The 72089-nt window shown below is 35.2% G+C and overlaps 4 protein-coding genes and 1 long non-coding RNA gene across 6 annotated transcripts; 4 read left to right on the forward strand and 1 right to left on the reverse strand.

Annotated features, from left to right (window-relative positions):
* The first annotated feature begins 15011 nt into the window (after window positions 1-15011).
* On the forward strand, window positions 15012-16435 carry LOC131617591 (uncharacterized). 2 transcript variants are annotated; one of them, XR_009288627.1, is made up of 2 exons: window positions 15012-15442; window positions 15519-16435. It is a non-coding gene; the product is annotated as an uncharacterized LOC131617591 (long non-coding RNA). The 2 variants fall into 2 exon arrangements; XR_009288625.1 differs by having other exon boundaries at window positions 15527-16374.
* A 14929-nt stretch (window positions 16436-31364) lies between these two features.
* Window positions 31365-32754, forward strand: LOC131619457 (uncharacterized). The gene is made up of 3 exons (XM_058890547.1): window positions 31365-31620; window positions 31702-31936; window positions 32019-32754. The coding sequence occupies exons 1-3, from the start codon at window positions 31365-31367 to the stop codon at window positions 32752-32754; spliced, it is 1227 nt and encodes a 408-aa protein (XP_058746530.1).
* Window positions 32755-33149: 395 nt separating this feature from the next.
* LOC131619458 (uncharacterized) lies at window positions 33150-33728 on the forward strand. The gene has a single exon (XM_058890548.1). It carries the CDS (start codon window positions 33150-33152, stop codon window positions 33726-33728), a length of 579 nt encoding a protein of 192 aa, XP_058746531.1.
* A 21321-nt stretch (window positions 33729-55049) lies between these two features.
* LOC131617592 (cucumisin-like) lies at window positions 55050-56620 on the forward strand. Its single transcript, XM_058888859.1, has 6 exons — window positions 55050-55134; window positions 55598-55697; window positions 55784-55797; window positions 56043-56117; window positions 56220-56314; window positions 56412-56620. The coding sequence occupies exons 2-6, from the start codon at window positions 55599-55601 to the stop codon at window positions 56468-56470; spliced, it is 342 nt and encodes a 113-aa protein (XP_058744842.1). The 5' UTR covers window positions 55050-55134; window position 55598; the 3' UTR covers window positions 56471-56620.
* A 6822-nt stretch (window positions 56621-63442) lies between these two features.
* On the reverse strand, window positions 63443-64695 carry LOC131619459 (uncharacterized mitochondrial protein AtMg00810-like). Its single transcript, XM_058890549.1, has 2 exons — window positions 64477-64695; window positions 63443-64360 (listed from the first exon to the last, which is right to left on the reverse strand). The coding sequence occupies exons 1-2, from the start codon at window positions 64693-64695 to the stop codon at window positions 63443-63445; spliced, it is 1137 nt and encodes a 378-aa protein (XP_058746532.1).
* Between the last annotated feature and the right edge of the window lie 7394 nt (window positions 64696-72089).

A 72089-nucleotide genomic window follows, 5' to 3' on the forward strand; every position in this document is an offset into this window, starting at 1 on the left:
TTTCATGGAAATGTTAGTTGCATATTTTAAATTTAGCGGGAAGCTTCTATTGCTCTTATTCATCTTCACTTGGGCAATCTCGGCCCTTTTATTTTTGTTGTCTAATATTTTGCATACACCTCTTTCAAAGTGAAGTGTATAGCCTCTCTCCATCATTTGACCAATGCTTAGAAGATTTTCTTTTAGGCTGGGAACTAGTAAGACATCATGGATGAGTTGCGTACCTTTATCAGTATCCACCATGATAGTGCCTTTTTCTTTTGATTCAACCACACCACCATTTCCCAATCGGACTTTCACTTTGACAGACTCATTAATGCTTTTGAAAATAGTCTCATCCTTGGCCATGTGATTGCTACATCCACTATCCAAGTACCAACTTTATTCTTTTTCTTTCATTGAGTCTTTAGTGGCATAGAACATACATTTTTCTTGATCACGTTCCTCTGTGATATTAGCTTGATGCATATATTTGTTGCGACAAATTTTTTTTATGTGCCCAAACTTCTTGCAATGGTTGCAATGTGGCATATTACGGTACCAACAATTTTTCTCTGTGTGGCCTGGTCTTTTGCATATAATTGCATGAAGGATTTTTATCTGGCTTGCTCTTAAAGAAATTTATAGAACTTCTTCTAGAAGTTTCTCCATAATTCTTCTTTCCTTCATCTTCTTTATTTTAGGGCCTAAATTTGAGCTTTGATCGGAAGGAATCTTCAAGCGTATCTTCTTTATGCCTATTCAGTCTTTGCTCATATGCTTCAAGAGAGCCCACTAATTCTGATAAAAGTATAGTGGACAAATCTTTGGTTTCCTCAATCGTTGTCACGATTCGGTCAAACTTTGGGGGCATAGTAATTAGAATTTTCCCAACAATTTTGTTGTCAAGAATATCATCCCCAAAAACTCTCATTTGATTAACTATTTCTTTGACTTTAGAATAATAATCTTTAACTGTCTCAAAATCCTTCACCTTCAATAGTTCAAAATCTCTTCTTAGAGATTGAAGTTTAATAACACGTACCTTATCACTTCCTTGAGACTCCTCCTTCAATGTGTTCCACGCATCTTTAGCTCCCATAATTCTTGGAAAAATTGCATCAGTCACAGCTTGTTGTAAAGTGAACAACGCCTTTGAATTTTTCTGTTTATTTTTCTTCAATTCCTATTTATAGGCTCAAGTCACCAACCTCTCAATGGTGGTGAATATTTCTACATCTCTTTAGTTCTTTCTAGAATTCTCATGATAGATTAGTATCATGATGGTTCTAGATTATTCTATATTTTACATACACTTATAATTCTAGATAGATCTACCATATCCATTCACACTATAGTTCTAGATTATTCTACCATATTCTTATACACTATAATTCTAGGATATTCTACCATTTTCATACATATTATATTTAGAATATTCTAGAAATTTGTAGCAATTTCAACAGAAATAAAAGAGCTAAAATTTAGTGAAAAATAAATAAAAAATAAAAAGATCCCCTATAATATTTTTTTTTAACCAGATATTATTATTGTAAAAAAAATATATATATGCAATTAAATTTTTATTTTGATCAAAGTAAACAATTTATTCAAAAATAATAATAAATTAAAAATTATAATGTATATGTAATCAATCCTATATAAATTGGCACCCTTTCCTTCCACCGCTTGCTCATCAAACACAACAATAGGACTCCTCACATGATATTTACCATCGTCCCATATCAAAGAAGCTGAGCGAATTGACTTCTACAATTTCCCATTTATAGTGAGAATAAAATTTTGTTTTTCTCCCAATGATGTGAATGATAAAACGTTGGGGGTCACTGAAATGTTAAGTCCTTTTGGAGCGGTTACAAATGCTCTATATGTAGACATAGGTAACCCTACATTTGTAACTATTCTTTTGAAGCGTGCATTCAAGTGATGTTTAATCCGGGGGACTTTGAAAGCAAAAGAAGGATAATTTAAGTTTGTGAGATATTGGATCGAACTCTAGTATTGTCGAAGGGTAGCTTCTTGGTTCGACAGTTCGACAGAGTTAAGCATGAAGTCGAAGGATTGTTCACATGCTGGTGTCGAAGTGTGCATGCTGTAGTCGAAGATGGGTCTAGCATGCAGATGTCGAAGATGCTAGGGTTGTTAGCATGTTAAATTAGGTTTTAGTGTTTAAACCCTAATTTGTTAAGTTAGCTTGTTTATTAAGTTGGCTTGTGTAATGGGCCTTGCTGAAAAAGCCCATTAGTTAGTATGTTAGGTTTTATTATAAATAGCATACTAGTCTCTCATCATTGCAAAGCTGCAAATCCTAATTTAGGGTGAGAGAGGTTATTTGTTATTCTTGTAAACTTGTAATCTTGTTTTAAGAGAAAGTAAAAGAATAGCAGTTATAACCAATTCTTGTGTTCTTATTCTCTTCCCTAATTCCCTATTATACTTTGTTATTGGTATCGTTTTTCACAACAAATTGGTGCGGTGAGCGTGGAGAAGATGCCTTCAACAAAGTATGAGATTGAAAAGTTCACCGGAGTGAATGATTTCGGTCTGTGGCGCTTGAAGATGAAAGCCCTACTGGTTCAGCAGGGTTGTTTGGAAGCGTTGAAGGGAGAGGCAGCCATGAATGCCGAATTGACGGCAGCGGAGAAGACAACTATGATCGAGAAAGCACACAGCGCAATTCTGTTGAGCCTTGGTGATAAGGTTCTCCGGCAGGTATCAAAGGAGACGACGGCATCAGGGTTATGGGTGAAACTTGAAAGTTTGTATATGACCAAATCGCTGGTAAATCGACTCTACCTGAAGCAAGCTTTGTATTCATTCAAGATGATTGAAGACAAAGTATTGGCTGAGCAGTTGGATATGTTCAACAAGCTGATTCTTGATCTTGAAAATATTGATGTGAAGATCGATGATGAAGATCAAGCGCTGTTACTATTGTGTTCTTTGCCTCGATCACATGCTCACTTCAAAGAAACTCTCTTGTATGGAAGGGAGTCCCTGACGTTTGAAGAAGTTCAATCAGCCTTGTACTCTAAGGACTTGAATGAACGAAAGGAGCATAAACCTTCGACTGTTGGCGAAGGTTTGGCCGTTAAAGGAAAACTCTTACGAAAGGATGGTAAGTTCGACAAGAAGAAAGGCAAAAGCCAGTCGAAGACTTACAGTGGCGAAGCATCTGGCATTCGATGCTACCATTGTAAGAAGGAGGGTCACACAAGAAAGGTGTGCCCTGAACGCTTGAAATATCATGGAGGTAAGGATAATGGCAACGCTGCCATTGTTCAAGATGATTTCGAATCATCTGATGTTCTTGTGGTTTCAAGCAGTGACTCTAAGAAGGAGTGGATTATGGATTCAGGTTGCACTTGGCACATGACTCCAAACAAAGACTTGTTCGAGGAATTATGTGATCAAGATGGTGGATCAGTATTGCTGGGAAACAACAAGGCTTGCAAGATTGCAGGTGTTGGATCTGTGAGATTCAAGCTCCATGATGAGTCAATAAGGTTGTTGACTGAAGTCAGGTATGTTCCTGATTTGAAGAGAAATTTGCTTTCTCTTGGTGAATTCGACAAGAAAGGATATGTTTTCCAAGGAGAGAAAAGCATCCTAAGAGTCATGAAGGGGTCGAAGGAAGTCTTGAGAGGCGTGAAGAAACAAGGCTTGTATACCCTTGAGGCTGAAGTTGTAAGTGGTTCGACAAATGTTGTATCCACGAAACCTTTGTCGAAGACAGAAATCTGGCACATGAGATTGGGCCATGTCAGTGAAAGGGGTCTGGTCGAATTAGGGAAACAAAATCTGCTTGGTGGAGACAAAATCGAAAAGCTGAAGTTTTGTGAACCCTGTGTACTTGGAAAATCTTGCAGAGTGAAGTTCAACAAAGGCAAACAAAGAACACATGGATCCCTTGATTACATCCATGCTGATCTTTGGGGGCCTGCAAGGTGTCCATCACATTCAGGAGCAAGGTATTTTCTATCCATAGTAGATGATTATTCCAGAAAATTATGGGTATTCATCCAGAAGACTAAGGATGAAACTTTTGAGAATTTCAAAAGTTGGAAGACTCTGGTTGAAAATCAGACTGGCAGAAAGGTCAAGAGGTTGAGAACCGACAATGGCCTTGAATTTTGCAATGAGGCATTTGACAGTTTTTGTGCTGCCTCTGGTATTGCAAGGCATAGAACTACTGCAGGTACTCCACAGCAAAATGGTTTGGCTGAAAGGTTTAATCGAACTATTTTGGAGAGAGTCAGATGCATGTTGACTAGTGCGGGGTTAACAAAGGTGTTCTGGGCTGAGGCTGTTTCGACAGCAACATATCTGATAAACAGATGTCCTTCGACAGCGTTAGATATGAAGACACCTGAAGAAGTTTGGTCGGGACATCCACCAGATCTCGACAAACTGAGAGTATTTGGCTGCGTAGCCTATGCTCACACTAGGCAAGACAAGGTCGAACATAGAGCTCTGAAATGCATGTTCATGGGATACCCTGAAGGAGTCAAAGCTTATAGGCTATGGTGCCTAGAGCCAGGTCACAGGAGGTGTATCACCAGTCGAGATGTAGTTTTTAATGAAGCTAAAATGGCTTTTAAGAAAACTGATGATGTTGGTCGAAGTACAGAAACATCTGACGAAGAGCTGGAACAGGTAGAGATTCCTGTTGAGGTGGAGCATGTTGATGCTGAATTGCATATCCCAGATGAAGTCGAAGAAGAAGCAGAAGATGCTGAAGTTGAGGAAACTGACGATGACTACCTATTGTCGAGAGATAGGTCGAGAAGAGTCATCAAGCCACCTCAAAGACTTGGATATGCAGATCTTATAGCTTATGCCTTAATCTCTGCAAGTGAGGTTCTAGACGAAGAACCTAGAGACTATAAGGAAGTTATGAGGAGTCGAAATAAGACTGAATGGCTGAAGGCCATGGATGATGAGATGAAATCTCTTCATGATAATCATACTTGGGAACTGATCAAGAAACCTGTTGGGGCAAGGTTAGTCAGCTGTAAATGGATTTTCAAAGTTAAGGAAGGAATTGAAGGAGTGACGTCGAAAAGATACAAGGCAAGGTTAGTTGCAAGGGGTTTCACTCAGAAAGAAGGTGTCGACTTCAATGATGTGTTTTCTCCTGTTGTGAAGCATAGGTCCATTCGAATGTTGCTTGCCATGGTGGCACAGTTCGATCTTGAACTAGAACAGATGGATGTGAAGACTGCGTTCTTGTATGGTGATCTAGATGAAACGATCCTGATGAGGCAACCTGAAGGGTATGTCGAAAAGGGGAAGGAAGATTATGTGTGCAAGTTAAAGAGATCTTTGTATGGGCTGAAACAATCTCCTCGACAGTGGAATAGGAGATTCGACAAGTTCATGGCACGCATAAGTTTCATTAGAAGTCAGTTCGACCACTGTGTTTACTTCAGATTTCGACCTGGTAATTCATTTGTTATTTTGTTGCTTTATGTTGATGATATTCTCATAGCAAGCAACAGTGTCGAAGATGTGATGAGGGTGAAGGCTGAACTCAATAAGGAGTTCGATATGAAGGATCTGGGAGCTGCTTCCAGGATTCTTGGAATTGACATTCGAAGAGATAGAAAGAAGTCGAAGTTATGCTTATCTCAAAAGGCATATCTACGGAAGATTCTTGAAAAGTTTGGTATGTCGAATTCGAAGCCAGTTGTGACTCCAACAAACCCTCAATTCAAGCTGAGTATTGATCAGTGTCCCAGTACTGATGTCGAAAGAGCCTATATGAATAGCATCCCATATGCTAATATAGTTGGTTCTTTGATGTATGCTATGGTCTGTACTAGACCCGACATAGCTTACGCAGTCAGTCTTGTAAGCAGGTACATGGCGAATCCTGGAAAGGCTCACTGGCAAGCATTGAAGTGGATTTTAAGGTACATAAATGGGTCTCTGAATAGAGTCCTAATTTATGGTGGAGCCTTGGGTGAAGATAGTAAAGCAGTAATAGAAGGATATGTCGACTCTGATTATGCAGGTTGTATGGATTCCAGAAAATCTATTTCTGGATATGTTTTCACTATGTTTGGCACTGCAATTAGTTGGAAAGCAACACTTCAGAAGGTTGTTGCTCTATCAACCACTGAAGCGGAGTATATTGCCTTAACTGAAGCTGTGAAAGAAGCATTGTGGCTTGAAGGTTTTGCGAAGGAGCTGAAACTTCAAGGTCGAGGTATCACTGTTAAATGTGATAGTCAAAGTGCAATACACCTGTCAAAGAATTCAGCCTATCATGAGCGAACTAAGCACATTGATGTGAGGCTGCATTTCGTCAGAGGAGTAATCGAGCGTGAAGAAGTCCAAGTGCTGAAGGTTTCGACTGAAGACAATGCTGCTGATATGATCACCAAGACATTGCCGAGTTGCAAGTTTTTCCACTGTATGCAGTTGATAAAGCTGCATGAAGAAAACTAGTCTGTTCCTTGACGTTGTAGAGTTAGGTCCAAGGTGGAGATTTGTGAGATATTGGATCGAACTCTAGTATTGTCGAAGGGTAGCTTCTTGGTTCGACAGTTCGACAGAGTTAAGCATGAAGTCGAAGGATTGTTCACATGCTGGTGTCGAAGTGTGCATGCTGTAGTCGAAGATGGGTCTAGCATGCAGATGTCGAAGATGCTAGGGTTGTTAGCATGTTAAATTAGGTTTTAGTGTTTAAACCCTAATTTGTTAAGTTAGCTTGTTTATTAAGTTGGCTTGTGTAATGGGCCTTGCTGAAAAAGCCCATTAGTTAGTATGTTAGGTTTTATTATAAATAGCATACTAGTCTCTCATCATTGCCAAGCTGCAAATCCTAATTTAGGGTGAGAGAGGTTATTTGTTATTCTTGTAAACTTGTAATCTTGTTTTAAGAGAAAGTAAAAGAATAGCAGTTATAACCAATTCTTGTGTTCTTATTCTCTTCCCTAATTCCCTATTATACTTTGTTATTGGTATCGTTTTTCACAACAAAGTTTTTTGGTGTCATATGTCCTCTCTCAGAGCAATTGACTATACTCTCTATGATCTGGAGTTACATAGACATATTTAAACTTTGATCACGTAAAAACTTAATGTAGTCTTCTTCATTTGCATCATACACTAAACCATGATATAAAGCCTTTATAGGGTCAATTGGTCCGGCTCCATACGCAAATTCTGCATCACAGTCTGGGCTCATTTGTTTTGCTGCAACACAATATTTTTTTATATATTAGTTTAGTTGGTTTAAAATATACCAAGTACATTTTTCTCACCAAAAATGAAATAAACCTAAATCATGGCATATTCTTTTTTCCAGAGGTAGTTTCTCAACTGTTTATCATTTTAAATAAATCAATTCAGTTCAATTAAAATACTAATTAAATCTAAGCATGTGCTAAGTTTTCTTTTTTCTTGATACACAGTATATTGATTGAGGTGAGACACTACTCATTTCTACTACTTGTCGTCATTAGAGCTGGGCGTATAGCAGTAGGTGACCATGTAGGATGAACAGATTTCACAAATGCTACTACACCAGACACGTGCGGACACGACATTGATGTTCCAGACACAATATTGAACTCCAATTTCCTTTTCTCACCAATAATTTCAGGAATTGGAGCAATTAGAGACCAGCTGGCTAGAATGTCTACTCCGGGAGCAATGAAATCAGGCTACAATATTATAAAAAAAAATAGTTACCAACAAATATTATTAAATGATAAAATATATTTAATGTATTAATTAATTAAAATAAACCTTTAAAATCTCCGGTGTAGCATTATTAGGACCCCTTGACGAGAAAGAGGCGGTCATAGGTGCCAATGTATCATTCAACTCAGACGTCTTAAATATAGATGCTACAGGATTCCTGTAGATTGACTAGTTAATACAATATACTCTAGGTAAGTGTGGTTCTCTAAATTATTGTTAGTATTTAATATATAATTGCAATTGATACCTTGTAGACTTGATATATTTATGTACTTTCGCAACATCTTTCAATTTAAGATAGCATTCGGGCAAGGGAAAAGAGTATGCGGTATCATCAGATTTACAACCTTGTACCAAGACACCAACAACACCAACTCTGTAAGCTTCGAAAGGTCCCATTTTATCTTTACATAAGATAATTTTACCCTTCACCAACTTCATTTTCAATGAGTTGGTTGAGCAATTCCTAAAATTTAAAAAATATATTATATGTTATTATTAAATTATGACTCATTTATCTTCGATCCATATATAAATTGTTTATTCTTGGTCATAACATTTTTTTATCAATAAAAGTCATAAATTTTTTTAAATATTTGTTCTGTATGTTTGAAATAATTTTCTCACTTAAATGATAGGAATACTAGTTACCTAGATGAATCTTTATCGAAGCCTGCATCCTTATTTGGTGTGTCACCAGCATAGATAATAGGCCACAATTCTCCCTGAAGCTCAAATGTATTCAAAGAAGTACTCTACACATATGAAGTAAATGTATTTAGAATTTTATTAATATTTTCATTATATATAGAAAGTGAATTCATTAATATAAATACTATCAAATAATGGTTGCTCAAAGTAAGATAGAAATAGAATGACGTACCTCGAAAATTTGGAGTATTCCTTTTTTCATAGCATGAAATTATCCAATTGAGAATTCATCCTCAAAATTGATAATGGCTTGTGACTTTCCTCCCATATAGAAGATATTTGCTGCCCCGTCATGAACGGTATCATCAAATGCCGCAAAAATATTTGATTCTTGACATATGGCGCCAATTATCATGTGGCCAAGGTCTGATATACTAGCGATCCTAATCAGTTATGTAATATATGTAATATATTGGGTCAATTATTTTGCTAGAAAAAATATTAACAAATACTAGCACTTAAACATGAATTTATGGAAAGGAGACTTAAAAAAAAAAAAAAAGGTAAATAATTGAAACTCGCATAGTGAACAGCAATAAAATACTTAATCTATAATTTAATATACATAATATATTATATTCTTGATGAATTACAAGATTGAAGATGCAAATTCTTAGATGAGAAGACTGAGTTAAAGAGTGACATAATTTTGGTAGGTTTGACAACTTTTGCTTTTGCGCTTTTTCTAGTTAGCAAATGCTGTGTATAAGAAAAAAATGAAAAAACATAGAAACTAGAAAAAAGAAAAGAAAAAAAAAAGAGAGAGGAAGGTATTGCTTTAATATGACGTAAAGAATGGAGAAAAAGGTGGCACGTCTGTGTTTATAGTTTTTTTTTCATAGAGAATGAATGTTTTTGCTTTTTCTTTAGCTTTTGCTTTTGCTTTTGCTTTTACTTTCTTTTCATTTTAGCCGATTTTCATAACATGCACCAAAGTTTTATGTACACAATTGAGCACAAACATAAAAATAAAGGTTTTGGTGCATGTTATAAAACAACTGTTTTCCATCTGTTTCAGTGTTATATTTAAATTAAGTTTTTCAAAAATAATTTCGAGTGGAAGTTCTAAAACAATCGTTTTCCATCCGTTGCATTGTTATATTTAAATTAATATTTTTCTACATACTCAAAGTTCTTGAATATCAATCCAGTCACATTATTCTTAATTAATATAATCTATTTAAATCATTTTGATATATATGTTTTTTATTTTTTTTCTTAATATCAATAAATTTTTACCATTAATATCAATCAATTCAATTTCTTTCTTTCTTTCTTAATATGAGTAATTTCTTAGAAATTAATAGCAATCAAATCATTTTATCAATAAATTCTTACAATTTATATCAATTAATTCATTTTATTTCTTCGGCTAGCCAGTGCATATGGATGTGGTATGGTTAATAGACGATAAGAATCAATCAATATTATATTGACTAGCGTTCAAACGGGCACTCTCGTGTGCGTTTGTCCACTTTTTTATATTGCACAACGTCAAAATTTTAATGAATAATTTTTGTGTAAACCTTGTGATATGAAATCTCTGTGTATGCGCGCACGCGCATGTCGTGATCTACATGTAGGAGTTTGATAATCAGTATTAAATTTTATCTAAAATTTAAAATACAAATAAGACAAAAAAATATCATTTTTAATAGACAATGATTCAATAAAAAGGAGTATAAGGGATACTCCGCCCATTACAACAGACAAAAATACCCCTACTTTCTAAAATATAGGAGGGGTAAAATGTTCCAAGAATGGAAATTACAAAGCTCAAAGGAGTTACAATTCAAACGCATCCAAATCTAGGACCTATGAATGATCGCCGACATACACTTGTCAAAATTGAAAATGGCTCATTTGAACAGAACGACATTACGCATCAACCAAATACACCAAAATGTAGCTAGCCAAATGATGTCAACCGTTAACCTAAGAGAACTTTTCTTCACCTTCTGACAGTGGGAGAAAAAAATCCACAAACTCACTCAAAAACAAAATCAGATTTATGCCTATCCAAGCAAAGACATTTCTCTAAATTTTAGTTGTGAACTCACAATACTGAAGAAGATGCATCTTCCCTAAAGTAGAAAACGCAACAGGTATCTTTAAATGGGTTGGATTTATAACCACTAGCGTTCAAACGGGCACCTCATGCCCGTTTGTCCGCTTTTTTAATGTGCACAGCGTCAAAATTTTAATGAATAATTTTTGTGTAAACCTTGTGATATGAAATCTCTCTCCGTATGTGTGAGCGCGCGCGCATGTCGTGATCTACATGTAGGGGTTTGATATTCAGTATTTAATTTTATCTAAAATTTAAAATACGAATAAGACAAAAAAATATCATTTTTAATAGACAATGATTCAATAAAAAGGAGTATAAGGGATACTCCGCCCAATACAACATACCAAAATACCCCTACTTTCTAAAATATAGGAGAGGTAAAATGTTCCAAGCATGGAAATTAAAAAGCTCAAAGGAGTTACAATTCAAACGCATCCAAATCTAGGACCTATGAATGATCGCCGACATACACTTATCAAAATTGAAAATGGCTCATTTGAACAGAATGACATTACGCATCAACCAAATGCACCAAATTGTAGCTAGCCAAATGATGTCAACCGTTAACCTAAGAGACCTTTTCTTCACCTTCTAACAGTGGGAGAAAAAATCCACAAACTCACTCAAAAACAAAACCAGATTTATGCCTATCCAAACAAAGACATTTCTCCAAATTCTAGTTGTGAAGTCACAATATTGAAAAAGATGCATCTTCCCTAAAGTAGAAAACGCAACAGGTATCTTTAAATGGGTTGGATATATAACCATAAACACGTTTTAATCAAAACTGGTTATAAAACCGGTTATAAATTTGGTTATGATTATATAACTAGTATTTAAAAAAAATCCAGTTTTTAAAAAAAAAATTCCGATTTTTTTTTTCAAAAAAATAATTTATGTTGAGAATTAAAATATTTAGATTTGGATAATAACCGGATTATAATTGAATCCAAAATAATTTAACCGGTTAATAACCATTTAATTATATCCGGATTATATGAATGGATAACCAAACCATTAATAACTAAACCTGTTAATAATCATTCAATTATATCTGGATATTTTAAAGTGGTTTGAATTTAGTTATGAATTTGGGCATTAGAGCCGGATATTTTGCACACCCTTAGTTTTGATTAAAATGTGGTTATGGTTATAAATCCAACCCATTTAAATGGTTTTAAAATGGTTATGGTTTGATTTTTGAAAATAATCAACCATACACACCCCCAAATCATGAAACTACTTCAGAATTATTATTATTATTTTTTATCTATAAGACAGTCTTAAAGATTTTATTTATAATAGTTAATGATTTAACCCATTATAAATAAACTCCAAAGAATATCTATAACTATATAAAGAGGATAGGAGAATTTGGGCAGGCCTATTTTTTTCCTTAAATTACCCTTCACATATTACCATTATTTCCAAGATAATAAATAAAATTAATATAAAATATAATTGCACATAATAGTTTTTTCCAATTGTACTTGGGTAGTTTGTATCAACAAAAACTGCTCCACTTTTCTATTTTCTAAACATCCGACTATCAAAATGAAGAAAATAGTTACTTTGTATAAGGGATACTTTGTATAGAACCAAAGAAAATAGAAGAACACAACTCATGGTGGTTATTGGTGGGTGCAGTTACCGTGCATAGATAAAAATCTATGCACCGTGCATAGATTATTATGGACCCTTGGATCATTAGATCAAATTCTAAAGATCAATTGTTATTACTCAATACTCAACACTCACTATTCAAAACTCAATACTCACCACTCAATACTCATTACTCAATACTCAATATTGGATTAAAAACATGATCCAATGACTTAGATTGACTTATGCATGGTGCATAAGGAAAATCCTTATGCATATTAGCCAATGCCGTTATTGGTGACATGCATAAGCAGCAACAACAACAACAGAATTCATAAAATGTGGGAAAGGCTTCATATTGATATCACATAAAAGAATATTGAGGGAAGATGATGACATAAATATTTTTCTATCTATGTTGTTTGTCTTATTTTATTAATCTTACTCAATTTTAATTTTAATTTTGATTTTAACTTTGTATATTTTTGAAGAAAGGGTGATTACATGAAAAACAGTGTTTTTTTACTGGTGTTTCTGATTCCCTTTTCAATTCTTAGTTTCTATCATACTTTTGATTTATCATTATATTTGTTCATGATAATTTAATTATTTAGATTTTTGATTAAATTTGATACTTCTAAATTACCTATTCAAAACTTTTTATGTTTTTGAAGAAATTATAACTATTGTTATTCAAAATATTCTAGATTATCATATATTTATTAGAATTTATTCACTTCCACTATTTTGTCATTTTAGAACATACTCTTTGTAATTAATATTCAAATATAAAAAAATATGACATTATCTATGTCTATTTTATAACTATATATAAAGGGGATACACCCTTTTGGGCTGACCTATTTCTTTTCTTGCAAATTTACCCTTTTAATTTTGTCAAATATTTTTTTAAAAATTCAATATTTTATTAATTAAAATACAGTAAAAAAAACTTAACCGTAAAAGAGGAAGTTAGGAAGTTAAGTGAGTGGATTATACTCACGCCTATTGTTCTTTTCTAACTATCCTCAATTTTTCAAGTAGAAGTAACTTTTTCTTTCATTTTATACATTTTGATGTCTTACTACACAAAAAAGTAAAACATTTTCTCATACATATCATTCAATTTGTTCATAACTGTAGCGGGGAAAATCTGAGATCAAAGCCATTAGATTGACTTGACTCAATATTTCAGTGAAAGTCGCCACCGCGCTTTATTGTTTCCAAAGGAAATGGGAAAAGAACGAAAAAACCCAAAGTTTGTTTTTAAAAACAAAAAGAGATCTTAGGGTGTTGATTATACGAGGGGAAGGTTTTAAGCACCCCCATATCTGTGGTACTCCACAGGAACCTTTTTGAAAATCTGTGTTTATTAAAAGATATCGTGTGCAAAAGAAAGGTTTGTTTAATTTTTAAAATAAGCTCGGCAAAACATTATGCCTTGTGCCTACATACCTCCTTAGTGCAATGGAGAATGCAGAGCTAATGTAGTCCCGCTTTTAAAAACGTTTGAAAAAAGTATAAACACATTTACCATCGTCGGGGCGAATACTCAGCCATTGATCTTAAACATGAGAACGAACGAGTTCTTTGCGTCACTAATGAGAGAAGGGCGCCAACTTGGATAAAATCGACAAGTATGCCACTAGCTCTCTCACGTGGAAAAGATTTCATCGTGTCAATCAATATTAAGATCGTCAGGTATCGTAACTAATGACAATGATTAATGGTGCTTACTTTTTGAAGGAAAATGCCAACAAGGGCTAAATATATTTTTAAAGAAGATTTTAAAAGGGATTTCAAACATAAGAAGTTTTTTAGAAAAAAAGAGAGGAGACTTTGAAAATTTAAGAGGTGGGAGGAGATGAAGAGGCTATCCTAGTGCGGAAAAATAAAAGTTTAGGGAAAAACGATCTGACCAAAATAAGAAATCGACACTTGACACATTGAGTCAAGGAAGAATTCCCATCCTTTGGATTACCAACACAAAACCAAAATTACCACTTAGGGACCCAAATGAACTTGCAAATCTCCAAATAATCGCATAAGTTTCTGACGGAAATCAGGCAGAGTAACGATTGTAAATGGGCGAAATCCTTATCTTAGTGCTTTGGAATTAACCTTCAAAGACTTTTCGAGGAGAAACTTACACACATCACAACAGCAATCCAACCAGACAAAATAACAAGCAAGATAACAGTCAAATAATGATCCACAGTCCGTTGGTCCTTAAGCGTTTTTTAGGTTTCATCTTGTTTATTAATGTTTTAGCATAAAAAGTAAAGTGTGGTCCAAGTGGACAAAAGAAAAATAGCGGAGAATAAATATGATGTCCAAATGGACAAAATAAAAATAGCAGAAAGTAAATATGATGATATGATAAGTATAATAGTAAATATAAAGGACAATATAATAAAATGCGGAAATTAAAATTAGTCGTTAGTTGTTAAAGATAACCATCTTGAAACTTGTCAAGTATGTTATCAAAGTTAGTAAATAAAGATTAATAATGGAGGAAGGATGAATTCAGATTTAAATCAACCACATACGACTTCCTTTCATTTTTAATCTTTTATCGATTCGGGACAAAGGAAAAAAAAGAAAGATAGACGAAGAGAAAGAGCAAAAATAACATAATAGACTAATAATAAAAAGAAACATAAGGTATAAAATAATAAGACATATTTTTGTGATTTTTTTCATAATTTTTAGACTAAAACGAAATTAATATAAATTTTTAAGTTAGAAACTAATTAAAATGAAAATAGTAATATAAAATAAAGCAGAATAAATTTCAGCCATCTGATCTAGTCAACTTCAACATAGTACTGACATCGGAAGGTCCAGATCAGAAGTACAGTAGTAAGTACAGTAGACAAAATATAGAGAATCACAATTCTGATCATCTTCTCAGGTGAAGACAAGTGGCTCCGATGGCCACTTGTCACTCACCGGTGCACCGCGCGGATCACAAGGCAAAGAGATATCCTCTCATTATTCACGTGAAAGGGACAGAGGAAGAGAAAATGGTGTCATCATTATCACCATTAATTGATTTTGGAAAAGGCAACAAAAGATTGCATTATTAGAAACATTTCAAAACACAAAATCACTTCTTTCTCATAACTCTCTCTCAATATATCAGTCCCTCCCTCATAAACAAAGCTAACATTGTTTTAACATAAAAAACAAACACGTAAAGAACAAAGAAAACTGGCAGCGGTGGTCATGGAGGTTCGCGGTGGCCGGCGAAGAACTCGCGGTGGCGCCACCGTGAAACTCGACGGAATCCAATTTTTTTTTACATCTTTGTACTCAGTTTTTTCTCCTCATCACAAATCAGAGGTTAGTTTTTGAAAACAATTGCTTGAAACTTGTAGATCTATCAATGAAGTTTGATAGCTCTAAGTTCAAAATGTAGCACCACAGTGCAGGTAACACGAAAGTAAGGATGGATTCGGTATCAGAAGGAGGTTCTCAACCTTTTTAGTCAAAGAAACCAAGGAACGGTGGCGGTTGAGAGCTCCGGCACGGTGGTTTTGGAATTCCGGCGGTTGTTTCCGGTCAAGCTCGGTTCAGGTGATTCTATGGTTTGTTCTGATTTTTGTCAGTCTGAAAAAGGTCTGAAAAAGAGATCCCTTATGTCAGTCTCAATCACTCTTTATATAGTGTGAAAATTAGGTTCAGAGTGAAAGTGAATTTGTGCTGAAGTTGTGATGAATTTGAACCGAGAATATGTGGAAACAAAAATCTGATTTTGCTCTCTGCAGCCCAAACCGTAAATCATATGTTACTCCCCTCTATCCTTTGTTTTTTTAGTCCAAATCTTCTTTACACTCTCTTGGCAATGTTCTTGCGGTTCTAAAAAGGGCAATGGACCTAAGGATTTGAATTTTTACTTGTTGGTGTGAATAAATGTTACTACACCCACCTCACCTTGTACCATTATCCTTTTGAATGCTTGCAATACTTTTGATTTTGACTTGAACAATTGTTTTTGTGATTTGGATAACATTGATAATTATTTCTCCATTTTCTTTTCATGTGTATGATGACGTGGGCGAACATGGAGAATTAGAACAATCAAGATGAACATGAACGAAAACCAATGATGAAGCTTGAAAGTTGATAAGTCACACCCATGGAGAGCTTGTGAAGTGATTCAAGAAAATGACTTTGTATCATGGATGTAATTTTAAATTGTACATAGAACTTGAATTCTTCATGTAGAAACACTTGTTATTTTTTTGAATACCAAAGGAACCTTTGTATCTCTACCTCTTGTATTTGCTTGAACAACTTGAAATTTACATCTTTAAAAATCTTTCCAATCTTGAATGATTATTGAACCTTGGACTTGAACTCCAAATAATTCAATTTGCATGATTTATTCATCTCGAATTAAATTCTTGAACAAAATAAATGCTCAAAAATCCAATATCGTATGGTTGAACTTGAACACTCTTGAATCAATTCTTAACCAATCTGACAAGCATCAAAAGAAAATCTTGATTCAGACCTCCGAACCTTGATCAAAAACATCACCTTGAACGGAAACATCACCTGAACCAATAATAAAAAGACATATATTTTTTTGAATTTTGATTAATGGTTAGTGAAAATATAAAGACTATAAATAAATAAAAATACGAGAAAAGAGGTGTCTGATGATTCCACTGTAGGTGAGCTCAAAATGAGAGAAGCGCAAGAGAACCTTGCACATGATCTTGATGTGATTTAAACAGAATCTCTGATGCGAGATCTTAGGGTCAAAAATTGGGGTATGACAATAACATTCACTCATAAAATAGTAATTTAAAATTTTACACACTTTTTTGTGTTTTTTTATGTTTTTCCCATACAAATCATGAGAAAAAAGGTTTCAGTATGAATAAATCACAATCAATCAAGCAGAGAGGAAAAATTACTATCATATACAAAGAAAGATAAAAAAGATCTACATAAAAAAATATCTTCAAGAAGTAACTCCGCGTATTTTAAAGATTGATATGGCCGCTTTGATCAAGCAGGGAATGATCTCTGTGCAGCCCTAAACTTATTCTTTGATGATTCATGGGGCTCACATTTTGGAATTGCCTAATCCTAATCGTGTGTCCATTTAGGATAAAGCTAACTGGTTATATACGAGCACCATCCCGAATGGGGAAGGTGACATGGATCTTGAGTTTTTGGATGCAGGTGGTGAAGATGACCAGGAGCAGCATGAGGAAGACGAGCAAATAGGTCCACATCCAAACACATTTGATGAGGGCACATCTCGAATGCCGCAGGACCAATGGGGGTGGATGCATACCGAGATTGGGTACTTGAGGGCGGAGCAAACCCGCCAAGGAGAGGAACTATTGAGGCAAGGGATAGAGCAAACTCGCCAAGGAGAGGAGCAGACCCGACAAGGGACTGCTATTTATGACATTCAGGAAATGATGCAACGCATGATGTTGCAATTTCCATACCCTCCACCTCCGCCTCAGTGGGCACTGTAAGTCTCCCTTATGCTTGATTATACATTGAGGACAATGTTGAATTCAAGTGTGGGAGAGATTCTTTCTTTTTAATTTATTTTCTGTTATTTCCGTTTATTTGTTATTTGAGTTTCCTTATTTTCAATTAAGTATGTGTGTTTTGAGTCTTCAGTGCACCAGGATGAATGTGATTCCAGAAGATAGTATCATGGGAATGAAGGTGAAAAAGGGGAAAGAAGCGTCTTAAATTGGCTCCCAGGGCACCTGTGAAAGTTGACACAACTGAAGAAAATGCTAGACGCAACTTGATAGTGCCAAGTGAATGAGTTTAGAGTAACCCGAACCGGACAATAAGTTGTACAAAATGGAGACAATTGTTGAACCTGTAAGCAATACTCAACATAGTAAGGATATACAAAGCCAAATACTTCATATCATCATGAGAGCGCATCAGGTATGGCATTATCACTCTAATTTTGCATTTGTTCTTCATATAGTACACAAATTGATCACACACACTGAGACACTTTTGTTTGTTTAAACCAGAGCCTTTTTCATCCAACCTTTATGTTTATAACCCTTCGTTAACCAATCTTGATCCATAGTCCATGTTGTTTCCTTTGAGAAAATTCATAACCCCTCATGTTTCTCTCTAATTCGGTATTAACTATAAGTCCTTACAAAAGTTTTGTGCTAAGCATGCGAAAAGATAAGTTTGGGGTAACCGAGTCCGGTGGCAAAAGAAGAAGCAAGTGTGAAAGAAAAAAATATATACAAGAAAAGAAAAAAAAAGAGAAAAAAAGAAAAGAAAAAAAATATTTGCAAAAGGAAAAAGAAATTGTTTTTTTACACACTTGCCATCACTTAAAGAGTTCTAAAAGTCCGGAAAGAAAAAAAAATCGCTAAACACCCAAATACAATGTAATGTGCAAAAAGATCTCGGACAGATTAGTTGATACCAAACCATAAACCTTCGTACCCAATTTCTTTGTTTATCCCACCTAACCTAAGCCCCGTTACAATCCCTAATTCCTCAAAAAGTGTGTGTTATTGATTATGTGGAATTGTGTTAGAATGCGTACAAATATTTAAGAGTAGATATGCATGCCTTGATGAATGAGTGAAACACTTAACCCAGAGAGAATTTGTGAGGAGTGTGATTTAGCTTGCAGGTAAAAGAATGAATCAACATTGAAGTGTAACGGATAACTTCGGAAAGAGGAATCGAACACTTTGACATGAAAGTAAATATCAAGTGTGGAAACATCAGTTGTGTTGTGGAGCAAAAGAAAAGTTCATGGGTGTCATCTTGATTGTTCTTGATGGTTAATTTACCGATGTAGTAATAAGGGAGTTAATTTCCCAAGTACCGAACTCGCGTACTGCGTAGGAATTATATGTTTCACAATAGTGCAATTGAATAAAAAGTCATCGGGGTGTTTGAATTTGATTTTGAATTTAAATAACAGCTTATGTAAAACGAAAGAATTAAATAGTTTGACTAATGAAAATATCCGAAGACGAGTTAGGATAGATGTATGAATCGCTTTGTAACGAAATAATTACCAATTAACAGATTAACTGAAGAAATTCTTAACTACCAATTTCGAACATTGATTTTTCCTAATTCCTTAGTGAAAAACTTCTTGAGATTAAAACCATCTTTTCATTCCTTATCAAGATAATTTTATACCAAGATTTTATACGACATAGCCCGGATAATATGATCGCTACTCATCAAACCTTTATTCCTAAGTGCTTATCAGCGATAACGTTATGATTAAAAAGCATTGAATTGGTTTGTCAGACCAAACCCCAATTGTGAATCAACAAAATACTTTCCATATAATGAAGTAATAAGAACTTTTAATAATAAACTGAATTTCATAAAGATAATCTGAAAACAAACGGTAAACATAATTTGTTACATCACATAATCCAGGGACATCACCCTAACAAGTAATAGTTTAGCTAATCATGGCAATTGTCAAGATAACAGGAATTAAGGATGAAGACATTATAATAAGATAAGTGTGAGTTGATCTTTAATCGCGGATGCTCTTGAAGATTTCTTCGCTTCAAACCCTAGCGCTTCCAATCCTTGTTCTATCGTTCTTTCGCAATCCCAAAAAGTCCTTTTCTCCTCTCCAAACAGTGACTAAATATCTCTAAGCAAATGTTTTCTTCTGAAAAGTCCACAACGCCCTTCCTTAAGTGACTGATTCAAAGATTTGAAAACTAATCTTTTTCTGCGCGCAAGTATGACACGGCCGTGTCACAGGACACGGGTGGCCGTGTCAGATCTCTGACTTCTTGGCTTTCACAATTTCAAGTATTTCTCTTCAGCAAGTGTGACACGGCCGCGTCACATGACACGGGTGGCCGTGTCACAGCTCTGTCTCACCAAAATCCACTTCTTCTTGTCTCAAATCGTGCCCTGTATCTGCATAACTTTTCTTTATTGCTCTTGATTGATCTCCTCAAAATATTAAAACAAAATGAAAAACAAACACAAAAAAAAATATATTAGCAAGAAAAATTAAAATGAAAAAAAATCTAAATACTATAATAGAGGTATAATAAGTTTAAAAAAAAATGAAGAGTACAACTTCTACTCTTAAGTGGTTAGTATTGAGAGATGAAATCAATGCAAATGATGCATCTAAATCTAAATTTGAAGAGTACAATCTCTACACTAAAATAGTTTTCTTTTAAGTTTTTAATTCTAATTTTTCCTACTTTATGAAGTTAAATGATACATTTAAATTTAGTGATTTGTTACCATAAATTACTAATTAAAAAAAGAATACAAACAATGAATTGATTGTAATAAAAAGTAAAGAGTAAATCAATAAAAACACTAACATAAAAATTATTAATTAAAGAAAACGAAGCAAATAATTTTAAGATGTTCACTAAATATTTTCAATACTAATGCTTAAAATAGGTAAAAGTAATTGATTTGAAGAGAGATGAAATGAAAGTTTACTTCAATGCAAGACTTTTAGTGCCAATTTTTTTCCAAGTGAGAGCCGTATAATATCTACTTTACGTTTTCGACAACAATTACCATAGTTTAGGATTTACGGCAAAATATGTTTATGTCACTCACAACTAATCTATCACATTATTCTTCAACCATCACACATCTCAATACATATGCCTTTTCAAACAATTTATGCCTCTTAAAAGCAACGTACGACTGCAAAGAAACAAATAAGAATACAACTAAAAAAAGCAAATATACCTTTCATCGTTTCCAACCATTATAAAAAATGATTTGAAATTTAAATGCAAGAAATTACAAAAAGAAAAGGAAGGAAATAAAATTGGTTTCTTGGCAGGTTTGCGTCAATGGTGTAATGGTTGCTTTATTTTCCTTTCTCTACTATATTCTATTTTTTCTAATTGTCTTGTTTCCCTTGCTCCATTATATATTTCAAATGTGTTAAAAAAACTGCAACAGTAAATTGTTCAATATCCTAACCGTTCAAAAAACTTCTCCTATACACTTTGTAGTTTTTTTTTTAATTTATAGTTTTTTTAAAAAAATTAAGAGAAAAATAAGAAAAAAAGTAGTTAGTTAAGGGTACTATTGGAACAAAAGTAGGTCAGCCCAAACTCATGTATCCCCTTTATATATTGTTATAGATTCAAATTTAAAAACTAAAAATATATCTATTAAAAATCAGTCTAAAAATTGAAAATGGTCTCAATCTGGTTTAATTAGAAGAGGGGGTAATTGTAATTAAAAAGCAGCTTGCAAATAAGTAGGATACACAAAGATTTTTTGTTACCTATTTGCTTAATGTGAATCAATTTGAATAAATCTGTAGAAAATATTTTTAATATATCATCTTAAATAAATATCTAATTATATTCACTTGAGAAATCCCAATACTTTTTTTTTTACAAACAAGAACATGAGGCCCAAAGATAAAAAAAAAAAAACTAAGAAAAGTATGAGTTTTTAAGCAATTAGTTAAACTTATTTATGTATGTTTATTTTTATTACTAGTATTAATTCATGTTTTTTTTAAACAAGTATTAATTCATGTTTATCTCATAATCAAAAGACGTAAATCTGTTGAGATTCAAAACAACGATTTAAGAATTATGCAGAGCGGTCCGTCCGTCGCTTTCGGCGGTGATGCGGCTCGAGTTTGCAGACCTGGCTTCAGCGGCCCCTAAGGAGACCTTTTTCTCTTTCCTTTTTCTCAGTTCTCAGGTATCAAGGGTCTCTCCATCTCTTTTCCTTCATTTTTGGTTTAAATTCCTGGTTTTAGGATCAGGGAGCTTGGTGGAGGTTTAGATTTGGGGCTGTTGGTTCCTGAGATCTTCTTTCTTTTCTACCTTTTCCCTCTGCATCTGCTTTGTTTGTTTTGTTCGAGCTAGTTTTTCGTTTTGGAGTTTCTCTAGGTCTTGTCTTCTTCTTCATGAGAAACACCGGTTTTCAGAGGGAGAAGGATTGGGTGGAGGTGAGGAGAAAGCATTTCAGGAATTGGGTCCCTTTGTGGGATTCTTTCCCTTTCAACAAGGTTAAGGCTCCTGCAGGTTTGGGGGAGTTAACCTCATTTTACATTTCGGAATTTCCAGATTCTACCAGGGCAGAGGATTTGTTTGGTCTGTTTGGATGCATTGGCAAAATCGTGGATGTATTGATAGCACCGAGAAGAAATAAGGTGGGAAAGAGGTCTGGTTTCGCGAGGTTTAAGGATGTCGAGGACTCGAGATTGTTGGCCATTACTCTGGATAACGTCCAGATTGGTGGCAGGAAGATTCATGCCAACGAACCAAGATTCGCACGATCGACTCCTGCATCTCATAGGTTTATTAAGGGTAGGAGGAGGCTCGGGGAGAGGTTGGGATTGACAGGAGGAGTGATGGGTGAAGGGTATTATGCAGCAGGTAGGACTTTTAATAGGATAGGGGATATGTCTTTTGCGGAAGCGGTTATGAACAAGACCATAGAACTAGAGAGGCATGTTAGGAGTCAGGTGCGATTCTCATCTTCGGAATCTGTTAAGGAGAGACTTCGAAAGGCATTTGTGGGGAAGGTGAATGTCTCTGGTTCAACTTATAGTATGCAGACTAAATTGGAGATGGAGGGCTATTATAATGTCAAGGTCACACCACTAGGCGGTTTTTTTTGTCTTTTGGAAGAATCGGAGCAGGGATGATCGACAACTTTGTTCGTGAAGGGGAGTTATGGTGGAACAATTGCTTTGAGAAGGTTTTCAAGTGGGAGGAAGACGTGGTAGAAGCGGTTAGGCCTGTTTGGATCAGGATTTTTGGTGTGCCGGTCCAGGCTTGGAATGCTGATTTTTTTCATTATGTTGGCGAATTTTCTGGGCGGTTTCGTGTCCTTAGATGATTCCACGGCTAGTGGAAACCGTTTTGATGTTGCTAGGATGAGGATTTCGGTGCCACTTGACTTTAAGCTAATGGATAGTATGTCGGTTACCATAGACGAAAGACATTTTGTTCTACAGTTAAGGGAGGAGTTTGGACAAGTTTCTTCGCACGGCGTTAATCCTATATCTAATCTTTCTACTTCTGATTCTTCTTCTTCAGAGTTTGATTTGAATGACGATTTAGATGAATCGGAAGACGATATCGTTAAATTCTCTTCAACAGGTGGTGGTGAGGCTTGTGCCGTTGGGAAGGTTATTGATGCCACTATTATGGCTGAAGCGGACAGCATAGGAGTGGCAGCATCTTCGAAGGTTATGGATATGAAGGACCGCTCAGTAGCTTGTAATTCCGAGGATCGCCTAAATAAGCAGATTCTTCTTTCGTCTTCGTCTGGGAATGTTGATTCTGTTGTGAATGTTGTTTCTGTTAAAGATTTAGACGGGGATGCCAATTCTTTTGTTGCGGACAGTTTCAGTATCCAGCGGAACCATTTTGCAGGATGTCGAATTCTGTTCAGGTGGGCGTTGTAGGCGGGGGCGTGTCCGCAGAAGTAGGTGTACCTGCTTGTGGGAATTCTGGTTGTCAAGCGGAAGCTCCTGGTTCTTTCGATAATGCAGTTTCAGCAGCGATGGATAAGAAGAAGCGGCAGAACAAGTATCTTCTTTTCAAGAATTTGTTGGATTTTGGAGGTTTGCTTCATAACAGATCTGTTCGAAAGGGTAAAAAAATTAGAGGGAAGGATTTGTTGGCTGTTGGCAATCAGGCTTACAATCATAGGAGGGCTTCCTCCTTGGCTGTTCCAGGTAGTTCCAGTAGGCGAAGCACATGGGCTGCTTCTTCTCCTTTTAGGTCTGTTCAGGATATTCCTTTTGCTGGAACAGATGATGTTTCTCATGGAAATCATAGTGAAATGAGTGATATTAATAGGAATAATTGCAGGCAATGGGGAAACTTAGATTGCGAAGCCGGCTCAAAAATTTGGAACGCTATGGAATCCTTGGGGGTGGTGTTTAAGGGGGGAGATACGGAGGTCATAAAAAAGATTGAATTTATGGAGAAAGGGGCTTTGTTGAGAAAAGGAGGTATGAAGGAGTCCAAGAAGATCTTGTTATGATTATTGACACCTTGAATATTAGAGGGGGAGGAAATTACCTTAAGAGGAGAAGAATTAGTTCGTTGATTCTTAAGAGCAAAGCGGATGTTTTCTTGATTCAAGAAACTGAACTTTCTAAGATGGAAGATTTTGTGGCGAAAAGCTTTTGGAGCAACAAAGGTATCGGGTTCTCTTATGTTAATTCTACGGGAAGGTCGGGGGGTCTCCTTTCTTTGTGGAGGGAGAATGTTTTGGAAGTCATTTTTAGTTTCAAAGGGGAGGGGTTTCTCGGAGTTAAATTTTGTAAGAATAATAATTTCTTTTATTTGGTCAATGTTTATTCATCTTGTGACATTAACAAAGAGAGATCTTTATGGAAGAAGCTTTTGGATTTGAAAAGGAAATTTGATGACGGGGAGTGGATTATTGACGGTGATTTCAATGCTATTAAAGAGTGTGGTGAGCGGAAGGGTAGAGGGGCGGTTTCAAGTAGAAACGAGTTAATGGAATTCGCGGATTTTATAGAGGAGAGCAATTTGGTGGACGTGCCTTGTAAAGGGAAAAAGTACACTTGGTTTAGTGGTGATGGTAGATCGATGAGTAGAATTGATAGATTCCTTATTTCGGATAAAGTGGTGAATGATTGGGGGGTGATTGGTAAAATGGTGGGTGATAGAGATATTTCCGATCATTTTCCTATTTGGTTAGAAGTGGATAATAATGATTGGGGTCCTAAGCCGTTCAAGTTCAACAATGAATGGTTTTCGTGCGATTATTTTTTCTCGTTTGTGGAAAAGGAGTGGAAAAGCTTTAAGGTGGAAGGTAGAGGGGATTATCTTTTAAAACAAAAACTTACTCTCCTCAAAGGAAGACTTAAATGGTGGAATAAAGAGGTTTTTGGAAGAATATACTTGGATATCCAAGAGGAGGTTAGAGATATTAATATTGGGGATGGCTTATTGGAAAGGGAAGCAGAGGATCTCCACCCGGAAATATCAAATAATAGGAGGAAGGCAACAAGTCGGTTTTGGTCGAATTTAAGGATAAAAGAGAATATGCTAGTCCAAAAAGCTAACTTGAAGTGGTTAAATGAAGGTGACTCTAATAGTGGTTTTTTCCACAAGGTTATGAAGGAGAAGAGAAGACATAGTTATATTGGGCCTTTAAACACTTCGAAAGGTAGTTTGGAATCAGTAAGAGATATGAAAGAACATGTTGCTCGTCATTTCTCAAAAAAATTTGAAGACGACGGAGAAGTTGCACCTTTTTTGGATGGTATTAATTTTGATAGTATTAGTAAGGTGGATAGAGGTTTGCTTGAAAGAACTTTTCAAGAGGAAAAGATTTTTGAGGCTTTAAGGTGTTGTGGTGGAACCAAAAGTCCGGGGCCGGATGGTTTTTCTTTTCTTTTCATAAAAAGATGTTGGTCTTTTTTAAGAGAAAACTTTTTGAGGTTTTTTTATCATTTCTTTGTGGGAGGCGAATTATCAAAGGCGATCACTTCTTCTTTTTTGGCTTTGATTCTTAAGTCTTCAAATCCTTTAAGTTTGGATGACTATAGACCCATTTGCGGTGGGTTGTTTGTATAAAGCATTGACTAAGTTATTGGTGGGGAGACTAAAACTAGTCTTGAATAAAGTGGTTTCACATTGTCAAAGTGCTTTTGTTCCGGGTAGGCAATTGCTCGATGGAGTCTTGGTAGCCAATGAGGTGGTTGACTATGATAGGAAGGAAGTTATTTCTTGTCTCCTTTTTAAAGTTGATTTTGAGAAAGCTTATGATAAAGTCTCTTGGGATTTCTTGCGGTTTATGTTGATTAAGATGGGGTTTGGAGAAAAATGGCGAAGATGGATGGAATTTTTGATTTTTAAAAGTGACATGTCGGTGGTGGTTAATGGAAGTCCTACTAAAGAGTTTGTTGTTAAGAGAGGTTTAAGACAAGGAGATCCTTTATCGCCTTTTCTTTTCGTTATTGTCACGGAGGCTCTTTCTAGGTTGGTGTGGAAATCCATTGATATTGGCGAATATGAGAGTTTGTCGATTAAGCGGAGTTGTTATGTTAATATTATCCGATTTGCGGATGACTCTTTAATGATCGGAGAAGGTTCTTGGAAGCATGTTAAGGCTATGAAGATTATTTTGAGAGCTTTCGAGTTGGTTTCGGATTTTGGTATCAATTTCCATAAAAGTAAATTGATAGGGATTAATGTTTCGCCTCACTTTTTGGATGCTGCCTCTTTATATCTCTCTTGAAAGATTGAAGCAAGAAATTTCTTTTTTCTTGGTATTTCTATTGGGTGCAATCCTAGGAAGGAGGCTACTTGGCTCCCGCTTGTGGAAAAGATGAAAAATCGGTTGAACGGGTGGAAGAATCGTTTTTTAAACCTCGGAGGTAGAATTACTCTTTTGAAGTCTATTTTGAGTTCCTTGGCTATTTTCACCATGTCCTTCTATAAGATGCCGGCTAAAGTGGTTAAGAAAATTACAAAGATTCAAAGTAATTGTTTATAGGTCGGAGTGGTCGAGAAAAGGAATATTCATTGGGTTAGTAGGAAAGTTGTCACTTTGCCTTATTTAAAAGGTGGTTTAGCTATTAAAGATATTAAAGATTTTAATTTAACTCTCCTAAACAAGTGGAGATGGAGGATTGTTCATGGAGGTAGTGCTTTGTGGTTAGAGATTTTGAAGGCCCGTTATGGTGATCTTAGAATTCTTGTTTTATGTGGAGGGGATTCTTTCAAACTTCTTTCTTCTTCTTTTTGGTGGCGGGATTTATTGAAGGTCGATCTTGTTAATTCTTTTCCTAACGACCATTTTGTTTCTAATTGTTCTTTTCAAGTGGGAAATGGTTTTTTTACTCTGTTTTGGGAAGTTTGTTGGTTGAATAACTCTATTTTGATGGAGGTTTTTCCAGAACTTTACGAGATTTCTTCTTTGAAGAAAGTGTCCGTAGAGGCCATGGGAGGTTGGAGCGATGGAGGGTGGATATGGGGTGATTTAGGTATTCCGGAGGTAGTGGCGGTGGAGGCGGGCTTATCTCATAAGTTTGCGGTTTTGAAGGCGCAATTGGAGCTTTTCGAGGATTTGAAAGCTGACAACGACTCCGTTTGTTGGCTTCTTGAAAAGGAGAAATGTTTCACGGTCTCTTCGTGTTATCACCGTTATACTTCTTATCCTACGCTCTTCGGCCCTCTTAATAGGTACGATGAAGCTTTGGACAAGATTTGGAGGATGGAGATCCCTTTCAAGATTAAAACATTTGCATGGAGACTTTTTCGTAATAGGCTACCGACTAAAGATCTTTTGTTGGTTAGAGGTATTGATTTTTCTACTTCTAATTTAAATTGTGTTTTTTGCAATACACATTTGAAGGATAGGAACCATATCTTTTTTAAATGTGATGTAATTAAAGTGGTTTGAAAAGAAATTGGTGTGTGGGTGGATTATCCAAGTTGGAAAGAGGAAGATTGTATTCCGTCTTTTATGGAATGGTATTCCATGGGTTGTGTGAAAAGTATCAAAATTGGTATATTGAGGGTGTTTTGGTTAGCCACTTGTTGGATTATTTGGTTGACAAGGAACGGCTTTTGCTTTAAGAATGAAGGGTGGAACATAAATAATATTGTTTGGAACATCAAGATTTTGATATGGAGGTGGTCTTCCTTCGGCGACATTGCTTATTCCAATTGTAACTTTTACGATTTTAGCAAAGACCCGTTGTCTTTTATGTCGTAATTGAAATTGGTTTGTAATATCGTTTTTGTCGGACTCGTTCCGTTCTTGTGTATCAAGGTTGGAGAACCCTTAGTTCTCTTATATATATCATCTCTTGCTTACACAAAAAAAAAAAAAACGTAAATCTTGCTTCAATAGTCTAATCCAATAGGGAAAATCCAGAAGCAAATAACACACATGATATTTCTAAACCCAAATTAAGTGTCAGTGTTACTCATTAAAAGATAGAAACATATTGTTATGGTAGTCGTGACTTAGTTATAACAAATTACTAACATATAGTTACTACATAAATCAAACTAACATATATAATTTATTATTATTTTTCTTTATTAAAGAATTACTTTAATCTTAATAGTTAAAGGTTTTACTAGTGAAAAAACTCTTACCTTCGACGCTTTCTTTAGCAACACTGAATTTTGATATGTTATGCTTGATTGATCAAGTGTTCAGTCTGATGTTTTTTTTTTTCTTATTATAAGAAAGAGTATAAAATAAGAAGGAAATAAAAAGAATATATATAAATATGATACCTTTAAGGTAGAGAATTTATGCAGTATTGAAATGCACGAAAAATGTGATAGTGAAGAGGATATTACTGTTTTTATGGTGTATCTTTTTTAGATTGAAAAATTCACTAATAGAAAAAACAGTTATTAAGTCGGATTTTGAACTGACTTAAAAACTATTTACATAAGAAGTTTTGACTTCTTAAGTTGAATTCTGAATTGACATAAGAAATTGTTGTTAGGTCGGATAAAAGAGACCTGAGTTAATAAGTCTAGGATTTAAGAATTTTCTTTCTAAAATCGGATATAACTAACATATCTAACAAGTTGAATTTTTTACTTTTTCTTTATTAGATGACACATGTATATACTTTTTTTTAGGGACTAACCACAACAACATATCAACGCTGCAAGAAAAATAATGATATAAATATAACATCAAATAATTATTTTGTTCGATGTTTTTCACCTAAATTTAAAATAAAACCATAAAATTAAAAATATTATTGCATCAAATTAAAATATCATTGTCATATCAAATAAATACATAACAGGCCAAATCCAAAGAAAAAATGAGAATTAAGATGTGTTACTACCTTTGGTATGTTAGAATCACCGTTGCAGAAGTTATGGGATTTAAAACAAAGTAATTGATAACTTTTATTCTATCGAGACTACAACCACCAATTAATTCAGAAAAAACCACGAAAATATTAGTGGTGTCAAAATGAAAAATATACCAAAAATATTTACTAAAATAAATCAAAAGCATAACCTAAAACAAAAAAATAGTCAACAAGTTCTTTCAAGAATGGTTTAAGTAACAATTAAGTACTAAACAATGATTTATAACGAATCAAAAATGGGTCTCGTAGCAGGGAAGATTTCCGGTAATCGGAGGTGGTAAATCGGCGAGCTGCTCTTCCCTTGGAATCCATATTAGCTATCTGGAAAGGGATCATTCATCATTTTGTCTTCGGTTTAAACTCTTGGCTTTAGGGCTCAGGGACCTTGGCAAGAAGGTGAAGTTTAATTTCAATTTAGGGCTACTAGGTTTTCCTCTCTGTGTTTTATGTTAAGTGGTGAGACTCATTGTTTGTTTGATCGTGTGTTCTGGTTTCTATTCCTCTTCTTCGACCACGGAATGGAGAAATGTTAACAAGAGGGCGTTTCACAATCTGGGAGTTAGGTGGGATATTTACCCGGAATTCCGAAGAGGGAAAGGATTCGATAGCACCGTTCTCTCCTCTGTCCTCTTCTCTAAATTCCCTGATAGGATCAAATCTAAGGATATCTTCAAACTTTTTGGTTGTATCAGAAAGATTGTTGAGGTTGTTATCTCCCCGAGAAGGAACAAGCTAGGCAGGAGGCATGGCTTTGCAAGATTCAAGGAGGTAGAAGATTTGAAGAGTTTGGCTGTAAAGCTAGACAACATAATGATCGACGGGAAGAAGATTCACGCAAACCCACCTAGATTTTCGAGGAAAGGAGATAAGGAGGGTGCTTCAGGAGCTTTTGGGAGAGGTAATGATAAGCTCAAGGCTTGGGCTTATGAACGAAGAGAAGATGTTCAGGGCTTCAAGGGAGGCAAGTCCTTTGCTGACATTGTGGCTAACAGAGCTGGGGGTTCTGGGAAGGAAGGGATGATGAAGCTTTCATTTTTCGTCCAAGGAGCAATTTCTACAGCGTTTGAAGAAATCTTTCGTAGGTGAAGTTCACTCTCCCGGGACCACCTTCAATATGCAAACTAACTTTGAGATGGAATGTTATTTTCAGGTAAAGGTATCTCCTTTGGGTCTGAATCTATGTCTTCTTGAAGAAATAGAGGAAGGAGATATTCAAGCATTGATAGAAGAAGGTGTCTCATGGTGGAGTCAATGGTTCAAAAACATAATTCCGTGGAAGGAAGATATAGCTGATAAGGAAAGTGTGATGTGGATCCGAGGTCAGGGAATCCCTTCTCAGGCTATGTGCTCTGATTTCTTCGAATTGCTTGGAAATTCCATTGGTGTTTTCATTTGTTCTGATATGCCATCTGATAACAGAATGGATTTTGTAAGAATCATGGTAAGAGTGTCCGTTTCCTTCTCTCTTTTGGAACACATGGAGACACTTATAGACGACCATTCTTTTCTACTGCATTTGAAGGAAGAAACTCATGGCTTTCTCAAGGTGGGTTCGGTTTTGTCTAAACAGGAGACGAGTTGTTATGTTTCCATGTATTCTGAGGAAAGTTGGTTTGATGGGCATTCTGGTGGGGATCTCGGGGGCTCGCCGGAGGGAGTTATAGTTTGTTCTATCAGCGGTTCAGCTTCCGACGGTCAGGAAGAGGAAGGGGTGGATGAAACGACTCCTTGTCCTTTGGTCAATAACCACGGAATTCTTAGGGAGACCGAGGGTGTTGGTCCTTTGGATAATGCTGTTGAAAAGGGGTTATTTGATAGTGCATTAAGAATTTGTAAAGGTACAGTTGGACAGCTAAGTAATATTGAGAATAGTGTAGAAGAAATATCTGCTTTTTCTGCTGATTCTAGGAAAGTTGTTGTAGCTAGTGGCCCTTTAGCTCTTTGCACGGCGCCCTAGGATGTGAGGAGGAATTTTTTTAAGAAACAATTGAAACTGAAAAATATGATGGATGTTGTAGGTCCCACCAAAGCTAAGTGGTCAAAAGGAAAGTTATGTAAAAAGAAAGAAAGGAATAAGGCAGTGGGCAGGAGGTATCGTTTGGAGTCCAAGGTTCAAGCAGTTTCGAATAGCATTTCGGGATGTTCGATCACGGCAGGAGCTGCAAGTTTGAATGAATTTAATTTCTATGGAAACCACTCTGAAGAATCTGACATCCTTAGGAGCAATTTTAGAATTAAGAATAATCTAGATGGCAATGTGGGGGAAAAGATTTGGAATTCCATATCTAATCTTGGAGTGGTGAAGAAGGATCCTACCAAAGACTACAATTTTATTATTATGGAGATGGAGAAAAAAGATAGATTGAGAAAGGAAGGGGGGACGGTGCAAACCAACAATTGTCAATGATGGTGGGATCTTTGAATATAAGAGGGGGTGGTAGTAGAATCAAAAGAAGGGGGGTTAGTCATATTATCAAAAAAGGGAAGGCAGACATTTTCCTTATTCAAGAAACAAAATTACCTTTGGTGTCTCATTCCGTTGCTAAGAGTTTTTGGGGGTCAGAGGGGTTTGATTTCTCGTTATCTAGCTCCGAAGGCATGTTGGGAGGTTTGTTGATTATTTGGAAATCTTTTGGTATGGAGGTGCTTTGTAGCTTTAAAGGTATGGGTTTTATGGGGATAAAAGTTAGACGCTATAATTCTATTTATTATATCGTTAACGTGTATTCTCCTTATTCGTTAGTTTTTAAGAGAGAGTTGTGGAGGAATTTATTGAGATTGAAATCTTCTCTTACAGATGGAGATTGGTTGATTGGCGGAGATTTTAATGCAGTGAAGGATCGAGAAGAGAGAGTTAGTAGAACGATTTCTAGTAACAATATAGAAAATTGGGAGTTCTCTAAGTTTATAGACGATAGTATGCTTGTTGACGTTCCTTTGAAAGGGAATAATTCTCTTGGTTTGTTGGAAATGGGAAGGCTAAGAGTAGGATTGATAGATTCTTGGTTACGGAAAATATTATTCAAGATTGGGGTGTTGTGGGTCAATTTATTGGTATAGAGATATTTTGGATCATTGTCCAATTTGGTTGGTTTTGGATCGGGATAATTCGGGACCGAAACCTTTCAAATGCAACAATGAGTGGTTTTCTAACAAGGATTTTATTCCTTTTGTTGAAAAGGAATGGAAAGCTATTCAAGTTTATGGCCGTGGTGATTTTATCCTCGAGGAGAAATTTCGTATTATTAAAGAGAGACTTAGATGGTGGAATAGCTCGGTTTTTGGTAAACTTGATCTTGAGATAGAAGAAAGTGTAAGAGTGATGAATATTGAGGTTCATGAAGAAGATGGAGGGCTTGAGGAGTTGACTTCTTATAAGATGGCTTGTGGTAATTTTTGGTTGAATCTCAAAATAAAGGAGAACATGCTCATTCAAAAATCGAGGATTAAATGGATTAACGATGGAGGTTCCAATAATAGATACTTCCATAGCATTATGAAGGAGAGGAGGAGGAGGAATCACATAGGTCCGCTTAACTCGGATAGAGGTGTCTTGGTTTCGGTAGAGGATGTGAAGGAGGAGGTCCGAAACTTTTTTGGTTTGAAATTTGACGAATCAGAGGTTTCTAGATCGGTGTTGGATGGAGTTTTGTTTGATAAGTTGGGATCGATTGAGAGATCTTCTCTTGAGGCTCCTTTTTCAGAGGAAGAAATAAAGGAGGCGGTGTGGAGTTGTGATGGATTGAAGAGTCCGGGCCCGGATGGTTTCTCTTTTCATTTTATTAAGAATTGTTAGCAGTTTATTAAAGAAGATTTTTTGAAGTGCTTTAATGATTTTTACACCAGGGCTTACTTGTCTAAAGCTATTACTTCATCTTTCCTGACATTGATACCTAAATCTTCTAATCCTTTGGGATTGGAAGAGTATAGGCCCATTTGCCTTGTAGGTGTGATTTACAAAGCTATATCTAAGCTTTTGGTTTGTAGATTGAAGAAGGTTCTAAACACTATTATTTCTCCTTGCCAAAGCGCTTTCGTGCCGGGAAGACAAATGCTAGATTGTGTGTTAGTGGCCAATGAAGTGGTGGACTTTGCTCAAAAGGAAGGTAAAAGTTGTCTTCTATTTAAGGTTGATTTTGAAAAGCGTATGATAAATTGAATTGGGATTTCCTTAGATATATGCTTAGAAGGATGGGTTTTGGTGAAATTTGGATGAATTGGATGGAGGCGCTTATTTTTTCAAGTCATATGTCGGTATTGGTGAATGGTAGCCCGACAAAAGAGTTTGTGGTAGAAAGGGGTTTGAGACAAAGAGATCCTCTTTTTCCTTTCCTTTATGTCATAGTAGCGGAAGGTCTTAAGGGTTTGGTGAAAAAAGCGGTGGAGAATGGGGATTTTAAGAGTTTTGATATTAATAGGGTGTGTAGCATTGATATTCTCCAATTTGCGGATGATACTTTGTTAGTTGGAGATGGTAGTTGGAATAACATTTGTGCGATCAAATCGGTATTGATGGCGTTTGAGATTGTTTCGGGTCTTGGCATTAATCATCATAAAAGAAAGTTGATTGGAGTTAATATTAATTCTAATTTTTTGGATCTTGCTTCTCACTTTCTTTCATGTAGGTTGGAGGAAAAAAAATTCACCTTCCTTGGCATTCAAATAGGTGCTAACCCGAGGAGGATTGCAACTTGGAGGTCTCTTGTTATCAAGTTAAAAAAAGACTTTCTTCTTGGAAGGTGCGATTTCTTAGTTTTGGTGGCCGATTAACTCTTCTCAAATCCGTCTTAAGTAGCCTTGCTATTTTTACTCTTTATTTTATAAAGCTCCGGTAGGGATCATTAAATAAATTACTAGGATTCAAAGTAATTTTCTTTGGGGCGGGTCAGAGGGAGTTAAAAAGATTCATTGGGTGAGTTGGAAGATTTTATGTCTACCTATTGAGAAAGGCGGTCTTGGCCTTAGAAGGATCGGAGTTTTTAATGTTGCTCTCCTTAATAAATGGAGATGGAGGATTCTTGAGGAGAATAAGGCTTTATGGTACCAAGTGTTGAAGGCGCGATACGGTGATATTAATTTGATAGTTTCTAATGGGGAAAGTAGAGGAAGGAGGGGGGCTTCAAACTCAATGTCTAAATCGTATTGGTGGAGAGACATTATATCTTTATTCAAAGGAAAGTAGGAGGATTTTTTTGTTAACAAGGTATCTTTTCTCTTTAGGAAATGGCTTTTCCGCTTCTTTTTGGCATTCCTCTTGGTTGACTAGTGGTTGTTTACGGGACATTTTTCCTTCTTTATTTTCGACTTCTCTCTTGAAAGACGTATCAGTGGGTGGTATGGGGGGTTGGGTGGGAGAGGAGTGGAAATGGGGAGATCTTGGAATTGATTTTCCGAACAGCCCCGATTTAATCGATGATTGGTTTTTGTTACAAGGTAATTTGAATCTTTTTTCTCCGAAGAAGGAAGGAAAAGATAAGGTGGTTTGCAACGATAACGCGGAAATTTATTTTTCGGTAAAGGGTTGCTATGATTATCTCTTTTCCTCTTTCATTCCGTATGGTCCGGCCAATATTAACGATAAGGCGCTTAGTCTTATTTGGAAGATGAAAGTTCCTCTCAAAATAAAAGCTTTTGGATGGAGGTGTTTTATTGAGAAGATTCCTACAAAAGGTTTGCTTCTTCGTAGAGGTATTCTTTCTAATCCCATTGATACTTCTTGTGTTTTTTGTGGTGCCAATATCGAATCTTGTTATCATTTGTTTATTGGTTGTCAAGTCACCTCTTTAGTTTGGAAGGAAATGGCCGGTTGGATAGACTTTATTGATGTGGGAATGGTTGAGCTAATGGATAGTTTCATGAGATGGAGTAGATTTTGTATTCACAAGAGGGTAAAAAAAGGAAAAGAAGGTTGTGTGTGGCTAGCTGCGATATGGTGTTTGTGGAATTTTAGGAATGGTATTATTTTTAGAGGGAAGATTGGAGCGTTTCGGATATCGTTTGGAGCATTAAAGCGTTGCTTTGGAGGTGTTCCTTTATTGGGAATATTACACAAACCAATTGTAATTTTTACGAATTTTATAAAAACCCTTTGTTTTATATCTCTTAAATTTCATTTGGTGTGTAATTTTGCTTTTTCCGAGCCTTTTCTCTGATTTTTTGTAACCGAGTTTGAGAACTTTTGTTCTCCTTTAATGAAGCTTGCTTAAAAAAGCAAAACAAGTTCTTGCAAGTATAATTATTTATCAACTAGAACTTAAGTTAATTGAAGAGAAACAGTTAATATATATCCTACCATCGGTTTCTAAATGACTTAAGTTTTAAAAATACAAATTAGTTGATATTTCTTGTCCGACTTTAATAATTAAAGCAATAGTATATTTCTTAATAACCACAAGTGTCCAAATATATTATAAAGGGTTAAATACGTTTTTAGTGTTTTTAGTCCCTATAAATATGCGACTCTGCATTTTTAGTCTTTATAAAAATTTTCTTCGATAAATAATTTTTCTAAAATTTTTATACATGCAATTTCAGTCCTTGCTATTTTCTAAAATTTTAAAAACTGTTTAATTATCCTTTAATTTTTAAACTTTTAAATAATTTATTTATATATATTTATAATACTGTAGAATATTTATTTACCAAGTTTTAGAATTTTTTAAAAGTAGATAAATTAAATATGAATTTTTTAAATTTCAAAAAATAATGATAAAAGTAATGAAAATCACAACTTAAAAATTAAATTTTGAGTTTTTTTTTTCTGGAACTTTTTAAAACTTTATGAACTGCAAAATAATAATTTTAAAATACACATTGGTTTAACAGTAGGGACTGAAACTATTTGCATAATAATTTTATAAGGACCATCCATTGATGGAAAATTTTATAGGGGCTAAAAATGCAGGGTCGCATATTTATGGACTAAAAACGTATTTAACCTATTATAAATTGGTGGATCAAACCAGCCCATTATATCCTGTAAAATAAACTAAGTCTTCGAAAACATCATTTAAGAACCTAAGTCCTTTTTCTTTTCAATATGGACAGCCCATTACTTGTTTGTCTATCATGTTTAACTTAAATATTGAAGGCTTTGTTAAATACTTTTGTTGAATAAGGTAGATATGATTAAAAACTGAAGTGAGTGATAACATGCTAAATAGAACATCAAAAACTTATCAAAGTATAAAAAAGAAATAAATACATACAAAATTAGTAAAACACAATTGCGTTCCCGATACAAATTTGTATTCTCCGCAGTTAAAAATCTGCACACCAACAGATCTAAGTTGTTATATAAAAATTGCTTAGGGTGTGTTTGTTCGACGGATTTAAATTACAATCCCAGGAGTGCTATTTCTTGGAATGGTAATCCCAGGAGTTTTATTCCCATCAATTTGTTTGGTAAATAATTAAGGTTTTAAGGAATAATTTTGAATTTTATTTTATTTATAATTTTAAATTTTTAAAAATATAAAATATTGTGTTAAAACTTAAAATGATATGAAAGTGGGTAGTTTGAGTTGGTTATTTTTTATTCCCATGGGAATATATAATTCCCACCCTTTGACATGAGAATAAATAGTTAAAATTTTGTGAATAACTTATATTCCTGGGAATTATTTATTCCAAGGCACGTTTTTTCTTTCCCATCTACCAAATAAAGGAATAACTATTTCCAGCCTCAAGTTCCAAGGAATCTTTTTTCTAGCACCGAAACAAACATACCCTTAGTTCATAATATGAACATTAGATTAAAATACACAAAAATATGAACTTAAGCGCAGTGGCAAATATGAACTTGGAACTGTTAATTTATGGAATTCTAAATATACACTGTCCATAGAATTTTAAATATATACCCCTTTCTCAAATTTTTCAGCACTCTCTGCTGATCCACTTCACCAGTTTGCAACCACATTGCGGAGTATTTTGCATCGTTGCAAAACATGCCTTTGGGATTACAAAAATGCAAACTTATCGGTTACTTCAACACTCGCGTTAGACACCACCTCCGGTGACAGTTGTCATTGATGGGTTTCATCATTCATGGGAACAAAAGTAACAGGAGTCATCTCACTTACGAAATAGACTTCTGGATGGTAATAAGACCTTTTGTATTTAGGGAAAGTTTTTCAGAAATATCGGAGGTTTGAATAGAAACTTGATAAATAGAAGAATTTTTTATGGAAGAAAAAATTTTATATTTTATCTGATGAAAAATGTGAGGTTACATCTCTATTTATAGTATTCTGAGAAGAATTCTAGACACACTAATTATAGAGAGTTCTCGTCTTTACAAATTCCAAGAGTATTTTAGAAAAAAAATACAATAATAAAAAAATATCTAGATAATTCAAACACTTCAAGATTTCTTTAGAAATATTATCCATATTTATCTAGACCCAAAATAACTAAGCCCAAAAATACAAATGATTAATTAGGCATAAATCAAGTTTTTAACATCCCTTTAAACTTGATTTGTGACTCCAAGCATACTCCTTAACTTCACAAAAGTTTCCATATTGAGCGGCTTGGTGAAAATGTCAGCAACTTGATCTTAAGACTTTACATACTTCAACTTCACCTCCTTCTTCTTGATGCGTTCTCTTATGAAGTGATAACGAGTGTCAATATGTTTACTTCTTTCATGAAATACGGGATTCTTTGCTAAAGCAAGTGTTGACTTATTGTCAACACATACTTCCATTGGATCTTCTTGTGGAATTTTTAACTCTTTCAATAAGTTCGCCAAATTGCATGACAAACGCATGATGTGGCAGCGACATACTCGACGTCACAAGTTGACATTGTGACTATGTTGCTTCTTTCACATCCAAGTAAAAATAGTACTTCCCATAAAGAAAACAAAAACTAGTAGTGCTCTTTCTATCATCCAAGTCTCCACTCCAATCACTATCACAATAGCCAACAGTCTCATAATTGTTAGAAGAGTAATAGTGCAAGCCGTGTACCTTTGATGTATCGAATAATCCTCTTTCTGCCTTGAAGTGAGTTGTTGTTGGAGCTTCCATGTATCCAGAAAAATCCTTTTTATTTGATTATCCTTTATGTTTATTAACCCTTAATCAAAATTGCAAAAAAATATGTCTTGTTTTTCTTTTTGTTGTGTTAAACAAGGACTGAATCGAGAATATCCAGTTTCGCGAGATGATTCAAAGAAGTTCAACCCAAAAGTCAAAGTTTCGAGTCAATTCCAATTTAAGGTTTAAAGTTTTTTCGTCTTTATTGTAATTTCATAGTTTTAGCTCTTTTTCAAAAATATCAAAATATAGTCATTTTCCTTTTTTTTTTTATTTGTTTCTTTTTGTTTTAAATGTCAATTTTAATTCTTAATTCAATTTGAATTATATTAAAGTTGAGTTTTTAATTAAAGTTTAAAATTAATTTTAATATTAATATTTTCTTTTTTTCATTTAATTTTTAGTTTACTTTCTATTTGATTTTTCTACTAATCGTTTTATTTTGTTATTATTACTAGTCTTTTCTTTTTATAACTAAACAAATAGGTGAAGAAAGAAATTGATGAGGCCCCACATCAGCAAATTCACGTTTTCCATCCATCAGTAGAACAAAGCAAGCCATTTAATCCAAAATTCAAACCATATTTCATTACATTGATAGAGTATGTAATTGAGCTTTAAGTTATTTAAAATAATTTATGTTAGTTTGGCTTATCTAGATATTATTTAGTTGGTCTTTTAGTCATTGGGCCTTTATTTTACTACCCACTATTGTTATATATATATATATATATATATATATATATATATATATATATATATATATATATATATATATATATATATATATATATATATATATATATACTTTTATTGAGAGATTGAAAATCAATCAAAGAAATCAAGTTTATTTTTATCCTTTATCTTAATGTTCTTAGTTTTTTTAATATTCTTTCCATTTTCTATTACAAACCCTAGATTATAGTTTTGATAGGAAAAACTTCCTATCAATTGGTGCTTTCATTTTCGATCTCTTGCCTAGTATTGAAGATGAATATTTCCTTATACGATGGATGTGACGATTGTTATTGGTGGATTTTGTGTACTGAAAAATATTTTGTTACAAATAGAATACCAGAAGAAAAAAAAGTAGCAAGCATTGTTCCAGTATTAAAAGGTCGAGCTCTTCAATGGTGGTTTCAATGGTCTCAAAGGTACTCATTGACAAGATGGGACGCCTTTACTACTGCTATTCTCTAGTATTTTAAACCTGAGTTTAGAGATGCTATGCCTGAGTTAGATGAAGCAGGGAAACCATATTCAGAAATTTTAAACTATGTTTTCACAAAGCCAGTTTTGGAATCAATGGAACCCATTGAGGAAACTTGTTTTCATCAAGATTTCCTTGTGGAACCAGTCCATCAAGACGTTCCTGAAATAACTCTAAATCCCTTTCCAAATCTAAAGCAACAACAAATCCAATCTCCTTGTTTTAGGGCATCGTCACCTTGTTCTAAACTGACATATTCAACTTGTAGTCCAGATTCTCACTTCAAACACACATGTTTTAATGGTGATGTTAAATCTGTTAAGGAGGGCCTAGAAGAATCATCAAATTTGTACAAAACACAGCTGCAACAACCAAATCTGATGACAGAAGAGGATGAAGAAACGGAGTCACAGGGAGAGAAATCACCACCGAAGCCACCACCGGAGTCAATATTTGATCAGCCTCTGATTCCACCGCCACCTCTGAAATTGTTTTGCTATGAAGAAAATATGACAAAAAATATATTTCCCGCGACTTCTTCGGCCATACTTCCAACAATATCTTCCATGATATCTCAGATGAAATCTCACGCAAAAAAAGACAACTACATTTGTTTTCCTACAAGAGCCACCATATCAATGTTTGTAGAATGAATTCATCAAGTTTTCACCACTGTGTAATGTTCGGAAAAAACATCCAACGGTCCAATTAAAGCCTGCCACGCGCCTGCTGCACTTCAGTCACCGAAGGCCCACACGCCTGCCACCTGTCACACGTCCGTCAGCGCACTCTCCCGTACTGCAAAAAGATTCCTTCTTATCCTTTGAAAATAATCACCCACCTTTACCTTTCCATCAATTTATGCAGAATTCATCACAACCATTCATTTAAAAAAATATCTCACTTATTGCTATAGGGATCACGTGTAGCTCCCTATCACCACTCACATCAATTCAGCAAGACTTTCTCTCTCTCCATACAAAATCACACTCCCAAACAGCTTTTGGACAAAAGTCGTCCCACCCTTGTACAAGTTGTCCCATGTCCTTTACTGCATCTCCACCTTATTTCACCTACCAAATTCGTAAAGCCAAATTCAATGAACCACACCAATCTGGTTTTCACAAATCAACCAACACAGTTCCAACCTTAGCACCTAATTCCATTAATTTACGAACAATTCATAACCACTTATCATCCTTGTTTCCTTCAATGATCTCATCTACTAAAACAAATTTTATGTTTCCAGTGATCTTTGTTTCCTTCAAGAACACGAAGAACAAGCATTTTCTTTCACCCGACACCAAAATTTATGATCGCGAGAAGGAGTATTATGAACAAGCTCTTAAGTGTTTTCAAGAGATGCAGATTGTCGGTGTTGTTCTTGATTACGTGATTGTTATGGCTATCATTGTTGTTTGTGCTTATATGGGTGCACTTGATCTTGGACTATGCGTACATAGGCTTGCGATGAAGAAAGATTTCAGAGACAATGTTAATTTTTCAAATTCGTTGATTGATATGTGTGTGCGATATAGGTGCATGAAGCTTGCTCGTAAGATGTTTGATGGAATGACTCAACAAACTTTGCGGTTGTGGAATTCAATTATCGTTAGTTCTACTCAAAAGGAATTTGTAGATGATGTTCTGCGTACTTTCTATTTGATGAGGAAAGAAGGGTTCGAACAAAATGAAGTTCTTTCTATTGAAAATGTATATGAAGCTGTTGTTACTTTGATTCCAGCAACTGATTTTCTGTTTGGATATTGGCCTACGAATATCCCTTTGATTCCGCACAATGAAATTCACACTTATTCAATTTTGACCCTAGCTGCTCATTCCTTGATAAAAATTACGAGTGAAAATCTCCATTCACAAGTTGGTATTGTTGTTATACACAGTGGCTGTCCAAAGAAAATTCATGCTGATTTTCTAACTGAGTGTCTGATTCTTACAAGAAGATCGTTTACGAATATGTATCGTGAAGCCGGCTATTATTGGTTACGTCTACTTATCTATGGTGGTCCTAGTTATGCAGCTTTTGAATTTGAAAAGAATGTGTATTGCAACAATGTGTTAATAGAACAGGGAGAGAATGGTGCATTCCAATTTATATCACAAAAGACAACAATGTTTCCTCCTAATGTCTTGTTACAAAATGATGTTCCGGTTTATAAGGCACTGCAGAAGCCAGGAGAATTTGTCATCAGCTTTCCTAAATCATATCATGATAGACTTAGTCATGTCAAAGGTCTCGTGATTATTGTTGCACATATGGTTCAAATTTTTCTGATAATAAATTTTGGTTATAGAATCTTTGGAGTAATGACATCATATGGTGGATTCTATAGGGAAGCAAGTGATATACCAAAGCCATGTTGGAAATACACTTTGCATTATAATTTCTTCCATAAATATGCACGTCAAGGATGCTTCAAGTGGAAGCATACTCAACAATGGTGGTTGGGTGAGGACAAAATAAAGTGCATCTATGAAGAGGATTGCTGGAAAATTGCACAAATTTTTTGGTCTTTTTGGTTCAAGCAGTGGGATCCAGGAAAGTTATTGTAGCAATAAAGTTTTACAACCTTGAGGACAAGGTTGTTTTTGAAGGGGTTGGTAATGATAGAGTATGAAATTGAGCTTTAAGTTATTTAAAATAATTTATGTTAGCTGGGCTTATCTAGATATTATTTAGTTGGCCTTTTAGTCATTGGGCCTTTATTTTAGTACCCACTATTGTTATCATGTTAGAAGGTATAGGATAAGTATTTTTAGTATCGTCTCCTCAGGGATTGATGCGATATTATCGCCGTTCTACAGCTTAGTGTATTTTGAGTTAAGGCTCTGGATGTTTTTAATATCATGAAAGATAAATAGCATTAAAAGAAATTAAAGACAATAAATTCGGGTTTAAAAACGATTTGGTAAAACTGTGTCAAGATTAGTGTTCATTAGTTTGCTTCATATGTACTCTAAAGATTATATATATGAACCTATTCATGATTAATACAATCACGTATCCTCTCGATACTGTTTATCTCTAAAGCAATATCGTGATTATTATCATATTCATCGTCAGATGATCTCTCATGCCGACAATCAACATGATAATCTTAAAAGCTTGATACTTGTGAATATCAACTCACAAATCTATCTCTAGAGTTTGTTTATTGATAGATGAATATCTTTTAGGTCTAGCTTTGAAACATATCTCTCAATGGTGATCCAAAACAACAAATGAAACATAAATAACAAGATATTCACCATGTATTAATCATTAACCAAGTTCATACATAATAGATCAAAGAAAGTACATATTTACACACTAACTACCTCTAATCTTGACACAAGATGGAACTTAGCCCTCCATATCCATGGAAGCTCCAACAACAAGCAACAAACCAAGATTTAGTGACATCAAACTCAAGAAGATCAAAGAAAGATGCTTGGAAATCTTGATTTTCTCTTAAAAATGGTTTTTCTCTTCTTCTCTTGCCCTAACTTTTCTTTCCAAATGTGTGTTATGATAAGAACCCACTCAAAACACCTTTTTCATCAATTTTATGTGGCTAGGAAGAAAAGTTGAAAAAGTAGGTCCGCTGAGCGGAGGGGGTCCGCTGAGCGGAGCAGTAAAAATATCTGGTTTGTCTTCAAGGTCCGCTGAGCGGAGAGGGTCCGCTGAGCGGAGGTAAATTTTCTGCGCATCCCTGCCTGGGTCCGCTTCAGCTCCGCTGAGCGGACCTCCTTGCACAAATCTTCTTCTTTTTCCATTCCACCCTCATTGCAAGCTTGCTTTGATCATTCTTCTCATTCCATCTTTCCCAAAAGTTGTTAAAACCTAAAGAAAACATAACAAGAGTTAATAAAATAACTTAATTAGAAAATAAACACAAAGTTATTTATTTACATACTATTATATCAAAAAGTAATCAAATTTGGCACAAGAGTCTCAGAAATACCACAAAACATATATACAAACTATGCACAAATGGGATTCTAACAACTCTCCCCAACTTTGATCTTTGTTTGTCCTCGAACAAAGCTAGCTCAAAAACATACATCATCGAATCACATGAGGTTAGTAACATCAATTGAATGGTTCAAACTTGAGTTGCATACCTACAAGATAAGTCTTCCTTGCTTGTACAAGATTCTAACATGACTATGAACCACTTTCTGAACACAAACTTTCAACACAATTGCATTAAAGAGATAATGTTCATGAATGAATCACCTATGTTTCACTTCACAAAAATAATTGAAGGACAATTGCCATGATAGCATAAAGGACAGATCACACTCACTAGTAATGATGCACATCCAAAACAATTCATATATTCATCTATACTATGCACACGAGACAATAGAGACAAAGATCACTGAGGACTTCATTTGGTTGTAACTTGGCCTGGGTTCCAAACAAGTGATATTATATGTACACGTCCATTGAAACAAAAAGGGTGAATGATCATGGAAAGCATTATTTATGTACAACACTACTAATATGTTACCCTTTTGTTTTTCACCATACAATGCATCCTTTCCTTTTCTTTAGACCATTAACACTTTTTTTTTCTTTTCTTTTATCATTATCTTTCCTCTTTTTTTTTCAAAGAATGCATTGCACCACCATATTCTTTCTTTTCTTTATCTTTAAGAAACATCTCTCCCCAACTTTAAACATTTACATCTATAAAGACATCAATGCTTTCCATTTAAGGTTCAAGTACTATTGGGTTAAGTGTTTACCAAAGAAATTGTCAAGTGAATCACTTCTCTTTATCAAAATTCATTGTGTTTTTCTTTGAGTCACTTGACAAAACAAAAATTTTAGGCTCAAAATTGGTTACAAAAGATCACACACTCACGGGTAGCCTTGTTTAAGGTGGTTTTTCTCATACTACTCAAAAAATTTGCCTCGATCCCTTCTAAGCTCTAATGTCTCATACAAAGCAAGATTAAACATGAATCATTTGAGTTAACATCAATCACTAGAACACTCTTATTTTTGTACACAATGGAAGTCCACTCACTTATCTAGTTTTGTCCTATTTTTGATTCAAACACAAACAAAATTTCTAAAATGCAATGTGATCAAAACTTTGTGTAAAGTCCTTAATTCATAGTCACCTTATAATCTACAAAGCAACAAAATACTTACCTTGGTATGAACATCATCAAGAATATCATCATCACCATCCAAATTTTTGATGTTGACACACCTTATCACTCTTTCTTCTTTATAGCATCACTTCTATTCCAAGACAAACACAAAAAATTATATACACCTTAACATATAATATATGTACACTATTCTACTACTAAAACACAATATTATAACAACAAGGGCATAACTTGCCCACACAAGCACACATTACTTAAACCAAATACTTAAACAACAAAGGCATAAGTTGCCTACAAAATATGTTCAGGTGGCACCCACGGCCACCAAAGTACAACAACCCTCATCCTCATATGGATGACACAAAAGTAGTTACTAATACTAACAAAAGTACTAGAAATTATGCTACTAGTTCAACAACATAAAAGTAAATAACAAAGTATTATAAAACTAAACATAAACTACATAAACAACAATAAAAAAAAAATCACTGAATATCCTCAATCCTCCTCATCATCCTGCTCCATGCCATCTCCTTCCTCTTCTTCCTCTTCACCATCCCCCTCTTTGAAAAATGGCCTCTCCGCAGGCCATGCACAATGAGCCTCATAATCCTCATTAGTAGGAAAAGAGGGAACATCCGCCGGGTTGACTTGGTGGCGATAGAGCTTGCACAGAGAATCATGAATCATCGCTTGCGATCTTCTGTTGGCATCAAAATACGCCCAATTGTACCTGCAAGCTAATTCTTCATTATACCTACCACCAGCAGGAGGAGCCATGTTCTGTGGCTGAGGATGCTGCTGGACACCTAGCTTGGGAGAGCAGTGCCAATGCACATAACCTGTGTCCACAACACTAGTGGATTTCATGCTTGCAACATTAGGGAACTCCACACCTGCATTCCTACATAGTCCCATAATCAAACTTGGAAAACCAAGCTGAGCAGACGGCTTTGTCCCTCTTTTGGTACCACTTGAAGCCACAACCCTAATCTCCTCAGAAATGATTTGAGCCACATCCACCTCTCCACCTGTCATAATCCAAAACAAAAGACAAGACATGTCAATGGTTAGGTCAGATGTGTGGCTTCTCGGCATGACATTGTTCAGGAGGAAAACTGTGTACAGCTGTGCCATTTGAGTCATGTTCTTCCTGTCCATCTTCTGAATATAACCGGAAGGGTTAAGAGTGAACCCTCGGCGCTCAAAGGATAACAGATCAGCAATCTCCTGCATATTCCAAGTCTTTGCAGCCTTTTTCCTTGCATACTCACACTTCTCACCTGCAGCACGAGGAGACGGTCTTCCCAAAAAATTGTTAATTGCATCCCTTGAAAAAGAAATGCCCCTACCTCTCACATAGGACGTGTAAGTGTACACCCTTCCCTCAACCGGAATCGCATTTGCATAGAACTCACGCACAAGGTCCGCATTGATTTGAGTATTTGGAGAAATCAGAGCTTCCCAATGGCGTTCCGCGATATTTTCCAGAAACTGATAGAAGTTGCCTCTATGTGGGAGGTCAAACACCTTTTCTGGCCAAATCTTCCGACCAACCAATTTCTCAAACCTCGCCTGCTGCTCTGGTCCTAGAAACCTATGGGAATCAAAGGGTGGTTGCGGAGCAGCTCCTGAACTCGAGCCTGTCAATTGCCTAGCTCGCTTTCCCCGATCACTTCTTGACGACATCTACAAAAAAACAACACAACATCGAACAAACATCGTCAAAAGCAACATTTATAGCATATTACAAGTCCATTGGTAGTATTAAACCAGGCCCCAACCCATTGCATACCCAACAGAAAACAGAACTGAAATTCTGCATTCAGCAGGGTCCGCTCAGCGGAGGGGGTCCGCTCAACGGACCTGCGCAGAAAATTAAAAAAACTGCAGAACACAGGTCTGCACCAGCCTTAGCCATGGGGTTTCAAACCCCATTCCAGCACAAGAACACAAGCATATAAGCAATGGAAAACAAGAATATTAACATCCAATTCAAGAAACCCTAACATTTACAATTCAATCTAACCTAAATCTAAAACCCTAAACAGAATTTCTTACCAAAACCAAACATAATTTACACTCTAATCTTCCTTATACTACCAAAGCACTCTCAATCCTAAAAGAAACCTAAGTCTACAACCCTAATATAGTTTAAACAAAAGATTGCAACAGAAAAGAGCACATACCTTATCTGAAATTCAAGAAGAACACGAAATACCAAGAAATTTGAAGAGAAAAAGAACTTGAAGCTTTGAAAATGGTGGAGATGGAGATGGAATCAAGTGGAGGCAAGTGAGTTTCAAAAGTGTGGTGAGTTAGGGTTCTGAACCCGCTCAGCCACAGAGCTCTTTCTTAAATGGGCCTTTGGACCGGTTTGGTCCATTGGGCCCTTTTTTATTTTTCTGGTTTTTAGCAGGTCCGCTCAGCGGAGGTGGGTCCGCTCAGCGGATGACAGAAAACCTGGTTTTTCTGGTTTTTCAGCAGTCTGCTCCACCCGATTTTTTCTCCACCGACTTTTCAAACATCCAAAAGCACATAAAACAGGGATTACTTACAATGTTGGGATGCCTCCCAACTAGCGCTTTGTTTAACGTCGGTTAGCTCGACGGTCCGAGGCGGCTTTACGGATCAAAAATCGGAACGGATTCTGAATTTCGATCGACTTCACCACCAAGATACGGCTTGAGCCTTTGGCCATTGACGGTCCAACTTTCATTTGTTGACGGATTTTCAAGCACAACCGCTCCATAGTCTTTTACTTCTTTGATTCGGAACGGACCCGACCATTTGGATTTCAATTTGCCCGGAAACAACTTCAACCTTGAATTAAACAATAGAACCATTTGCCCTTCTTTGAAATCCTTCTCCACAATCTTTCTATCATGATATCCTTTCACTTTCTCCTTGTAGATTTTGTTGGATTCATAGGCTTGTAATCGCAATTCTTCCATCTCAAGCAATTGCAATCTTCTCATTTCACCACTTGCCTTAGGATCAAAGTTAAGCAACTTCAAGGCCCAAAATGCCTTATGCTCCAACTCCACAGGTAAATGACAACTCTTCCCGTAAACCATTTGAAATGGAGTAAAACCAATCGGTGCCTTGTATGCCGTACGGTAAGCCCATAAAGCATCATCCAACTTTTGTGACCAATCCTTTCTTGACGACGAAACTGTTTTTTCCAAGATTCTTTTGATTTCTCGGTTGGAAACTTCGGCTTGACCATTAGCTTGTGGATGATAGGCCGTGGTTACTTTGTGCTTCACACCATATTGTTGTAGGACTTTTTCAAGCTGTGTGTTGCAAAAATGTGAGCCACCATCACTAATGAGAATCCTTGGTGTTCCAAACCTTGTAAAAATGTTTTTCTTCAAGAACTTGATTACGGTCTTTCCATCCGCTTTCGGACATGCTATTGCTTCCACCCACTTTGAAACATAATCAACCGCAACCAATATATACTCACAACCAAAAGATGAAGGAAATGGTCCTACAAAGTCTATTCCCCAACAATCAAACACTTCCACTTCTAACATATTTGTCAATGGCATTTCATTCCTTTTACTCACTCCACCACTTCTTTGACAATTGTCACAACTTTGTGCATGCAAGTAAGCATCTTTGAACAACGTCGGCCAATAGAACCCGGATTGAAGAACTTTTTCCGCCGTTCTTTGTCCACCATAATGCCCACCATAAGGTGAATTATGACAATGCCACAAGATTCTCATTGCTTCTTCTCTCGTCACACATCTTCTTAGCACACCATCCACACCAATTTTGAACAAGTATGGATCATCCCACACATAGAATTTGGCATCATGGAGAAACTTATTTGTTGCACTTTTACTCCAATCTTCCGGCATCCAACCCGATGCCTGATGATTAGCCATGTCAGCAAACCACGGCCTTTCTTCCACCATGAACAACTTTTCATCCGGGAATGATTCCAAAACCTCTTCTTCTTTGTTTGTTACCTCTTCATTCACCAACCTTGATAAATGATCCGCCACCAAGTTTTCCGCTCCTTTCTTGTCTCTAATCTCTAAGTGGAATTCTTGTAGCAACAATATCCACCTAATGAGCCTTTGCTTTGAATCCGGCTTGGTAAGCAAATACTTTATCGCTGCATGGTCAGTGTAAACAACAACTTTCGAACCAATTAGATAGGACCTAAATTTTTCTAATGCATATACAATAGCTAGTAGTTCTTTTTCAGTTGTTGCATAATTAATTTGTGCTTCATTAAGAACCTTACTAGCATAATGTATAGCATGAAAAAATTTTCCTTTTCTTTGACCCAACACCGCTCCTACCGCATAATCACTAGCATCACACATTAGTTCAAAGTCAAGTTTCCAATCGGGTGCTATGATTATGGGTGCGGTGGTCAATCTTTGTTTCAATTCATTAAAAGCTAAAAGGCATGCATTATCAAAAACAAAAGACTTATCTTTGTTGAGCAAGTTGCTCAAAGGCTTTGCAATCTTTGAGAAGTCTTTGATGAATCTCCTATAGAATCCCGCATGGCCTAAGAAGCTTCGAATTCCTTTGACATTCGTTGGCGGTGGTAACTTCTCAATAACCTCCACTTTTGCTCGGTCGACTTCAATTCCTTTGGAAGAAACTTTGTGACCAAGAACTATGCCTTCGGTAACCATGAAATTGCATTTTTCCCAATTGAGGACCAAGTTAGTTTCAACACATCTTTTCAACACGGCATCCAAATTCTTCAAGCAAAGATCAAATGAGGCTCCAAAAACGGAGAAGTCATCCATGAAAACTTCCATTGTCTTTTCTATGAAGTCCGAGAAGATGGCTTGCATACATCTTTGGAAAGTGGCCGGTGCATTACACAATCCAAACGGCATTCGCCTATAAGCAAAAATTCCAAAGGGACAAGTGAACGCCGTTTTCTCTTGATCTTCCGGATTGACCGAAATTTGGTTGTACCCGGAGTAGCCATCCAAGAAACAATAGAACTCTTGACCCGATAACCTTTCCAACATTTGGTCCATGAAAGGTAAAGGGAAGTGATCTTTCCTAGTAGCTTGGTTAAGCTTTCGGTAATCAATACACATCCTCCAACCCGTCACGGTTCTTGTCGGAATCAACTCATTCTTTTCATTTGTGATCACGGTCATTCCTCCTTTCTTTGGTACCACTTGGACTGGACTCACCCATGCACTATCGGAAATAGGATAAATCATTCCGGCTTCCAATAGTTTCACCACTTCCTTTCTTACAACTTCTTTCATTGTAGGATTCAACCGGCGTTGAGGTTGAGCTACTGGTTTAAAATCCTCCTCCATCATAATTTTATGCATACAATAGGCCGGACTAATTCCTTTTAAATCGGAAAAAACCCATCCTATTGCCTCCTTGTTAGCTTTCAACACATGAATTAATTTCTCTTCCTCCTCTTTAGACAATGAACCACTAATTATCACCGGCTTCTTACCACCTTCTTCAAGAAAAACATATTTCAAATGGGGCGGTAACATCTTCAATTCTAATTTGGTTTCTTCCACCTTTGGCTCATCTTTCAACTCCTCCATCTTTGCTTCAAAAGGACTTATCTCTTCAAAAACATCAAGATCTCGCAAACACTCTTCAATCTCTTTTTCTTCTTCTTCATTGAGAACATCAAGAGCTTTGGTTAATGTTTTCTCAAGAGGATTGAACACATGAACTCTACTTTCAACTTGCATGATAACTTCCTCCATAGCATCAACTCTAAAACAATCACTTGTATCATTTGGATGTTTCATTGCTTCCGAGAGATCAAAACACACTTCCTCATCTTGGAACCTCAATTTCATCAAACCATCATCAATGTCTATCATCATCCTTGCCGTCTTCATAAAAGGTCTTCCTAGAATCAACGGGGTATCCACATCTTCCTCCATATCAATGACAACAAAATCAACCGGAAAGAAGAACTTGTCAACTTTCACAAGTAAATCTTCCGCTATCCCAAAAGGCATAGTTGTAGACTTATCGGCTAATTGAAGTGTCATTCTTGTATTTTTCATATCCACAATGCCTAACCTCTTGACCATGGATAAAGGAATCAAATTGATACTTGATCCCGTGTCAACCAAACCTCTTCCAATATGAATGTCACCAATAGTAACCGGCAAAGTAACTCTTCCTGGATCTCTTTCCTTCTTTGGTAAAGTACTTTGAATGATGGCACTACATTTAGCATCTAGGACAACCGTTTCGGGCTCAGTGTAACTTCTTTTCTTTGTGAGGATATCCTTCATAAACTTGGCATATTTTGGCATTTGCTCTAAAGCTTAACCAAAAGGAATATTAATTTGCAATTGCCTAAATATGTCAAGAAAACGAGCATATTGCTTCTCATTATCTTTCTTCGAAGGCGCACGAGGGTAAGGTAAATTACGAACGGGAGGACTCATAACTTTCTTCTTTCCTTCTTTAATCTTTCTCTTTTTCTCTCTATTTTTTTCTTCTTCTTCCTCACTTTTTTCTTCACTCTCATTTTCAACTAAGACTCCCTCATTTTTCTTTGGTTCTACTTCACTTTCCACCTCTTTCTCCTTTTCTATCCTAACTTCCTCCTCCTCGACCTCCTTCTCCACTTCACTTTCAAGCACCCTCCCACTCTTAGTTACAACCGCTTTGCAATGCTCCTTAGGATTGGTTTGAGTGTTTGCCGTGAATGATGGTCCGGGTTGCTTCTCGGCTAATTGTTTTGCAAGTTGGCCGACTTGAGTCTCTAAATTCTTTATTGCCGCTTCATTACTCTTTTGATTCGCCATTGATGCTTGCATGAATTGATTTAGAGTCTCCTCCAACTTTGAAGGCTTGTCTTGAGAAGGTGGTTGTTGTTGATAAGGACTTTGTCTTTGTTGATAATTATCTTGTCTCCACCCTTGGCCATATTGCGGTGCATTAGGCCTTTGTTGGTATCCACCTTGGTTTTGGTAAGGAGCTTGTCTTTGTTGATAGCCTCCTTGGTTTTGATTCGCCATATATTTCACTTCATTCACCGGTGGACAATATCCGGTAGGGTGATCTCCACTACAAAGCTCACACGAAGCAACTTGTTTGTTCTTGTTAGGATCATTTAATTCCTTGAGTTGTTGAGGTAACCTTGCCATTTGTTTTGTAAGCTCCTCCACTTGTTGAGATAGAAGCTTATTCTGAGCAAGAATAGCATCATTGGTTCCTAATTCAATAAGTCCCGGTTTCTTTTGAACAACTCCTCGGTTATGTTGCACCTGATGATCATTTCTGGCCATTTTCTCAATTATATCTATTGCCTCCTCCGCTGTTTTAGCCATTAAGGAACCTCCAGTTGTAGCATCTAAAAGAAGCTTCGGTTGTGGTTGTAAGCCATTATGAAAAATGTGAATCTGGGTGAGTTCATCAAAGCCATGACTCGGACATTTTCTCAACATTGACTTATACCTTTCCCATGCTTCATTAAGAGTTTCATTCACACCTTGAGAGAACACTGAAATTGCTGTTTTTGCTTCAAGCAACCTTGACTGAGGAAAGAACCTATCAAGAAACTTTTCTTCTAACTCATTCCAATTTGTCATGGTTTGAGTAGGTTGATCGAGGTACAAATCCTTTGCTTTACCAATCAATGAGTGAGGAAATAGTCTTTTAAACACTTGCTCTTCCTCTCTTTCAGGTGCTCCGACTGCTCCGGCAATTTCATAGAACTTTGTCAAGTGTGTATATGGGTCCTCATGATCAAGTCCTGCAAAGGGACTAGCATAGAGTAGTTGAAGAATGCCAGTCTTCATTTCAGAATTTCTTGCATTGTTGTCATTTCGTGCAAACTGGGCTGCTCTTCTTGGACTGTTAGCACATGGTGCTCTAGGAGGTGGTGGTGGTGGTGGATCCTGATCTCCATTCCCTGCCATCTCTTCTTCTATAACTTGTGGTGTTGATGAAGTAGTTGCTTCTTGGGCTAATCTTCGTTCTTTGGCTAGTTTCCTTCTTCTTCTGGTTTTACTGTTCAATCTCCTTGCAGTTCTTTCAATTTCTGGATCAAAAAGAAGCTGATCTGCTGGGACACTCCCACGCATAAACCAGAGCTGAAACACTAACCAAAAAGTGAGCAAAGACTAGGTAATAATAATAATATTTATACTCAAAACACACAAAAACTATTGCTATGCTTATAATATCTTAACGCCAATCCCCGGCAACGGCGCCATTTTTTTAGAAGGTATAGGATATGTATTTTTAGTATCGTCTCCTCAGGGATTGATGCGATATTATCGCCGTTCTACAGCTTAGTGTATTTTGAGTTAAGGCTCTGGATGTTTTTAGTATCATGAAAGATAAATAGCATTAAAAGAAATTAAAGACAATAAATTCGGGTTTAAAAACGATTTGGTAAAACTGTGTCAAGATTAGTGTTCATTAGTTTGCTTCATATGTACTCTAAAGATTATATATATGAACCTATTCATGATTAATACAATCACGTATCCTCTCGATACTGTTTTCTCTAAAGCAATATCGTGATTATTATCATATTCACCGTCAGATGATCTCTCATGCCGACAATCAACATGATAATCTTAAAAGCTTGATACTTGTGAATATCAACTCACAAATCTATCTCTAGAGTTTGTTTATTGATAGATGAATATCTTTTAGGTCTAGCTTTGAAACATATCTCTCAATAGTGATCCAAAACAACAAATGAAACATAAATAAGAAGATATTCACCATGTATTAATCATTAACCAAGTTCATACATAATAGATCAAAGAAAGTACATATTTACACACTAACTACCTCTAATCTTGACACAAGATGGAACTTAGCCCTCCATATCCATGGAAGCTCCAACAACAAGCAACAAACCAAGATTTAGTGACATCAAACTCAAGAAGATCAAAGAAAGATGCTTGGAAATCTTGATTTTCTCTTAAAAATGGTTTTTCTCTTCTTCTCTTGCCCTAACTTTTCTTTCCAAATGTGTGTTATGATAAGAACCCACTCAAAACACCTTTTTCATCAATTTTATGTGGCTAGGAAGAAAAGTTGAAAAAGTAGGTCCGCTGAGCGGAGGGGGTCCGCTGAGCGGAGCAGTAAAAATATCTGGTTTGTCTTCAAGGTCCGCTGAGCGGAGGTAAATTTTCTGCGCATCCCTGCCTGGGTCCGCTTCAGCTCCGCTGAGCGGACCTCCTTGCACAAATCTTCTTCTTTTTCCATTCCACCCTCATTGCAAGCTTGCTTTGATCATTCTTCTCATTCCATCTTGCCCAAAAGTTGTTAAAACCTAAAGAAAACATAACAAGAGTTAATAAAATAACTTAATTAGAAAATAAACACAAAGTTATTTATTTACATACTATTATATCAAAAAGTAATCAAATTTGGCACAAGAGTCTCAGAAATACCACAAAACATATATACAAACTATGCACAAATGGGATTCTAACATATCACTATATATGTACTCTTATTGAGAGATTGAAAATCAATCAAAGAAATCAAGTTTATTTTTATCCTTTATCTTAATGTTCTTAGTTTTTTTAATATTCTTCCCCTTTTCTATTACAAACCCTAGATTATAGTTTTGATAGGAAAAACTTCCTATCATACATCCAACCATTTATGCTATTTATCTCCAAACCCCATCTTATTCAATAAATAGCGCAAGAACTCCCAAGAAACTTTATCATAAGCTTTTTCAAAATTAACTTTAAAAACAAGACAAGAAATACCTTCCTTCCTAGCATAGTCTACCACTTCATTAGCCACCAACACGCCATCAAACATTTGCCTCCCCGGAATAAAAGCACTTTGACAATGAGAAACAATGGAATTCAACACTAATTTCAATCTTCCCGCCAATATCTTCGTCATGACTTTGTACATACATCCCACCAAACAAATCGGTCTATAATCGTCCAAGCTTAAAGGATTGGAAGATTTTGGAACTAAAGCCAAAAACGATGAAGTGACCGCCTTAGATAACTCTCCTCCCACAAAAAAAAATGATCAAAGTACCTCTTAAAGTCTTCTTTTAAAAAAGACCAACACCTTTTAATAAAAAGAAAGGAATACCCATCCGACCTCGGACTTTTTGCTCCACCGCAACACTTTAACGCCTCATTGATCTCAACTTCTTGAAAAGGTCTTTCAAGCCATTCTTTATCCTCTTCACTAATTCTATAAAAAAGAATCCCTTCTAGCATTGGTGTCACGCCTACCTCTTCTTTCATATTTTTTTGAGAAATGATGGACAACATGTTCTTTGATTTCCTTAACCGATTCTAACATCCCTTCCATTGTATTAATATGTCCGATATGATTTATTCTCCACTTCTCCTTCATGACCTTGTGGAAAAATCCACTATTAGAATCTCCTTCATTAAACCACTTCAAAACCGGCTCGTAGCTTCCTTCCTATTAAATAAAATAACCGGTTGAATATCTTCCGCTTCCGCTTCCAACAAGTCATCCCCATAATTAATATCTCTAACTTCCTCTTGAATATCCAAATCAATTATACCAAAATATATATATTGAAATTAAAATAGATTACAAAATTTTAAATACAAAAGACGGGTGAAAATATGAGAATAGTTTGAATGAGTTGGAAAAAAAAATTAATAATATATATAATGACCTAACTAAAATTGATTAAAAAGGAATTAGTTACATTGATAATAATAGAAACAAGGAGGGGCCAGATATTCACCACAAAGAATACGGCCGTGTTTCTGAAGCGTGCGGAGTTGGCTGTGTAGATCAACGAAGGAATTAGGGAAGATCGTCTTAGAAACAGGTATGCATGTATGTTGAAATTGTTAGCTGATAAATCTAATCTAATCTAATATTGTTTTGTTCTAGATTTGTATGCATGTATGTTGTAAGTTATGTTTTGCTTAGATTATGGTAATGAACACATGCAATGCAGTACTGGTCGTGAATGGTGTTTAGATTTAGATGATTTTATTATTCCATGCATGGCTCTGAAATTCATAATTATCCATCAGTTTAATTCAAACATAATAACTTGGCTTAATTAACCATTTAAACCATATTTACATTAACAACTTAATAAATCTTTTATAGATAACAACATTAGTTCTGCCAAATGAAATGTTTAATTTTGTATTTTGAGGAATATATCGTTTCAAAGGTTAGAGTTTAATTATTCTTTTCCGAGTTCTTGCAGTGCTTAAAAGAGATTATAATGAGTATAATAAAACTCTTGTATTTTGATTTAACCATTTTTTGTGTGTCAGAATGAAGCTTAGATCTTTAGTTGTCCTTCTACGTCTCCTTAGCCTTACTTCACTTTTCGTGAAATGGTATTATTTATCTTCTCGACAAAATGACCTAGAGGCAAGTCGTCATCAACCCTTATCAAATTTCTGTGGTGCATGTTTCTAGCCATGATAAATAATATATATGTTGAATTAAAAATGCAGACTTACATTGTCTACACCGGAGAGGCATTGGCTAATATGCATAAGGATTTTCCTTATGCACCATGCATAAGTCAATTTAAGCCATTGGATCATATTTTTAATCTAGTATTGAGTATTAAGTACTGAGTATTGAGTATTGACTATTGAGTGGTAAGTATTGAGTATCGAGTAATAATTATAATTTGATCTAATAATCCAATGGTCAATAATACTCTATGCACGGTGCATAGATTTTTATCTATGCACCGTAACTGCACCCCACCGGAGATCCCTTCAAAGATGAAGCTACTTCGTTGCAACATTACAATTACTTGATACAACAAGCTGCAGACAGGTTACTTAATTACTTTTGCCATTTTTTATGCACAAAGTAACATCTGATAAATTTTAAAGAAATAGAAAACAAAAACTTGACTTCTTTAACTTACCATTTTAGCAACTCAGCACCAAAGAATATTTTGTACTATTACTGGCATACTTTCAGTGGATTTGTCGTGAACCTAACCAAGAAAGAAGCCGATAGAATGGCTGGTGAGTTTTCAGTCTATTTTTTTCTACTTAATATATAACTATTCATTCTTTTCTTTACTATTTATAAATTTGTTAACTATGAATTATTGTGATGTAGTACTCGATGAAGTTGTTAGTGTTTTTCGAAATGAAAATTATACACTCCTTACAATATAGATAATGTTACAACAAAGGATGGCATATCAGTGGCTTTGTGCAAAAAAGAGAAATAATGTAAGTTACATATCAATTATATAATCGAGAGAGGCATCGCTCGAAGAGTAGTCTTTCAAAGATCGAAGATAATTCACTTGAGTAAGATCAACACATGTTAGAACATGAAGGATAAGTTGATCTGCATTAAGATAACTACTTTGGAACTTGCATAAGAAAAACCTGTCAACTTAGAATCCTTTAGGCTATGTTTGAGAGTTTGGAGGGAAAGCGAGGGGAGGGCTTTGAAAAATAGAAAGAATTGGGTGAAAAAGATAAAAGGATTTTGGGTAGGAGGGTTTTGGAGGATTTGAGTTTATTCATAACACCAAAAACCCCATAAAATAGGGAACTCAAAAATTGTATTGAAGGAGGGTTTTGGAGGGTTTTGAAGGGCTTACATAAATTTTCCAAATATCTTTTAGGTTGTTATAGTATTTTGAAAATTAAAAATTTAGTAATGATAATGACTCTTTTATCATTCTAAACAAAATCATTTTTTCAAAAATGTCAAATATTTTCCTTTATTTTTTTTAAAATTTTGTTTTTGGAAGCCTTCCCCTCCCCTCCCCTCCAAACTCCCAAACATAACCTTAAGGGCCTAGTTTGAATCATAAACTGTTTTCGGAATTCATTTGTTGAAGTTGCTAAAAATCGCGGTAACATATGCTAAAATTTTGGGAAGTAAAAAGTGAAAAGTTACTTCCCTTTACATTATCCGTGAAAGACTGTTTCTTATAAACAATTACTCTTTTGGTTTCCATGTTTATTATTGCTTCTTTGTTTTTGCGTTACTTCCTCCGTTTACTTCTTTTAGTTTGTTCGAGTGTTGGTAATGAAATAAATGTTTCCATTTAAGAAAGGGGACAACTTCTCTACCCATCACAAAAAGTTGGGTAATGTACCTTCAGCCAATCACATGATTCCATTTCATTTAACACAATTAATTATTTATTAAAATACTATAAATATTTGTTGTTTTCAAAGCATTTTACAAAGGAGGTAACCTTACCCAACTTTTTGAGTTGGATAAATAAGAATTCACCTTTAAGAAAAACTCCTTATGTGTATCTCTTCTGTTGCAATAACCTTAAAATGTCTTATTATGAATACTAGGATCATAATTGTTATGCTAGTTTCTCCTTCATTCAATTTCATCTTAGATTATTCTAAAAAAATTTGATTTCCATGGGAATTGGACACAAAAATAGCATCCAAACGTCCAACCACTGAACCATATCCTTTTATTTGTATTAAACTTGCTCCTGAAATAATATATTATATGTATTTGACGTTTTTTAGCAAACAATATATATATATATATATATATATATATATATATATATATATATATATATATATATATATAAAGTACAATTTTTATAATATATATAAACCTTCAAGCCACAATGGTTCCTTCACAGCTTCACTGAGGGAAATATATTCCGCTTCAGTGGTTGATAAAGCACAACTTTCTGAAGTGTTGCTTTCCATCTAATTGAAGTCCCAAACATAGTGAAAATATATCCAGAAATAGATTTTTCTTTAATCAATACAACTTGCATAATCAGAGTCGATGTAACACCCCTCTAATACCCCACGGCAATTAACAAAATTAAATCAGAGTAAACATGCAAAGGGTGTCACAATTCAAAAATAAAAGAAAACACACGTTCGGCATATGTCATGCATTCACTGAAACGTCTGAAATTATAACTCACTAGATAAAAATTATGTTTACACAGCGGAATCAAATCATCAAGTCAACATTACATCGTTAATGTATCAGACTTCAAATAAAATAAATAATAGAGTTATAATCAAAACTCAAAACATCGCGTCCCAGTGTTACATCTATCAGAGCATGACACCGACACAACAACTAAACCGACTTATGAACTAATCCTCACCAAGTCGAAAGCCGCTATCCTCAATCTGAAAATGTCAACAGTAAGGGTGAGTCTCATCATAGTTAACAAATGTTATTGCATCTTAAATAACAACACATCATAGTTATATTATTCACCCAATTTCATCATATTCAGATTATCAGGAACATTCATCGTTTACACAAACATCAATAGAACACATCTTTCACACAGGCAATCATATTCAACATTAATTCAACAAAACACGCAATCAACACATCATCAATATTTATAACACTGGAATACTTCCAATCATGTTATAAAAGTATGTATATGTATGAACTGACACTATGCATGTGGTACCAACATCATCCAATGGGAATAACCCATGACCGATCCAACATCATCCAGATACGGCCCTGCCAGCACAGATTCCACACAATGGGAATCATGCCCTTTACTGATCCAACACACCCTTATGGATACAGTATCATCAATGAACATGAATGAATGCAACATATATAACATACTATACCATCGTCAAGTCTAATGAGTAACATCATCAAATACCCATTTCATCATCACTATCATCATCATCAAAGTATGTTTATATACATTAGCATCATTCAATACAATCAATCATCATCATCATCATTAATAAGAACACACATGTATCCACATTATTCCAAAATAAATCAGTCATCATCATACAACTCTCAACAAATCATCACATCATAATGTTTTTCAAAACAACATCTCATATTGTCACATTTCATCATATATGTCAACAGTACATCATCCAATTAAACAAATCGTCACATGATTAATATTTCAACATAGCATGTATTTAACACATCTCATCACATATATGTACAATACATCATACACCAAGAAATAAAATCATATTTAAAAATAATTGGATTCACACCGCATTCCATCATTTAAAAACATAGGCTATCTCATAAGATTCATCGTGCTCGAAACGGCACTAAAAACGGACCTACGGTTCGAAAGTTACCCATCATTTAACTCTTCCAAGAAAACAACTAACGCTACAGTACGCGGCGCAACCAAGACTCGCGGCGCGACCTGAACCATACAAACGTGTTCGCGGTGCCAACCAATGCACGCGGCGCGATACGAGAAAACAAGTATGCCTTCGCGGCGCCAACACTAGGACGCGACGCGAACTGGCGATTTCACAGACTTTCGGGTCTGCGTCAGATCCTGCGATCTCACCCAATTTGAGTCCAAAACTGACTCTAAACATCATATACAGGCAGTTAATCATCAATTGCATCATTATTCATCGTCACACATCAAAACAACACATAATCAATCAATAATTCATGCAATTTTCATCAATTCATAACCTCTCTAACCCGACGTATAATCCAATTGACTCAACAACATCTCTAATCAATATTATTATCCAAGAATACGATAATAGATGATAACCGGAGAGTCCCCCCTTACCTTAGCCTAGAGTTCTTGATTGGTCTCTCCCTCCATTGCTCCTCTTCACGTACTAGCTTTCCAAACCCTCACCTCTTCTGCTCTGCTTTTCACGTTCCTTTCCCTTATTCCCAATTCTTATTATTTTATAAAATAAACTTTAATTGGAATAAGACCTTTACTAACATAACACCCCTCATTCCTTAACATCACACATGGCCCAACACCATAAATCATCCTTTTCCAATTAAATTCTACAAACCACATATAATTCTAATTATTAATTAAATTTCTATTTAAATTAAAAATTAAAATATACGGGTGTTACAGTCGACATATCCTTCGATTACTGCTTTACTATCTTCACCCAAGGCTCCACTATAAATTAAGACTATGCTCAAAGACCCATTTATATACCTTAGAATCCACTCCAGTGCTTTCCAGTGAGCCTTTCCAGGATTCTCCATGTATCTACTTATACGACTTACTGAGATAAGCATAATTTCGAGAATATTTCGTAGGTATGCTTCTTGAGATAAGCATAATTTCGACTATTTTCTATCTCTTTGAATGTCAATCCCAAGAATCCTGGATGCAACTCCCAGATCCTTCATATCGAACTCCTTATTGAGTTCATCCTTCACCCTTATTACATCTTCGAAATTATTACTTGCTATGAGAATATCATCCATATAAAGCAACAAAATAACAAATGAATTACCAGGTCAAAATCGGAAGTACACACAGTGGTCGAACTGGCTTCTAACGAAACCTATGTGTGCCATGAACTTGTGGAATCTCTTATTCCACTATTGAGGATATTGTTTCAGTCCATATAAAGATCTTTTTAGATTTCAAACATAATATTCCTTCCCCTCTTGGAAATACTCGCCAGGTTGCCTCATTAGGATCGTTTCATATAGATCATCATACAAGAACACAATCTTCACATCCATCTGCTCCACTTCAAGATTGAACTGTGCCACCATGGAAAGAAACATTCGAATGGACCTATGATTCACAACAAGAGAAAACATGTCATTGAAGTGGACACCTTCTTTCTGTGAAACCTCTTGCGACCAACCTTGCCTTGTATCTATAACATCTAACATCTAAGTACATACACCTTCTGAATTCCTATACTCCACACCTTGTTGTTGATGAAGCAACTCTTGTAGGTAAAGTGAAACTTTTCTTAAATATATATATATATATATACCCGCATGCACGCACATGCACACGTTCATCCTTATAAATATAATGAGTCTGATTTGGTAAGTAATTTTTTATCACAAGACTACCTGCCATAGCATGCAACACGTAACTTCTATATAAAAAGCAAGTGATATGTAACAACATTTGTAATCAAGAATTCATAGAATAGTTAGTTTCTAAATGAATACCTGGCATCCTCTATTCCGTTAACCAATAGCAATACTTTTCAGCCCTTATTGTTAGCCATCTCATCTTTTGTTTTAGTTTAGTTATAGTTTAAAACGTATAATTACATATTGGTCACCTAAAATGAAATAAAAGCTAAATCATAGTATATTCTTTTCCTCAAAGTATATCACAAGGATAAAATATAAAATTTTCTTTCGAAAAATCACCAAGAAAATGTAGGATATTTGCGGAACTTTGTTTTACACGTAATAGGTTTTTGTTTTTATTATGACAAATGTGAAGAATTGATAAGATGGTAACAATTGTAAAAAAATCAGAACATCTAATATTCAACATGATAAAGATTTAACATGATGTCAACTATAAAAGATCATAAATGATACTAGTTTGCATAGTAAAGACGTAATCATTGTGAAAGTCAATCAATGCATTTAAGCGGCTAAAAATGTAAGTCATAGGTTTGATAAAGAATTGATAAAGCTTTCAGATAAATCTTCATAAGATAAAAGCTTCAGATACTAAAAGAAGCTTCTCAGATAAAGACAAACAGAGTATAAGCAAAGTGTCAACGCAACGAATACATCAGACACATGCTTAGGGAAGTTATTCTAATTTAGTAAGTGAATGAAACTTTTGTAAATGTAAAAGTCTTTCATTAAAGAAGTAGATAGCTATAAGTGCGCGCACACACACACACACACTTAAAACATTTTTTAAAATATTTTGAAAAGAATAAACCTTGAAAAGTTGCATAGAAAGAGATGAGAGCATTTAAAAAGCCAGAAAATATTTTTTGACTGGCTCTAATAGATTATGTCAATAAATTATATTGATGTTTTTTAAGGATTAAGGCTGTTTGAATGAACTCAATCGATTAGAAACGACAATATATATCAATTATTACCTATTTTGAAACTCATAGCCCTTACCTTTAAATGATTTAATCCATATAGACTTATAGTTTTTCACTTGTGTTTTCCTTGAAGAATTTGATCATTATCCTCTGGTGTGTTTCCCCCATATTCTACAAGATGAAGGTCTTAGTGTTTTATTAGTAGTTGGCTCTGTTAGTCATGAAGGTTTTTTTCTCTATATATGGCTCATACATACATGAGTATCTAGATATAAATTGAATATGCGTCCATGAAAACAAAGTTTGTAACCTGATGAATTTTCTACTAATATGTTTATGTTTGAAAGTGAATTCAAATCTTTGGGGCATGTCCGATTGAAGTCGGAATAATGAAAACAAATTATCTGCTTTCCCAGGGGTTTCTTGACTAGTACGACAGTAATAATCCATTTTGTATATCTTACCTCGAAGATTAAATTAGTATAAATAAATCCTTGGACTATCTTCGTGGTTACTTTAGCTTTCTCGTGAGATTTTAGCCTTCTTTGCTAGGCTACATATCTAGCGGAAGGACCCATATTTAATAATGGTGCATTACGCCTAGATCTATGTCCGACGTCTAACTAAGATATATTGGCTATAAGAAACTCGAAGAATATCTTCTTCACTATTTGTGGAAGGTAAGAACCTATACAAATTGATTATGGTGGTTTAACGTCCAGTTTGACAATTTCAAACTACCTTGCTGTGAATGGCCTTAAGATCTTCGCCTTGATTATCTCTAATGAAATACCCTCATAATTCTCTAAGCATATGAAAGCCATGAATGAATGATGGAAAACTCCATTGATGGAGAAAGAAGAAAACTTAAAGAGTGCAAAGAGAAAGAGAAAGAAGAAGCTATGCATTCATTAGTTTGTTACGATTCAGTTACAAGGTTTTTATATACAAGTAAATGTAACTAACAAACTATAACAAACTATTCAGTTAGGGCATAGTAAAGCTACAACCAATCATTCTTCCATGTCAGCTATCTCATGCTCATGCTTTGTCACCCCCACAAGCTTGAGGTTGATAGATATTGATCAAACCAAGCTTGGACATACAAGAGTGAAACGGTCGTGGACCTAAAGCTTTAGTGAAGACATCAACTGCTTGATCCTGAGACGAAACTGGTAACAAATGCACCACACCTGCTTGTAACTTTTCACGCACCAAATGACAATCAATGTCAAGGTGTTTAGTGCGTTCATGGAACACAGGATTTGCAGATATGTGTATGGAACTTTGGCTGTCGCAGTAAAGTACAGGTAGTCGTGAAGGATGTTGATGCAAGTCATGCAATAAGAAGCACAGTCATTGAAGCTCACGTGTAGCAGATGCTAGGGAACGATACTCCTCCTCAACTGAATAGCAACTGACAGTGAGCTGCTTCTTAGCTTTCCAAGACACGAGTGATTGCCCAATGAAGAAGCAATACCCAGAGATAGAGCGTCGCGTGTCAACACAACCGCCCCAATCAGCGTCACTAAATCCAGATAGCTGCAAATCTAGAGCCTGAGAAAGGAAAATACCACGAGCCGGAGACTGCTTAAGATAGCATAGAACTCTTAAAGCAACCTTATAATGAGATTCAGTAGGTGCACTCATAAATTGGCTCAATTGTTGGGTAGCAAATGCAATATCCGGTCGTGTAGTAGTAAGAAAGAGATGTCTTCCCACTAATCGTCTATAGGCAGTGACATCAGAGAAAGAAGATCCATCATCTTGGTGGAGACGAGAAGAAGCGTCCAAAGGAGTAGAAACTGGTTTGCAACCAGCCAAACCAGCATCATGTAACAACTCAAGGCAATATTTCCTTTGGCAAAGTGTGATACCTTTGGTTGATCGAGCAACCTCAAGACCTAAGAAGAACTTCAACTGCCCTAGGTCTTTGATATGAAAAGTGTTATCCAATGCTTTCTTCAGAGTATTAATCATAGAGAGAGATGTCTCAGCTAAGATAATGTCATCAACATACATAAGAATGGCTGTGAATGAGGATGAATCAATCTTAGTGAGTAGAGTGTGATCAGCATGGGCATGAATGAAACCTTGACTCTGTAGAAAAGTAGTTAACTTTTCAAACCATTGCCGACTTGCTTGCTTCAAGCCATACAGTGATTTGTTAAGTTTACACACCTGGCCTACTTTGGAGGAAAGAACACCATGTGGTAGCTTCATATAGATAGCCTCGTGTAAATCACCATGCAGAAATGCATTGTTCACATCTAGCTGGTAGAGATGCCAGCCATGAATAGCTGCAAGAGCCAATAGCACACGAATGGTGGACAGTTTTGCTATAGGGGAAAAGGTTTCAAAGTAATCAAGCCCTTCTATTTGTGTGAAACCTTGTGCCACAGTCTTGCTTTAAATCTCTCAACAGATCCATCAGCATGTCTTTTGATCTTAAACACCCATTTACTTCCAATGGGAGAAGCATTAGGAGGTAGATCCAGTAGATCCCATGTGTGATTGTGATTCAGAGAATTCAACTCAAGTTGCATCCATCGAGGATCCTTGCTAGCTTCCTTGTAATTAGTTGGTTCAGTTTCATAAGACAAAGCCATGACATAGGCTTGATGAGAGGGAGACAACTAAGTATAAGAGAGATATTTAGAAATAGGATATTGGCTGGCAGATGAAATGATGGAGTTACAAACATAGTCCTTCAAATGAGAAGGAGGTTTAGAAATACGACTGGACCTTCTATGTTCATTTGAGGAAGGAATCGAGATAGAGGAATTTAGAGATAAATCCTGATTAGTAGAATCAGGTGAACAACTTTAAAGAGAATCAGTATTGGTAGCATCAAAAACATCATGAGAAATTTGCTCATTGAGAGGAGATGGCACAATAGGATCATTTTGTTCAGCAGAGGCAGACTGAACATTATGATCAGGAGAAAACATTGTTCCATTCGAAGTGGCATCTAACACACCATCAGTTATAGAAAAATCAGAGAGATTTCTAGACTGATCAGAATAGATGCAAGTAGGAGCATTATGACTTGACTTATCATGGAAAGGAAACTCCATGTCAAAGAATTTAACATTTCTAGATACAACAATCTCATAAGTGCTGATATCTAGAAGAACAAAGCCTTTCATACCTTGCTTGAAACCCAAGAAAGCACACTTCCTTGCTCTTGGATCAAACTTATGTCTGTTGGTAGGCAATGTAGATCCATAACACAGACACCCAAACACTCTAAGAGCACTCAATTCAGGTAACTTTCCATAGAGAACTTCATATGATGACCTATTCTTTAACAACTTTGTAGGGATCCTGTTCATGAGAAAAACTGCATGAAGAACATCATAGGACCATAATTTCTTAGGAAATTTAGATTGAAACATTAGTGTTAAACTTATGTTCAATATATGATGGTGTCTTCTTTCAACTCTTCCATTTTGTTGTGGTGTATGCACACAACTCCTTTGATGAATGATTCCTTTTGAAGCATAATAAACTGGCATGTGTAATTCAGTTCCATTATCACTTCTCACCATTTTAATTTTCTTTTCAAACTGAGTTTCTACCATGGCTACAAATTCTTGTACTCTTTGACACAGTTCAGATTTGGATTTTAACATAACAACCCAAACATGTCTACTATGATCATCAAGTATAGTCAAGAAATATTTAAAACCATGGACAGAAATAGTACTGAAAAGGCCCCATACATCAAGATGAATTAGATCAAACACATTATGGGCATTATTATTGCTAATAGGAAAAGGCAAATGATTCTGTATTGATTGTTGGCACACATCACAAGTTGTGTGTACACTCTTAGGAATGAAGCTATACATTTTGCTCATGCTTTCCATCCTATCATATGCTAAATGCCCTAGTCTTAAATGCCATAAGATGGCAGGAGCTAACTCATCAGCTCTATTGTTACAAGTAAAAATGCTAGAAACGAATCCTGCCTCTTTATCTTTATAGGCCTTGTAAGTAGCAGCTTCCAAATGGTACAATCCATCAATTTCTCTAGCTGAACCAATCTTCCTCAAGTCATTCCTTGCTTGTATAACACACTTATCAGTTTCAAAGTTTAAAACACACTCTTGCTCCTTACATAACTTTGAGACAGATATAAGATTCACTTCAAATTGAGGCAGATATAGGACATTATCAATAATCAGTTCACTAGACAATTGCACACTACCACATATAGAGGATGCTATGGAATTTCCATTAGGTAAATTAACTACCACAGGATTTATCTTCTCATATCTAATAAAGCATTCTAAAGAATGGCTTATATGATGAGTTGCCCCTGTGTCCAAAATCCAATCAACATTACTTCGAGCAGTGAAACTCACAACATAAGCATAAGGTTTGAAATTACCTCCCTTAGTGAGATTCACAGAACCTGTACTCTTCTTTAAGAGTACCATCAAGTTGGCATACTGCTCCTTGGTCAGTGTCATACTACCATTTTCACTTGAGGAAGTTGCAGCACCTCTTTTTGCATCTAGATCCTCAACTTCAACTTGATTTGCATAGGATGCAGATGAGTTACCTCTACCAAAACTAGGTGGATAACCATGTTTCCTATAGCAATTATCAATGACGTGCCCTGTCTTTCCACAAAAGGTACAAACCTTCACATTTCCTCTCCCTCTTCCTGAAGAAGAGCTTCCATTACCTCTACCTCTGCCAAATTGTTTTGATCCCTCAACAGCATTAACCATGCTAGATCCCTCCTCCACTACATTACCAGCAAAAAAACTTATTCCACAGATCTTCCTCTCTTGTTGCATGACCATAGAGAAAACTTTGTTGATTTGTGGCAAGGGATCCATCAACAACACTTGTGACACAACACCATGATATTCCTCATTCAACCCTATCAAGAACTGAATGATTCTATCTTCATCCCTAAAACTTCTGCTATTCCTCATAGCTAAACAACCACATGCAATACGACAAATACAATTTGGCATAGGTCTATATTGATTAAGTTTTTCCCATAAACTCCTCAATTCAGTAAAATAATCAGAAATTTTCTTGTTACCTTGCTTTAGGTTTGATATTTCTTGATACAACTATGCCACACGAATGTGGTCTCCTCTCATGAATCGATCCTTAAGATCATTCCACATGTCTACAGCATTATCAATGAACACCACGCTTTGAGCAATCGAAGGCGTTATCGAGTTGATAATCCATGTGTGAACAAGATTGTTTCACCTTTCCCATGCTACGTAGTTCAGATCATCTTCATTAGGAACCTCTATCGATCCATCAACAAATCTGAACTTATTCTTCATAGCAAGTGCACGCCTCATCTTCATCGATCAAGCATGGTAATTATCGCCACTCAATGCTGGAGATACACATACCGTCGATGGATTCTCCGATGGATGAATATAGTAATGATCAAGTTGATCCTGATTGTTGTTATTGTTGTTTCTCGTCATTGGACGAACATGATAACACAACTACGAACAAAGAACTGACAAACAAAAAAAGATATTACAAATTACTTCTCAAGAAAACTTAGATCACGGTAGGATTTGCGCAACGAGAGCAGAGCAGGAAGAACCTGCTCTGATACCATCTAAGCATATGAAAGCCATGAATGAATGCTGGAAAACTCCATTGATGGAGAAAGAAGAAAACTCGAAGAGTGCAGAGAGAAAGAGAAAGAGAAAGAAGAAGCTATGCATTCATTAGTTTGTTACGATTCAGTTACAAGGTTATGTAACTAACAAACTATAACAAACTATTCAGTTAGGGCATAGTAAAGCTACAACCAATCATTCTTCCACGTCAGCTATCTCATGCTCATGCTTTGTCAAATTCTTGTGAATTTTGTCTTCTCGCACCTCAAGGAATCTCATGCCAAGTACTTCAGAAATATTCTTCTCCCCCTCTTAATATTGTATAAGATGAGCTCTAAGAAAATCGGCTGTGATAACAACCCACTCGCCTGACCTTTTGTGATAATTCATCTTCGAGTAAACTATGGGGGACACTGTCTCTAATGTTTTTGGAAATTTCTAGGATTTTGTTGTAGATACTTTAGCAAGGGACAACGAGGAAGCATACTTTCATGGTTCTCTTGTTTTGGCATTCTACAAATGAGTATGATATATCTATGGTTCTAATTGGACGGGTTAAGGAAATTTGAAGCGCTATAAGGTTCCTTCCTTCGCATGGCTTCAAAATACTGCCGCCATATAGTCATATCCTCATAAAGAAGCATATTTTTTTAAAACAAAAAATGGTGAGATGTAAGGAAAAATGTCAAAAAAGAAAGGCGTCGCCGTGCCGGTTTGATGGCGATCAAAGAAGCGACATATTGTCGGTTTGAGAACCTTGAAATTGTTGATGTCACAACATTTAGAGATAGAAAAATATTGTTTCATTTTTAATGATTTGGTTCGATCACTCTAAATTCGCGAGGCTTGTAACATGATATTTTATAACTGCTAACTAGTTTGATCTTTCTTTTTCTCTTGGACAATTTTTTTATCTAACAGTTTCAAACAATTAATTGTGATACCAAGTTGGTTTAGATTTATTTAACAGTTTCAAATAATTAATTGTGATAACAAGTTTATTTATATTTGCTTAAATTTTAAAGCTTTTAGAGTTTAAACTTTTTTAGTTAGGGTTGATGTATTGAAGAAAACACTTATTTAGATTTTTTTTTGTCACAAGAATTTGAGATGGTGAAGAACAAGAGGAAAAAAGGGCCGCCATGATTGTATTAGATACAAAAAATGTGCATTTTGCAGGGAGAGAAAAAGATGATAAAGGTTTAATTCAGTGTGGTACTGCCCATTAAAATCATATAATGTTTTTTAATCTAGCGGTTCTTAGTTGATGTTTATAATGGTATGGTGAAGGATTTACTTGCACTCTAATCCTAGAAGTCACCTTGTTTTTTTTTTATGAATAATAATTCAATATTTATTGTTGCATTTAGAGGTTTACAATATTACTGACGTTTTGTTTTGCTTTGCTTTCAGATACTTGGTCGTCTTTATAACTTGCTTCTCTTATTCCTGGTATCCAATACACTATCTTTTTTCTCTCGTAAAAACATTAATCCTTTGTGTGTTTTGATTTTCTACAAACAAACCTCGATGCATACCTTTGATTTTTTTGGTTTGTGCTTTTACATAAAATTGTTTGTTAATTTTTTGTTTATCACAATTGGCTCAGGGTATATACACACAATTGTTCATCCTTGTAATATGCCGTTGGAAATTTTAGTTGTGATTTTGCATTTTTTTTATTTACATTTTAACGGAATGGAGTGTATATGGATGCTCAATATATCAAATTTTAATTTAAATAAAAAATTGATAAAACTATAATTTTGAATATTTTATTTACTTTTCAATGTAATGTATGTGGATGTTGAATATTTAAACTTTTAATTTGAATAAGAAAACTAATAAAATTGTGATTTTGTAAGGACTTCCATCATAATTACAAAATTATATTAAAATAAAAAATATATAATGGTTGGTACACACATGTAACAAATAGAATGAACTCTTTTTATTTTTATAGTTTTTGAGTTTTTCTTACCTATCTTTCAGATTCTTCATTTTATTAATTTTATTAGTTTATGCTTAATTCATTTCATACTATTTAAATTTTTTATATATTAAGAATAATATAGTACAAGCATATTTTTCTGCATCATCTTCAGTTAACTTCACAACAAATCTATTAAAACTCTTATGTTAGCTGTGAGGTATAACTCTGGGTTCAAAATTATTAGACAAATACCCATTTATATCGTCAAAATCATTAGATGAACAATTGTTAAGTCCGTTTGTTATTTATGAAAATGACTCTGAATATGCTCAAGATATTAGAAGAATTCGCCAAGCATAAAATTAAGTCGTTAAGAAAAGTAAATTGCTTGGAAAAAGAAGTTGTGGTGCAAAGAGTGTTTATCGCAATTGGCCCAAAGATAGGAATGATAAAATCAAGTTATCTTTCCAAGCTACAATTATCGAAGAGGCACCCAAACCACATCTAATTACATTGGAAGAAGTCGACAAAATGTATGAAAAACTCTCAAAGATAGAGGTAGAGAACGAAAAAATTTGATCAAGGAAAATGAAGATCTAAAAGAATATATTCAAAACCTAGAGAATAGGGAAGAAAATAAGAAAAGAAAAAAAGTGGAGACAAAATACCAAAGTTCTACATGTGTAGAACATGATGAGAATAAATAACATTAATGTCATATTTTGTACCCTTTAAATATTATTATGAATGGGTATTTTTAGTATTTTCTTTGTAGTTGGGACTCAATGTGCCTTTAAATATCATTATTTTTAGAACTTTCATTGTAGTTGTGACTCAATGTGCCCTTTAAATATTATTATGAGGTGTATTTTAAGTATTTTCATTCTAGTTGTGACTCAATCTATTTTTTCAATTACTCATACCTATAACGACACACATGCATAACATAATTAAATAAATAAATAAATAATAAATCATGCATTTCATCAAACTGAAGTGATTTTTACTTATTCATGTTTATCCTATAAAATTCTTATTTCTAAAAGAAATCTAAACAAATATTTTTCTTCTTTTATTTTTCACAATTATTATTTCTTTTCTTACATTTGGAACACACATTTTGTCTATAAATTTTTTTATTTAAGTAAACACTTAATTTTTACTTTTGAGACCCTTGCCTATTTTGCTTATTCAATACTTTTTGCGTAGTTAATAATAAAAAAAAAATACTATTTTGCATGTGTTAGTATGGAATTTTAGCTAAAGAATTCGACTTAGAATAGTTATGACCACATTTGAAAATATTAAGTGTAAAGATACTCACTCATAGTTTTTATAGATTAACCATGTCGACTAAAGATGATTCCACTAACTTATCAGATGATCTGGGAAATGGTGTATTTTAACGCCCTCGAAGCATGAAAGGGTCCCAGGAACATATTCACAAGATTATGATTATTCTTTCTTCAAAACATGTGCATAATCTCAAAAAGATTTGCACTAATCAGCACTTTGAGGTGGAGATGAGATGTTGAAGTGTTAAGTTCGACGCACTCATCAAATGTTGGAGACTTAATATATTAAGTCAAACTGTGATTTTTAACACCACAATAGAGTTTGATCAAAATAGTTGAAAGTTGTAAAAATGGTTTTCAGGTGGTGAGACAGCAGTTAGAAGTAGTTTTAAAAACCCGAAATATGTGGAAGTACATCAGAAGATGGAAGCTCGCGTAGTAGGGTACGAGTCGAATATCTTAAGAGTAACTGTTATCATCAGTTACTAAAGAATTAGTATATAAGTAAAGTTTGATGATGTAATTAAGGTCATAATTTCTACTACTTCTCTATAGAACTAAAGTATCATAGTCATATAGAGAAACATTTTGATAGAAAATGTATGAGTATGTGTCATTTCTGTAAATTCTTTAAGTCTTTTCAATCAAAGTATTCACTTTAATGACATTTATTATGCTTTTTATCTATTTTCTTTTTCCAAAGAAATTCTACATTGTTTCAATTAGAGTTTATGTTCAGTTTGTCAACATTCAAACATCTAAGTTCAAATTAGAAACACTTTTTGTAGTACTTTTCAGCATAAATTGTCCTTAGAACTTTTTCGAGTTTAATCTATTAAGTGAATTAAAAATTGTAGTTTGATTTACTAAAAATATCAGTAAGAAAATTGGCATGCCCAATGGGACTCTTTTGTGCAAGAAGTTTTGATTTTGTAGAAAAATATTGTGTCGATTATTTTGTTTGCCGTGTATGAAATGTCTTCATTTAATGAGTGCTTATGCGTATGAGAATAGTAAGAATTTTTCTGAAATTACTCGTTCAACGTTAAAGAATCACCCCTTCCCAGAACAACGCTTTAAATATCAAAGAACAACTAACCAAATCGAAGGTTGGTAGTGCATGAACTTCAACAACCATTGGAGTAACTCCTCAAATTATA

Source organism: Vicia villosa, linkage group LG7 (assembly GCF_029867415.1).
Source record: "Vicia villosa cultivar HV-30 ecotype Madison, WI linkage group LG7, Vvil1.0, whole genome shotgun sequence".
Taxonomy (NCBI): Eukaryota; Viridiplantae; Streptophyta; class Magnoliopsida; order Fabales; family Fabaceae; genus Vicia; species Vicia villosa.

Coding starts and splice junctions, on each gene's coding strand:
- LOC131619457 (XM_058890547.1), top strand. CDS start 31,365: ATGGTGGGATCTTTGAATATAAGAGGGGGTGGTAGTAGAATCAAAAGA. Junction 31,621..31,701: donor GGTGCTTTGTAGCTTTAAAG/GTATGGGTTTTA, acceptor CTTATTCGTTAG/TTTTTAAGAGAGAGTTGTGG. Junction 31,937..32,018: donor GGTTTGTTGGAAATGGGAAG/GCTAAGAGTAGG, acceptor TTATTGGTATAG/AGATATTTTGGATCATTGTC.
- LOC131619458 (XM_058890548.1), top strand. CDS start 33,150: ATGGGTTTTGGTGAAATTTGGATGAATTGGATGGAGGCGCTTATTTTT.
- LOC131617592 (XM_058888859.1), top strand. CDS start 55,599: ATGAAGCTTAGATCTTTAGTTGTCCTTCTACGTCTCCTTAGCCTTACT. Junction 56,118..56,219: donor ATACAACAAGCTGCAGACAG/GTTACTTAATTA, acceptor TTACCATTTTAG/CAACTCAGCACCAAAGAATA. Junction 56,315..56,411: donor AGAAGCCGATAGAATGGCTG/GTGAGTTTTCAG, acceptor ATTGTGATGTAG/TACTCGATGAAGTTGTTAGT.
- LOC131619459 (XM_058890549.1), bottom strand. CDS start 64,695: ATGGCTTTGTCTTATGAAACTGAACCAACTAATTACAAGGAAGCTAGC. Junction 64,361..64,476: donor AAGCAAGACTGTGGCACAAG/GTTTCACACAAA, acceptor CATCTCTACCAG/CTAGATGTGAACAATGCATT.